Source organism: Lynx rufus, unplaced genomic scaffold (genome assembly GCF_022079265.1).
Source record: "Lynx rufus isolate CCGP_SWC_20201006 ecotype Redwood Valley unplaced genomic scaffold, mLynRuf1.p SCAF_39, whole genome shotgun sequence".
In the NCBI taxonomy this organism is placed as follows: domain Eukaryota; kingdom Metazoa; phylum Chordata; class Mammalia; order Carnivora; family Felidae; genus Lynx; species Lynx rufus.
The window spans coordinates 1,607,752-1,677,586 of record NW_025814855.1 but is presented as its reverse complement, the minus strand read 5'-3'; the positions used below and the strand labels follow the sequence as shown (position 1 = coordinate 1,677,586).

The following is a 69,835-nucleotide window of genomic DNA, read 5'->3' as shown; positions in this document are numbered from 1 at the left end:
GTGTGAGTATAAAGCTTGATAAATTTTTACAAACTGAACCACCCTATCACCTGGCCCCAGATCAGTATATTTTTCTTTCAACAAATTGTCATATTCATTGTTTTTAGATTTTAATTTAAAATTTTCCCATTTAATTTCAGGAAAAATGTAATATGCAACTTCCATTTTGTTCACATTTTCTCATTTTCTCATACCTGCTCACACACTACGTTATCAGTCTTTCAATCACTGTAAATCTTAGAGTTGGAAACAATAGTATCCTCGTTGCTTTATTTGTAACTTGTTTGAGAACTAGTGTGTTTGAACACTTTTAACTAAATGTTTTGGCTCTATTTTTAATAAATTTTTATAAATTGGCCATATTTTTCTTTTTTTTCCTTGATGATCTTTTCAGATTCTTGGTTTATGCAGAAGAGGCAAAATTTTACCTTTATCCTCTTAGGAGCTCTGGCTGGGCTTGAGAATTAAATTGATATAAAACAGATTACCAGGATAGAAGTTTATAAATTTATTTAATGTAAGTTTTACCTGATACACGAAGCTTCATAAGGAAATGAAGACCCAAAAAAGTAGCAAAACCTAAGTGCTTATATGTTAGATTGAACGAAGAGAGGTGATTTTAGAAAAGTAACTAAAATACATGTGGAAACTAAAGGAAGATAAAAGTTTGCTTTAAAAGGTTTGCTTGCACAGAATTTTTTCTTAGTTTTGGCTCCTCATCTCTGGTGATAAGAATGTTTCTTTCCTCTTAGTGTAGAAAGGGCATCTTTGATATGGGAGTTTTTTTTTTTTTTAAGTTTATTATTTTCAGAGAGAGACAGAGTGTGAGTGGGGGAGGGGCAGAGAGAGAGAGAGAGAGAGAGAGAGGGAGACACAGAATCCAAAGCAGGCTCCAGGCTCTGAGCTGTCAGCACAGAGCCCCACATGGGGCTCGAACCCACGAACTGTGAGATCATGACCTGAGCTGAAGTTGGTTGGTTAACTGACTGAGCCCCCCAAGTGCCCTTTTCATATGGGAGTTTTGCCTTCTATTTTCCGGGAGTAAAAGGGGACATCAGTGGGCCTTTCTTGTCCCTTTATCTCAAAACAATCCTTATGCCAAAGTGGCATATGGTGGGAGGGGGGCGGGGGGGGGCCTGTTTTGAGCTCCTTTGCATCTTAGGTACAACATTTTTTCTTAATAACTTGTACATTAAGCTACATTTGTCCTATGTCTTGCAAGTACATTTTCTGAATTCATTACTTTAAGCTAATCCTTTTGTTTTATATCTATATACTGTTCTCAGTTGGTTCTTTTTCCAATTTAATTTTCTAACTGGTCAAGGTACTGGTCATGGTCAAGGTATTGATGCTGGTTAATGACAAGGAAGAAGTATAATTTTTGAAAATGGAGAAGATGCAATGAGTTTTGTTTTATTTATTTATAAGATGCAATGAGTTTTAATCAAGAAACACCGTTATGATCCCATTTTCCACTATATATTGGGAATTCTTAATACTTATACCTAAAAATGTGGATTCAGTCGTGGGGCGCCTGGGTGGCGCAGTCAGTTGAGCGTCCGACTTCTGCTCAGGTCTGGATCTCATGTTTCGTGGATTCAGGCCCCATGTCGGGCACTGTGCTGACCGCTCGGAGCCTGGAGCCTGTTTGGATTCTGTGTCTCCCTCTCTCACTCTCTGCCCTTCTCTCCCCTCGTGCTCTCTCTCTTTCTCAAAAATAAAAAAATAAGCATTAAAAAAAAATGTGGATTAAGCCGTGAGGAACGGCGTAGCACGTGAAAAGTGGTCACCTCCAGAGGCAGCAATCAGAAGGAATACATTTTTAAATTCCTGCTATCCATTTTCTGACATTTGTACAATTCATGAATATACCCGTGTTGGACAAGTCAAGGATACAAACAAACTCTGCCGGTGTTCCCCGCCCCGGGATTTATTATTATTTTTTTTTTTATGCTTCTTCTTAATGAATAGCGGGATTCCGTTTTCTCGCTTTCAACTTTTCAACACAGACGGTTTCCCGCGGTCTGTGCCCTCTTTCCCGCCTCTTCTCCAGGCCCCTCGGGGGCCCCCGCGCGGCCGTCTCCAGACACTCAGAGCGCAGCCTCCTCTGCGCACGCGTTCTGCGCCGCCGCCGTAGCCCCCTTTTTGCAAACTTCAGCGCTCGCCGGGGCGGATCCGGCCTTGGAGCGGGCGCGGCGGCGCGTGCACAGTAGGGTGTACGAGGCAGACGCCTGGGCAGGGCCTTTCCGAAGGCCCGCGTTCCCCCTGGGCGTCCTGGGCGGGAGGGAACGCGTCCGAGATGCTTAAGGGGCAAGCTGGTGCTCGGGTTGGGGGGCCACGGACGTCGGGGACCTCCTCCCGTGGCTGTGACCCGTTTGTGCGGCATGGCCTGAAACTGGCCGGCAGGGCGGGAATAGCCGGGTCCCAGGTGGCCCCGGGCCGCGTGGTCGTCTCCTGGTGGTCTCCCGATGTTGATGCGGAGGAGGGCGCCGGCCTCCTGGGTCTGGTTCCGTGCCTTTCTCACGCCTTCACTTTTTCTCCGCGTCTCTTCCCAATGAATCACAGAGCTCCAATCTTGGGCCCCTCAGTGGGTCATCTGGGTGGAGCCTGGTGCCCCAGGAAGGATCGCAGGGTAATTCTCTGGGCCAGAATCTGTCCATGACCCTGGTGCCCAAACACAGGAAGACTTCAGTGATGTCTCCATCTCCTGAGAGCATGAGCGACTGTGTAAGGATGGGGGGATTTGACCCAAATGTTGGTTGGGCTGAGTAAGGATAACGCAGGACTGGAGAAGGTAATGAGCACTGGTCCTTCCAGGAAAAAGAAGAGGCAACAGCCACAGCTAAGAAAATTATCTGAACCCCCTCCATCACTGCGCCAGCTTTCCCCTTTACACATTCACCCTCCCATGTCTAATTCCTCCTTGTCCCCCTCCCTCTGTCAATGTGGCCAGGATAATAATAAAATACACATCCAGACTCTTATCCAAAACCGTGGCATGAAAAATATCCTGTGATCAAACATGTTAGTGTTTTCCTCAGGCCTTTGTATCTTCATGCTAGCCAGGTGAAGAGAGACCTTATGTAGCTTCTGGTTAGTTCATTCTACCAAAACCCTTTATTCCAAATTTATGAGGAAACTTTCAGCTCTCGCACCATTTTTCCTTTGGAATTGCAGGTAAATTGTCATGGGTTTGTAATAGCTAACATTTATTGAGCCCTGATTATACCTTCGGAACTGAACTAAGTTATTAACTGTATATTCTCATTTTGTATTTGTTACAACTGAGTAGGGCAGGTACTAGTATTATTCCCAGGTTTTTAACGTTTTAGGAAACAGACCCAGAAAGATAGGTAATTTGCACAAGGTCAGACAGTCAATAAATTGGAGTTTGGGGGGCCATGTTTTGAATTTAACAAACTTTATACCTATTCCAGAGTTTCAACAACAGCTCGGGGAACACACATTAATTTTCCCCTAGAATCATTATTATTTGGATTATTATTATTTAGATTTATTATTTAGAGTTTGCCACATTTAATTTTTAATCTCTTATCTGTGTGTGTTTGTATGTCTCTCAATTTTGGATTGTCTGATGTTTCCTCATTTGATTCTGGTTACACAGTTTGGCAGAAGCCCCATAGCAGTGATGTTGTGTCTTCCTATCAGGAGGCACCTGAATATCAGTTCTTCACATTTGGAGACTCTGAACTTGGCTTGGTTGAAGTGCTACCTGCCGGATCTCTCCACCTTTTCCTCTCTGCAATTAATGTGGAGCCATTCTTTGAGATAGCTCAATAATACCCAGTTCCCCCACCACACTTCAACTACTGGCTTCAGCCTCCACTGAATTATAGATTCTTGCCTGAATCTACAATTAGTATGATGTGAACATTATATTTCTGTCATTCTACTCCATTGCACATTTCTGAGTTGGTACTCTTTTGTAAAGAACTTTTCCCACCCTACCCTTTTGAAATTAGTTAATTCACTTGGATGACACATGGACTCAAGAATCCATGTTTTATCTAATGTGTTATAATCCATTTCTGTCATCATTTTGGTGCTCATTATTCAGAGTTAGTCTCTCCAGACTGAAGTGGGCTTGGCTATGGCAGCAGTAAGTCAGACCAGCCATTAAGGGGAGAGAGGCATGAATAATAGGTAGAACACAGAGGTTTTTTTTTTTTTTTTTTAGGGCAATGTAACTATTCTGTATGATATAATGGTGGATACATGTTATTAAACATTTATTAAACCCATGGAATGTACACCAAGAGTAAACCCTATTGTAAGCTGTGGACTTTGGATGATAATGATATGATGTATAGTCTTCAGTTATAACCTGTACCACCGTGCTGTGGGTATGTTAGTGGGAGAGGTTTTGAACGTGTGGGGATGGGGTACATGGGAATATTACTTTCCATTCATGCTGTGAACCCAACATTGCTCTAAAAAAAACAATTTGGTTAATTTTTTTAAAAAAGGAATTGAAGGTCTAGCAAAAAGAAAGATCATGGCAAATTGTAAAACCCAAAAGATATTTGCTGTTCACTTAAATGAACAATAATGGTCATGGTCTTTGTTTACCTGAGCAGTCTTTAGAGTCCTTTTTCATAGTGGCTGTGTACAGTTTGAACTCCCTGGATGTACTTCTGGCTAACAGATTTATTAAGGCTTTGGGTTTTTTATATAAGTTTTTTTTTACATTTATTTCTTTTTGAGAGACAGAGTGAGACAGAGCACCAGTGGGGGAGGGGCAGAGAGAGGAGACAGAATCTGAAGCAGGCCCCAGGCTCTAAGCAAACGTTCAGCTCAGAGCCTGATGTGGGGCTCAAACCCACAAAGCGTGAGATTGTGACCTGAGCCAAAGCCAGTCTCTTTACCGACTGAGCCATCCAGGCACCCCAATGTATTAGGGCTTTATACCTATGAGAAAAGAAAAACAATTAAATACTGTTACCATAGCCATGCATATCAAATAAAGAAATCAATCAGAACAACAGACTTTTCAGAGGTCAGGCATTATTTTTCCAGTTCATATGTAACTCTTTTCTAAACATTTGCTTCTACAAAGTTAGCTATGACTACATCTGCTTCCCTTGCAGCTGCGGGAAACCAGAGAATATTGTCTGCTTCTTATCTTGCAGACTCCTTCTGCAGAAGTTTAAAGGGCTTATAGCTTTTAAGAACAATGTAGACACCCTTCATATACTGGTATGGAACTATCTCTGGGATATAGTGTTAGGCAAAAATACATAAAGCCCAAGACTGAATATGTCATGCTACCCTTTGGCTAATAAATGGGGAAAACTCTGATGTACATTTGTCTTTGTTTAAAGCAAAGCCATTCAATTGCTTACCTGTGAATCAAGGAATAGGTAGGAATAAAGCTTCTCACTGCTAATCTTGTCCTATCATTTTGGTTTTGTGCCATATGCATCCATTTCCTATTCAAAAACAAATTGTAGTTTAAAAAATCAACTGCATTGCTTTAAAAAACATAACTTTTCAAGATTATGATTCAATGTTCCATTATATCTTACTGAAACGTCTATGATGTGTCTGCTTTGTGCTAGACATTTTTAGAAGTTGGGGGAGGGGATACAGCAGTGAGCAGTGAAGAAAACGAAGACCTTTGCACTCATGGAGCAACAGCTAGAGGGAAAAATAGGAAATAAACAATAGTTAAAATAAACAAAGTATCAGAAGTTAATCAGTGACACACACAGAAACATATATACTTTTATTTGTAAATAATTTCAAAATTACAGAAAAGTTGCAAGAGTAGCATGAAGAAACTCTGTATACTCTTGACACAGAAATTACCAATTCCCATTTTTGTCACATTTGGTTTATCATTCATCCTTTTCCCTGCCCGCTATCCATCAATTTATACTTTTCTGAACCATTTGCGAACTTCATGTCTCATATTTGTATTTTCTGAGAACAAAGATATTATCTTACACAACCAGAAGACAATTTCTAATGTCAGAGAAGTTAACATTAGATCAATACAGGGGTACCTGGGTGGCTCAGTTGGTTGAGCGTCTGACTCTTTGATTTTGATTCAGGTCATTGTCCCAGGGTTGTGGGTTCGAGCCCCATATTGGGCTCCACACTCAGTGTGGAGCCTGCTTAAGATTCTACCTCTCTCCCCCCCAACCACCTCTCTCCCTCTGTCCCCTGCTCATGCTTTCTCTCCCCCCTACCTCTCATATACACACACAAATTAGATCAATAGATTAATTTAGATCATATTACATTCATCATATAAAATCCAATGGACCAATACCAGATTTGATCTAGTTAGACAGAAGTATGTCTTTTTTTTCCCACCATTTTTATTTGGAAATTATGTATGGTTTAAGGAGATGCATCTGGGTGCCAAGTTGATAAGAAGTAGAATGTGATGGCTAGTTTTATGTGTAAACTTAGCTAGGCTATACTAGCCAGTCATTATTGGATCAAACACTAATTTGGTGTTGCTGTAAAGGTATTTTATAGATGTGCTTAACATCTACAACCAATTGGCTTATTTAAGCAAAGGATTTTATTTTCATAATGTGGGTGGGTCTTACCCGATCAGTGAAAAGGCCTTAAGGATTTAAGTAAGAGTTCCCTGAGGAAGAAGTTCAGCCTCCAGGAGCCTAGGTGGCTCAGTGGGTTGAGCATCCAACTCTTGATTTCAGCTCAGGTCGTGGTCCGAGGGTCATGGGATGGAGCCCTGCTGCTGGCTCTGCACTGGGTGTGGAGCCTGCTTGAGATTCTGTCTCTCCCTCGCTGGGCCCCTGCCCTGCTCTCATGTGTGCATAAGTGCTCTCTCGTTCTCTCTCAAAATAAATAAATAAATATGAAAAATTTTTAAAAGGAAAGAAATTAGCCTCAAGACTGCAGCATTAGCTCTGGCTGGAGAGTTTCCAGGCCACTCACTAGCCTACCCTCTGCCCTCTAGATTTGAAACTTGCTATGCCCCACAATCACATAAGCAAATTTCTTGAAACAAATCTCATATATACATATTACAACTACATATGTATATGCGATACACACATATACACCATACACATAGTTATAAAAGATGTATACGTGTCAATATTTATAAAACATATCTTACTAGTTCTCCATAGAACTCTTCATACGTTCTTCATTCCTTGACCTAATTAACTTATTGCTATGCTTTTGTCTCATCTTAGAAATATTAAATCTGAAGGGCATTTCTATACTCTCTGAGTCCAGTTCTGAATCTGTACCCATCCTCAAATCATCAAAGATGCATTTGATTCTCTCAGCTCCACAGTTATGAAAAAAAAAGTCACCAATGGTGACTTCTTAGATTGCTTAACGTACCTCTAGGTGGACATTAGAACCCCTAATGTGAGTTTGTTGGTTTCTTGACATCAACAACTTAACAAAGTCAGGTTGGCCCAGGGTTCATGCTCTGTCCATTCTCTTCTCCAATCTACACTCATTCCTCTGTTGGTCTTACCTAGTGTCATGACTTGGAATAGCAGTGTAAGCTAACAACTCTCAAATACATGGGAGTGTCCACAAAAATGAACAAACCTTTTTTAAAATTTTAAAGAGAAAGGAAGAGGGTTTTATTTGAGCTCATGTTAAGACAGCTACCTAGGATACACAGTCTTCACAAAGCAAAGAAGAGGGTGCTCTGGGGAAGGAACGGTTGGGACACTGCTACACACACACACACACTGCTACACACACACACACACACACACACACACAATGAATTGTAACTCTTTATTAATTAACATTATGACCCAGGACATTCCAAAAATTCAGACTTTGTCTTACGTTTTTAGTATGTGTGAATACATATGACTAATCTTAGGGGAACCAGGGAGGTTTTTTTCTTTTTCTTATATTTATGTTTGGAATGCTACATTCTGGTTCTCTTTCTTTTCAAGTTTATTTACTTATCTTGAGAGAGAGAGAGAGAGAGAGAGGACACGAGTGGGAAAGGGGCAGAGAGACAGAGGGAGGGAGAGAGAATTCCCAAGCAGACTCTGCACTGTTAGTGCAGAGCTGGATGTGGGACTCAAACCCAGGAACCATGAGATCTTGACCTGAGCTGAAATCAAGAGTCAGATGCTTAACCGATTGAGCCACCCAGGTGCCCCTGTTATTTTTATTTTTATTTTCAGTGAAGCAGATGTACAACATGTGCTTGGGGCAGAAACAGAGCCCATGCCAAGCCATTTTGACCTTGGTAAATGTTAAAGTATAATTTCCCCAGGAGCCCAAGAGCAAGGCCCACAAACGTGAAAAGCTGAAAATTTCCTTTATCAAAGCTGAACTCTTTTCCAAGGTTGTCATTGAACTGCCTATGTAACACATGCCTCGTGGTCTCATGGACATTTCAAATTGACCATGCTGGAAACTGGAGTCCTAAGTTTCCCTCTAAGCCTCCTGTGTCTGCTCCTCTCCACCTCACAGGATGCCAAATCCATTCTTCGTAATCTGGGCCAACTACACGACTCAGAAGTTCATTCATCTTATGAAAAAGGCCCTAGGCTAAATAAGTCCCTGGAGAGTGTGCAACTTGTGAAAGGGGACTTTCAGTGTCCTCCTTGGGAGGTTTTGTGGTGGTTGTTTTTTCTTTTTTTTGAGACAGCCCGAGTGGGGACTGGGCAAAGAGCAAGGGAAAATCCTAAGCAGGCTCTACACTGTCGGCAGAGTGTGAAATCATCACCTGAGCCTACATCAAGAGTCAGATGGTTAACCAACTGAGCTGATCAGGCGCCCCCTCCTTGGGAGGATTTTTAAGCTCCTTTTTGGTCTTTTCCCCTAGAAGAGGATCGAGGAAGGTGGTACCGAAAAAAGGAAGTCACCAGGCCAGCTGGGGCAGAAGGCCAGTTCTTCGCCTTTTCATATGCCTCCACCCTGACAAACGTCCGTCTCCGGAGCCTCAACTTCCCAGGCACAGAATGGAGGCTTCACCCCTGCCCCTTGGTCCTCCGAGTTGTGGCCACTTAAAAGGGCAGATCGGTTGCTCGCTTGCTTGTGCTCCTTCCCCTCGGAGGAAGACGCCTGGTTAAGTCCATCCTGCCCGGTTGGATTCAGAGGAGGGAAACCACATTACCCAGAAGGCATCTGAGGCCAATGCCTGCCAAGAACAGGGGCGCTTCCTGCGGCTCACGTACGTGGGCGGGGCTTCCGGGGTTTTCGCTGCCGCCGCCATTTGCCTCCGCCGTTTGCCCTGGGACGGCCTTGACCCGCCGCGGGCTGTGCCAGCGCCGCTCCTTAGGCCTTTCGTGGGGACCTAACAGGGAAGGAGGCTAGGCTTCACCTTCGCGCTTCGCAGGGGCCGCGACTCCCTGCAGCGGGTGTGCCCCCTGGCCGCTCGCCGGGCCGCGCGGCCTCTCGGCCGCCCTCATCCCCTCGGTCGCCGAGGGCGGCGCCCCGAGTCGTGGTGTCTTTTACGCCGAGGCCGCCCGGGCGCTCGCCTCTTTTCGCCTTGCTCGAGCCGCGGGGCCCACGATGGCGGCGCCGCCGACCGGCCCGACCCAGGTCAGTGGACGTTGGCGTCGGAGTTGCTGCGTCTGTGCGAGGGCGGAGACGGGCCCCCAGTGGGCCGGGAGCCCCGACGTCCGCTGGACCGATCTCCGCACTCGCGGGGTGTGGAGGGTGGGGCTGGCTTGCGGCTTAACTGACCCCCGGTTCCGCGGAGTGCTTGGTCTCGGGCTCGCCAGTAAGTTGTGGAAAGAACGAATGATGCTTCCGCCTGGGACTCCCGTCAGCCTTAGGGTAAATCCCGCCCCCAACGGGACCTGGGAGGACCCACGCTGCCCCACCTGCCCTCTTCTAACAGGTGACCTTGGGCGTCGGGCGGAGGGGGCCCGCTTTCCGGGCAGAGACAAGTTCAGGGGGCCCGGGAGGGGCAGTGAGGTTGCGGTGGTCCCAGCTGCTGGGGCGGGGGGCGGGATGCTCCACCCCTCCTCCGCCAGCACCGACTTGGCGGCCAGTCAGAGGCTCTTCTTCCCGTGGCCAAAGCCTGTGTTCTCCGTAGCCATTTGTGCTCCCTGGTCCCGAAGTGTCCTGGCCTCGGGGCAAGTGCTGTCAGAGCTCAGGAAGAAGGAGGCTCATGCTTCCTGGTGGAATCTCCCCGGGAGTGAGGTGGGGAGCGGGCGGCGCAGGTCCGGTCCCTGCCGGTTACCCAGGGAGGCGCCAACCCTCCAGGTGCCGTTCTTGTGAGGTCAGTGCTGAGGGCTCTGCTCCTCTGCCCACGTTCACGAAAATAGTTTCAGGATTGGTGGAAATGTATTTAAGGACAAAAGTTGGGGCACATGCTTCCCAATGTCAGTCCATTGTAATCACTGTGATTACGGAGGAATTCCCGATGCCCTCTCTTCCTCCCGGTACAAGAGTAAGCAGCGGTTAACCTGCTGTTGCCTCTGGTTTGTGAGAGGCAAGGCTTCGGGTGAATTTGGGGAACTCCCTTAGCCTTTCGGGGACTGGTTGGAGGTGATGAGATGTTCCCCCCGCCCCCGCCCGGGAAGGGGGGGCTGTGGGAGAAACGAGAACCCAAAGAAGCTGAGCTGAGTCATTTCCATGTAAATCTCACGGCTGTGACCAGTGAAGCGGGAACTATTATTGTATTGATCCAGAAACAGACGCTCAGAGAAATGAAGTGATGTCTTCAAGGTTAACACAGCTGGCAAGTGTCGGCTTTCAAGAGTTTGGATTCCAGCCACAGGAGACTGACTTACGGACTGGGGACTTGTAGTCGCTTTAACCAGGATGTGCCCCTCAGCATGGGGCAGGCAGCGAGCAGGACCAGGGAGGCTCAGGTACTGCCGTTGTCACCAATGCTGTTATTGTCATTATTCACTCATTCCTCTGACGTCCTGGGGCCCATGGTGTCTGCATCTCCCAGTCCACCCGTCACTTCCATTGTCTTGTGTGACCTTCCGGTGGCTCCCGTGGAGGAGGCTTCTCCCTTACACTGCTGTGTCCGCCCTCACCTTGAGCCCGGCACGGAGCTTGGCGCTCACGAGGTTCTTGGCGATTCGAGCCTTGATCACTCTGTACCTTTATCAGGGATGTAGGGATGAGGCCCGATCCCGTCCAACACCCCAACACCAACACGCTGCTACCTCTGTTTGACATCCAGGTATCTGTGACCTTCGACGATGTGGCTGTGACTTTTACCCAGGAGGAGTGGGGGCAGCTGGACCCGGCCCAGAAGACCCTGTACCAGGAGGTGATGCTGGAAAACTGTGGACTTCTGGTGTCTCTGGGTAAGTGCTCCCCACTCCACTCTAGGGGGGGGACCTGCCACCTCGTTGTCAGAGGACCTTCTGTCTCCAGGCGTGGCCCGCAGATTTCGCACCTCTGCGTCTTTGCCTGTTTCTGTTGTTTCTCTTCCTTACTCTGCTGCGGGGCTGTGTGGGGTGTCCTTGAGGCAGAAATGGCCACCTGAGCCCGAGCTCCTCTGGACCTCTCGCCCCAGTGCCCGGGACAGACTGGTCTCCATCTGAGGTCCTCATTTCACATTCCAGAGGGGGAGCTGACGGGCTGAGCCTGGTTGGCTCAAGTGTCCTCAGCAGGGCCAGCAGGGCAGGGAGTGATGGGAAGTTCTCCGGGAAGGGAGGGAGTCAGGCCCCCCGGAGGCCTTTGCCTTCAGCACCAACAGGTATTGTTGTAAACGAGGTGATCCCAGTGACGGGGCTTCTCTGTGCTCACGTGCCCTCGTGGTTGTCACTTGTTTCCAGGGCCGGGATCGTCTGCCGGGACGAGAGAGGCGGTTAGAGTAGTGCTTCTCGGCGGGTGGCAGTTTTGCCCCCAGGAGCCATTTGGCAACGTCTGCGGGCACTCTGGGTTGTCGCGCCTTGGGTGTGGGTGGAACTGGCATCTGGTGGTTAGAGGCCGGAGATGCTGGAGACCTCCTTCGATGGACACGACGAGCCCCTCAACAAGAATTATCCCGCCTGCAGAATCCAGGGTGCCCAGTTGAGAAACGCCAGCTTAGATGTTTCTCTGCTTGAGGTTAGTCACCACGAGGCCATTCGATCTGAGACCCCAGAGCTTAGGGGAAGACGTGCCGATTTTTGGAGAACTGGTTAGGTCTCAGTGAGAAGAGGCAAAAACAAAATTAGAGAAGTTTGATAGATTAAATATTTTGGACCAAAACGTTTACAAATAGAAAGTGCAGGGGCGCCTGGGTGGCGCAGTCAGTTAAGCGTCCGACTTCAGCCAGGTCACGATCTTGCGGTCCGTGAGTTCGAGCCCCGCGTCGGGCTCTGGGCTGATGGCTCAGAGCCTGGAGCCTGTTTCCGATTCTGTGTGTGTGTCTCTCTCTCTCTCTCTCTGCCCCTCCCCCGTTCATGCTCTGTCTCTCTCTGTCCCAAAAATAAATAAACGTTGAAAAAAAAAATTAAAAAAAACAAATAGAAAGTGCATTTTGGCCCTGCTGAGCTCTTCTCTCCCCTTCCGTGCTCTCCCTGAGCTCCCCCTGCTCTGGCTGTGCGGGGCGTCTGGTGGTTTCCTGCGCACACACCTGGCTCGGGCCTCAACTTGCTGTTGTGTCTGCCTGGTGAGTGTTCGTGGACATTTCAGCCTCTCAGATGGTGACCCTTCTGTGCGCGGTCCCCGCCTCCTCGCCAGCAGTGTCCTGACCACCAGATCTTATGCAGGGCCCTCCCCCATCCCTGTCGCTTTCTCTCATCATCCCGGTTATGGCCTTCTAGGTTAGCAGTCTCAAGCAGGGACGATGTCGTCCCTGAGGGACACTGGGCAGTGTTTGTAGACATTTTGGTTGTCGCCCTGGGATGGGGCTGAGACAGGCACCTGGTGGGTGGAGACCTGGAGTGCTGCCAAACATTCTTGGACCGCACAGGACAGTTTCCTCCCTGTCTTCCCTGCAAAGAAGTGTCTTGACCTAAATAATCATGCCCGTAACCCACATAATTATGTCAGGTTGAGAAACCTTATTTCAGAGAGTGTAGGAACATGAACTGGCATTGAGAGACACCCTGATATGATGATTGCGTTATTTCTTCTCTTTTCCTGCCTCTGATTGCCTTTGATGGCAAGCTGGATTTAGTGCTGAATCTTTTTTTTTTTTCAAGTGTTTACTCATTTATCTTGAGAGAGGGGGGTAGAAATAGAGGAGGAGAGAGAGAGAATACAAGCAGGGGAGGGGCAAAGAAAGAGGGAGAGAGAATCCCAAGCAGGCTTCCCACTGTCAGCACAGAGCCCATCCTGGGCTCAACCCCACGAACCCCAGGATGATGGCTTGAGCTGAAACCAAGAGTCGGATGCTTGACCCACTGAGCCACCCAGGTGCCCCTAGTGCTGAACCTTAATACATCTTCTTTACTACCCCCACCCTCCAGTTGTTGGCACTTTTCCCTTTAAAACAGAAGGAGCCTTGAGCCCACAGCTATGAATAGGCAGCATGAGATTACTGGGACTTAACAGCATTTTGATGGCATTGCTGAGTTTTCGTGGTGATCTTCCACCAAGGGTAGACTCTAGGTTTCTCATTTATCAGAATGATGCAGGATTCTTTCTTTGAAGAAAATAAGAAAAATTCAAAATGGGTCATGTTTGGGGCGCCTGGGTGGCTCAGTCGGTTGAGCGTCTGACTTCGGCTCAGGTCATGATCTCGCGGTCTGTGAGTTCGAGTCCCGCGTCGGGCTCTGTGCTGACAGCTCAGAGCTTGGAGCCTGTTTCAGATTCTGTGTCTCCCTCTCTCTGCCCCTCCCCTGGTCATGCTCTGTCTCTCTCTGTCTCAAAAATAAATAAAACATTAAAAAAAAAATTAAAAAAAATGGGTCATGTTCAAAAGTTCAAAAGCAGTTAATAATCACAGATCCCCTGAGCACTGACTGTGCGGGACTGTTCAGGCTTATTCATGTTCCACTCATGTAAATTGTCACAGCAGTCCCCCCCCCCCCGTATGAATTTGCACCTGCAAGATTTGCATTCGTAGAGGTGACTTAGTGATAGACGATGTAGAGAGCCTAATGCTGTCATGTATTTTACATGTTTCTATGTGTGCATTTACATACATATGTACACACCTGTGCACGTCTGTACATACTCGCCCATGTGTGTGCTAGTTGTGTGTAAACGAAAAGAATCTCTTTCTCCTCTACTCAGTGACACTTCTGACATGAAAATCTTGTTTTCGACCCCACGCAATCCTGCCACACACTAACTGGAGTTCGCACAGATCCCGCAGGTTAAAACGGGCTCAGTCTCTTAGGACAGCCCCTCCCCCTCCCACACATCCACTTCAGATGCCAGTCACAAGTCCAGGTGGTCACCTGTCTGGATCACTTGGCTGTAAATCAGGTATGACCCCCTCCTCAGGTTTGATAATTTGCTAGGGTGGCTCACAGAACTTAGGAAAGCACCTTACTTAATATTACCCAGTTATTGTAAAGGATCAAATTCAGGAACAGCCAAATGGAAGAGACGCAGAGGACGAGGTGTGTAGGACAGGCCACTGAGCTCCCATGCCCCCTGTCTAGGCTTGCCACCCTTCCTGCACCTCGATGTGTTCACCAGCCTGGAAACTCACTGAACCACGTTAGTCAGGGCTGCTGATGAAAGCTTCATGACATCGGCATCATGGAGGAAATCACTGGCCATTGGTGTTTGAACTCCATCTCCAGCCCCTGTTGCCTGCCCAGAAGTTGGGGGATGGAACTGAACATTCCAGTGCTATAAGCATGTGTTTGGTTCCCCTGGCCCCTCCTTAGGAGTGTTCCAAAAAGTCACCTCAAGAACATAATAGAATTCCTAATAGAAGAAAGCAAAAAGGTTCTGTGTCTAATTTCGGTCTTAGGAGAGGCAGTCTGGACACATGCTGGGGTGAAGGTTTTAGTGTTGGCGTGGAGTTGTCATCGTTGGAGTGTTGGTCTGGGTCGGTGTTGTCCACGTGTGGGACTGGGGTATCCTTTGCGAGTGAATGCCTGCTCAAGTTGATGGGCGCCTCCTGTGTTTGCCGCGTTTGGTTGAAACAGTGGTGTTAGTGTGGGGTGTTAGGCCAAGAGGCCTTTTGTAAGGCAAGCTAGGGGCCCACTCGGGTTTATTTGTCACACTGGGATTTGAAAAGGAGTTATTCAAAGTGATAGTTATGTCTTCTACTTAAGCCAGCAATTTTGGGCATGTTTGGGCTGCGAAAGCTCTTGAATGTCTCTCTCTTCCCAGAGCCCAGCATTGTGTAATTGGAGAAGTGAGGTGTGTGTCCATTACTAGTATCGCCTGCAGCTCTGAAGGGAACGAGGAATGCCTGGCCATGCCTTGTATCGTGGCCCTTGTATGTGTAGAGATGCGTGGTTTTGACTTATTTTGGGGGTGTCTGTGAGATGGGAGGGTCTTGAAGTTCTTTCCCCTGAAGGAGTCCATTTTTGGGCAGTGGCCCAGCAGTTTATAATGAATGTGGAGATGGGACCGTTTGTTGATCAGGGCATCTTGTGTGAAAATAACCCCCTGAAGTTTGGCCAAGCGATGTTTCTTAGGTCCCGTTTTTATTTATAACGTTCTGGCTAAGGGCTAGAAAGCAGCAACACTCCACTGAGACCCCTCGGGTGTGATGGAAAGCAGTCTCTCTTTTACAATCCCCAAACTCCCCTAACTATTCCCTCTGTTACTCCCAGAGGTTTTCTGGGGGCCTGGGGACAGGTGACCTCCTCCAGCAGCAGAGCATGTGGCTGGGAACTGCAGACAGGAGAAGCCGCCCCACAAGGGGAGGATGCCACGGGGCCCAGGCTGGGCTCCAGCCTGTCTCAGGGAGTCGTCGGTGGCGGTGCCAAGCTTGTGCCATGCTGTTTCTGTGACCCAGGGCACGGTGGGCAGCTGGGCGTGGAGGTTGCAGGCTCCTGTCTGTGAGAGCGGCTGTTTTCAGGAGGGCCTAGTGTGTGGTCAGTCACTGTGGTTTTAACAGTGTATTGCTCAAGGTTGGAACTGGGGATGGTTTGTCTCATCAGAAGCCCTTGTGGCCATCGTTGGTCATTCAGAGACTCCAGGAGGCTTGAGGAGAAAGAGGTTGTCCAAAGCCTCTGTAGTGAAGGGGTCTCTGAGGGCACCCACCGGAGCGTCTGTTAACAGTATTGTGAACAGTTCTTGGAGTCTTGGTTGGAGGAAGCCTCATTTAAGGTGGGCTGACCTGTAACTGTCAACACCGGTGAGGTTAAATAAAATGTGTAAATGAAGAATGTAGTAACCAGACCCCAGATAATGCTAAGTAGTGTTATTATCTAAAACTAATCCCCCAGGGGCACCTGGGTGGCTCAGTCGTTTGAGTGTCAGACTCTTGATTTCAGCTCAGGTCATGATCTCACAGTTTGTGTGGGTTTGAGCACCACATTGGGCTTCGAGCTGACAGCTCAGAACCTGCTTGGGATTTTCTCTCTACCCCTCTCCCACTTACCTGTGCTTGCGTGCACGTGTGTGTGTGCTCTCTCTCTTTATAGTTACATAAATAAACTATAATATAACTAATCCCACAAAGGGACTAAAAGATGTTGGGTTGTGTTTATGTATCCATAACCGAGTGTGTCAGATGACCTTCCGTGGTCAAGGTCGTCCTCGATGTACCGTCACACGTGTGCTCCTGGAGAAAGTGGGGGCACTTAAAATCTCGTCTGCAGAGATGGGTGCGGGTCAGAGTTGTTGAGCCACCCTCCCCGCAGCCCAGGAGAGAAGAAGGGTTTCCCTGCGGGGGAAAGGCGGGCTGGCAGAGAAGGGGCGGAGCAGGCACCGGGCAGCACGGTTAGCCGGAGCTCTCAGCCCAGAATCAGCGGGGTGTGGATTGAATGATGTCCTTGATTTCTGTTGGATGTTGGGTGTGCGGATCGTGTGAGTCCGCTCTGGCTGCCACACTGTGTGGCTGAAACAACAGCTTTATTTCCGCATCATTCTGGAGGCCGGACGTTCCAGACCCGAGGTGCCGGCAGAGAGGTGTCTGATGGCAGTCTCTTCCCAGCTGCCACTTCATGCTGTGTCCTCATGCGTCCTTTCCTCGGGCTCAGAAAGGCTGTCTCTTCCTCTTCTTTTTTTTTTTTTTTCTTTTTTTTTTCAACGTTTATTTATTTTTGGGACAGAGAGAGACAGAGCACGAACGGGGGAGGGGCAGAGAGAGAGGGACACAGAATCGGAAACAGGCTCCAGGCTCCGAGCCATCAGCCCAGAGCCCGACGCGGGGCTCGAACTCCCGGACCGCGAGATCGTGACCTGGCTGAAGTCGGACGCTTAACCGACTGCGCCACCCAGGCGCCCCTCTTCCTCTTCTTTAAAGGACACCAGTCCTACCAGATTGGGGCCCATCCCCTGACCTCATTTAGCCTTAATTCCCTCCTTAAAGATCCTATCTGGAATTCCAGATACGATCACATTGGCAATTGGGGCATAATGACATTGAGGGGAGGACACGCTGCATTCCTAGCAGGGACCCTCAGTGGTGGACCAGAGTATTAAGATTGTAGTCACCCCCATGAGGTGCCCTTCATTTGTCCCGGCTTCAAGCACAGACACAACTGGGCTGTCAGGTGGAGCAGCAGTGGGACGGTCATTCCTTTATTGATCAGCTTTTATGTGATGATGTGATGAGAGGCTCCTTTTCAGCTTCCATTGGGCTGTATTAACTATTTTAATTGGGGTCTGCGGGCCCCATTTTACCAAGCCAGTTTGTAAGCGCCAAAAATGTGTTTTAATTCTGTGATGTGTCAGGGCACCCGTGCCCATAGGGCATAATTTAGGACAGTGGGCACTGGGACGCAGGGAGTTGTAGGCAAATCTGCAGTTAAAGTGAGACATACCTGTTCTCCCCCTGTATTAGCTACTGAAGTTTGGGCAGCGCTGTGTTTAAATTTAGAAGAATCTCCAGGTATAACTAGGATTTGAGCCCCAGTATTGGTTAAATTTAAGAAGTTTTGTCAATTGGTGCGTTTTAGCAAATCCTGAAGTTAATTCAGAACCTATATTGTAGAGTCAGAAAAACCAATCAGTGCCCGGTTTTGTTTTGGTAATATAATTTTTTTGGGATATAAATTTTGTTATGCTCTACAGAATTATTATACAGAATAATTATGCTATACATTATTATTATAATTTGTTATCTTAACTTTTAGCATATAAATTTTGCATTTCTAATCGCACCAAACTGTAGGCAGTGTTTTAGTTGTATACTGTGCATTTAGTTATTTTTTATTTTCTTCCTGTGTATCTAGGGGTTTCTTTTTGTTACTGGTTTTAAATCAGTCAGTAGTTTAGGATGAGTGTTGTTTTCTAAACCTGGTATTCGCTTGGTACATAAGTTTTAAAGCACCCCTCCTACTCCCGCTTCATTTTCTTGGGCTTTTAGCTGCCTGCAGCCCCATATTGAATATGTCTCCTGCTGGTGAGAGGGGTGGGGAGGGCATGGGGTCTCTGGGCAGCAGCCTCCCAGGATGGCCCTGGTCCCCAGCATAATTGTTTGTTGTCACCTCTCTGTCCCTGGTCATTTTCCTTTTCTTTGGGTATTTACCTGATGAGCTCCCGGCAATCCCAGGTGGCCCCTGTTGAGTGGCAGTCCCATCTGTAGGGTGCCCTGACAGCCGCAGAGGGCCGGGGCTTACGTCTAGGGCAGCATGGTGGCGGCATCGGCATTCTGATTGGGTCAGTGTGATTTTAACGAGGAGACTCTGGCATGCTGCCGGGCAGCTGCGGTCGGGGGAGCCCGGATGCACTGGCCGGTGCCCTGACATTGGTTGCGCAATCCTGGCGTAAGGGGAGATGCGTCCTGAGGTGTCCTCGCAGGAACAAGATACCCCATACGCTTTTTTTTCTCCCTTATACATTGAACCATGGGTCTCCAAGAATGGGGTGTCCCATCCCTGCTGGGTTGGGGGACGGACTACAACAGTAAGGCCGGCAACAATGGCAGGATTTGCCCTCGAAGCAGTTGAAGCCTCTTGTGCCACATCATCTGAGGAGGGCGCCCCGCGCTGTGTGGCCAGTAGATCCCTCGTATCACACAGGGGACCAGTGCTGGGACTCCGCCAGATGCGCCTTGAAAAGGGCGAGCCTGTGCGATCAGTCCCTCGGGGAACATAGCTGGGCATACCTGCACCCCAGCGCGGTAGTCTGGGGGGACCTTGGCCTTGCACGACAGCCACTTACCCTAGTTGTCCCTGGGGCACCCACCCAGAGACTTGACCATGGAAAAACAGATGGATGAGATGGGTTTTTGCCGATACAGGGGCAACTAGGGAATTAGCCCTTGCAGACCTAGGTTATCACATCTGTAAACTACAGAAGGATTTTGCTTAAGATCTAAAAAAAAACTCAGATCATTGGGGCGCCTGGGTGGCGCAGTCGGTTAAGCGTCAGACTTCAGCCAGGTCACGATCTCGCGGTCCGTGAGTTCGAGCCCCGCGTCAGGCTCTGGGCTGATGGCTCAGAGCCTGGAGCCTGTTTCCGATTCTGTGTCTCCCTCTCTCTCTGCCCCTCCCCCGTTCATGCTTTGTCTCTCTCTGTCCCAAAAATAAATGAACGTTGAAAAAAAAAAATTAAAAAAAAAACAAAAAACTCAGATCAGTAAAGATGCAAACTTTGTTTTGAATGGAGAGAGTCAGTGTTTTAAATATGTCAGTTCTTTAAATTATCCCATAAATGTATTTCCACTTTAAACATAACGTATTTGAGGGGCACCTGGGTGGCTCAGTCTGTTGAGCGGCCGACTTCGGCTCAGGTCATGATCTCGCGGTTGATGAGTTCAAGCCCCGTGTCGGGCTCTGTGCTGACAGCTCAGAGCCTGGAGCCTTCTTCAGATTCTGAGTCTCCCTCTCTCTCTCTGCCCCTTCCCTGCTCATGCTCTGTCTCTCTCTGTCTCAAAAATAAATAAACATTAAAAAAAAATTAAAAAAAAAAAACCATAACGTATTTGAATTGCTTGCCGCAGTCCCTGGGATATGGTTATACCGTATAAATGCTAGTTTTTCATTTATTGTTAGGATGAGAAACTCCACAACAACATGGCAGATTAATGAAGCCATGCTTCAGCAAAGTCCTGTCGGGAAGTAACATGGGAGCCGAGACCGGAAGAGTTAGAGTTCTCTAGAGGCACAAGGTGGGAAGAGAACAGCCTGCCAGGTAGTAGGGCCAACACATGCAAAGGCCCTGGGGTCACAGGAGGCATGGCTCCTGAGAGCTGAAGGGAAGTCTTACTCCCGTTTTGACACCCGAGCTGAGCCTGCAGCAGATGCAAGTGAGGTTTGCGTAGTGACAACTGATACTCTCGGCTGTGGCTCTGTATCTCTCAGCACAGCCTTCCGTGGGTCCTGGTGCCTCTGCCATTGACTTCTCTGCAGTCCTGTGTCTTTTCCCTGCGTCTGTGAGTAGCTACATGACAGACCAGCTCAGTCTTCACCCTGAGGGACGTTCATTCTCTCGTCTCGTAAGTTCAGAGGTGATCCCAGCTCCCCGCTTGGCGAGTGACAGCCCAGCTGTGTGTTTCTTTACCCCCTCTCTGGTCTAGGGCTTTGAGGCAGGTTCCCTCATAAAAGTCCCAGGATGCCACCCACTCAGCTGTCCTGGCTCCTACCAGGTTGTGTACTTATGTACCTCTAACGATTGGTGATGGGGCATAGCCACTTGCAGGTTGGTAGAGAGTGGTTTTTCGACCTTCCTTTGATGCCAGAATCCGCTGGGAAGGTTTTTAAATCTCCCAATACCCAGGCCTCGCCTACAGAGGTTTGCGTTCGTTGGATGTGAGGCGGACGTGCCAGGAGGTGTGGATGTACACGTGGGTGAGACTCACTTGCTCGGAATAACGAGAAAACACTCTCTGGAAGGAGGGGATCCTCTTCCCTGGGATTCTGTGAGCTGGAAGTCAAAGGAAACAGGTGCTGTCTACACAGCCAGCACTACTGTCTCAAGTCTTTGGATCCCAGCAGTGGTGTTTGTGCCAGTTTCCAGGTGACAAGTCAGTGTTTGTGTGGATGGGAACAGCTTTGTTCTGAAGTCACATCCGTATCCGGAAGTCCCACACTAGATTGAGAGGTTTAATTTGTTTTCCCAAAAATCCCAGTGCCTTCTTTCTTTCTCCGTGACCAGGGTGTCCCGTCCCCAGACCGGAGCTCATCTGCCAGCTGGAGCGCGGGCAGGAGCCGTGGACGGCGAAGAGAGGCCTCTCCCAGAACACCTATCCAGGTAGGAGCCAGGATGTGGGCGCGCGGGAGACCCTGCAGGCTGGAGACCAGGCGGGGACCGCGGGCCCTGGTTCCCCGGGAAGCTTCTCGTTCTGGCCTCTCTGGTGGTTCGGAAGCCGGGAACCCTTTGACCCAGAGTCCGCGTGCCCGGCCAGGGACCCGTAATGTCTCTCCCTCCGTCCACCTGCCAAGTTTCGGTGGCAGGTTGGGGACCGGACACGGCCTCAGAGAGCCGCTCAAGCCTCCCCCCGCCCTCAGTGCCTCTCTGTGGCCGGCGTCCCCAGGTCCTGTGCAGCCGTGTCCCGCCCGGTGCATCTCCCGACTCGGTTCCTTATGCCACCACCTCCATCAGCCCCGCCCCCATGCTCCCTGCTCACTGCCATCATGTTCCCGGCGGGGGCCGCTGGCCTCCCCACCGCTCTCCACGTCTGCGTCTGCGTGGTGCCTCTGGTCGGCTTGGCTCCAGGTCCTGCCTGCGCTTCCCCAGGTGCTCAGACTCTGTTCCAGACGGCTAGCACTTCCCCAGCCACGGACGTGTCCCCTTGCGACCGCGGCGTTGACAGTGCATTGCGCCTCCTCCCCCGCTTGAGCCTCGACCCTTCCACACCCACTCGGGCTCTCGAGTCTACAGCTGCACCTTCCATCCAGAGGAGGGGGTCTTGCCCTTGGCCCCGGGGCCGCTTCCTGAACCGGAGTCCAGAGCACCTTTTCAGGGGAATTATTTCCTCCTTCGTTTTGTTTGTTGTGTAGCGTAACTTCATCCTTTTTGTACTCAACATAAAAATGTGCTCAAGGTGCATAAAAATATGCTCAATACGCCTGGGTGGCTCAGTCAGTTGAGTATCCAACTTCAGTTCAGGTCATGATCTCACAGGTCATGAGTTCAAGCCCCGCATCAGGCTCTGTGCTGACAGCTCGGAGCCTGGAGCCTGTTTCAGATTCTGTGTCTCCCTCTCTCTCTCTCTGCCCCTCCCCTGCTCACACTCATATTCTGTCTCTTTCTCAAAAATAAATAAACATAAAAAATATATATATCAAGCTCCTTATGTTTAAGAAGGTCAGTAAGTTCCCAGGTCACGTAGCCCCCATCCGCTCCCCGTGCACTCACGTACTCACTGCTCAGGCAGGCGCTGCCCGGAGCCGCCCCGAAGGTCCTCCTGCATGTGGTTACAGCGTCTTTGATGTTTCCTGGAGTGAGGTAGATGGATTCCAGGCTATGCAAACTTTAAAGTTTTTTACTGGATAGTTGCCACTGTGTTCTTTTTTTTTATTTAAAAATATATTTTTTTGTTTTTATAAAAAAAATTTTTTTTTAACGTTTATTTATTTTTGAGACAGAGAGAGACAGAGCATGAATGGGGGAGGGTCAGAGAGAGGGAGACACAGAATCTGAAACAGGCTCCAGGCTCCGAGCCATCAGCCCAGAGCCCAACGCGGGGCTCGAACCCACGGACCGTGAGATCGTGACCTGGCTGAAGTCGGACGCTTAACCGACTGCGCCACCCAGGCGCCCCTACGTTTATTTATTTTTGAGACAGAGAGAGACAGAGCATGAACGGGGGAGGGTCAGAGAGAGGGAGACACAGAATCTGAAACAGGCTCCAGGCTCTGAGCAGTCAGCACAGAGCCCGATGCGGGGGTTGAACTCACGGACCGCGAGATCATGACCTGAGCCGAAGTCGGACGCTCAACCGACTGAGCCACCCAGGCGCCCCTGAAAAAATGTTTTTAATGTTTGTTGCTTATTTTGAGAGAGAGACATTTGACATTTAACCTTTCGATCCAAGGTGGAACTGGAGTCTGATGGGAGATACGAGTACAGTTTTGCATTTCCAGTGCGACACCTGTCTTTCTGGCTCCGTTTACCGTGTTTCCCCTTCTTCAACGCCCCAGCTTCTCTGCCCTCTCTGCCATCCGCCAAAGCTCCCTGCGTGTGTTTCCCAAAGTCTCTTCTTTTTCCATTGCTCGTTTGTCTTCTCTGTGTGCCGGTACCACAGTGTGTGAGTCTGTGATTCCGTGGCAGTACTGTCATCTGAGATGGTAGGTGTCCTTCTCTTTATTGTTGCCTGTTTGACCCTTCATACAAGTCCTACCATCAGACTGTGAAGTTCCTTGATGGCCCAGTTGGCATTTTATAGGGAATTGTATTGAAATTTTTTTTTTACTCATTTGGGTAGAATTGTCAGTTTTATGTGATTAAGTTTTATTCCCCTGGTTTTGTCAAGTAATAATGGACCCACATCACCGTACGGGTTTCCCCACCATGTGAAAGTAGAGTGTTTCTGTGAAACTTTTCATTAGCCAAAACGGCATTTATTTATATGGAATTTTTTTTTCTTTTTTTTACTATTTCTATACTTAAAAATCATCTCTCCAGGGTTTCCTGATGCCCTAGGACACATCTTGCTGACAGGTGCCCAAAATAAGTGGAGAGAAAGCACAGGTGCTCGCAGACACAGTTCAGAGCTGTGGCGGCTCAGTGTCAGGGACTGTTCTGGTGAAGGAGCTCAGCTCGGTGGGCCACCTCTGCCACCCAGGGGGCCCACTGCCTCTGTGACGGCTCGATGCGACAGACGCTGAACACCATTTTTGCTTTTTGTGGTTTTCGTACGAGTGAAAATCTTTGAATTTCTTTCAGTTAGTGGAAACAGGTCCTGATGTCAGTGTAAGTAAAGGAAGGAGGAAAATTAAAAAGGAAAAAAGGTTTCTTCTTGTGGGGAGAACTGTTGCAATTTACTCTCTCATCTCTGCTCTGTGTCACGGCAGGCAGGAGTAGCTAGGGCCCTCGTGTGGTACGTCCCGTTCCTAGCCCTTAACCTTGGAACTGGAAGTTTGTCCCTTTCAACACACCTTCCTCTGACTCTTCTGACCCCCACATCGTACTCTTCATTGACCCAGCTCTTCCTTCATGTCTTCAAGTAAAGTATTATCATTTTCTCCTCTAGATCCATGTGTATTTTGCTGGTCTCTTCCCCAGACTCAGTACGTGCAGCCCAGTCCTGCTCACTTCCTGCCGTGTCCTGGGAGTCTTCACTGTCCCCTTCCCGCCCGCTCCCCCCCCCCACCCCAAGAACTTTGGGAATCCTGTTCCCTTGTCTCCTTTCTGTCCCTGCGTTCTCATCAACACCATCCTCAAACTCTTGGTCCCCTGTACATTCTGTCCCATGAGGCTACTGTACCCTCGGTACTTCCTCTCTGGGGCGACTCCTGTGCTGCCAGTGGGACCCCCATCGTGGGCACCTCCTACTGGAAAACTCTCTTGATGTCTTTCTGAACACAGCCAAGCTCAAGGCTAAGAACACAGAACTCCCGAGAATGCCAAGTCTTCCCAGGTCATCCGAAACCAGTGGGAGTTCAGAGATTTCCCACAACGATCCTTAGATTTGACACATTGTTAGAAAGACGAGAAACTTCCTGAAATCTGTTCTTACTCTGCCCTCAGTGTTTTTTGGTTTGTTTAGGTTTTTGTTGTTGTTTTAATTTACATCTAAGCTAGCATATAGTGCAACAATGATTTCAGGAGTAGATTCCTTAATGCCTCTTACCCATTTAGCCCATCCCCTCTCCCACAACCTCTCCAGCAACCCTCTGTTTATACTCCACATTTAAGAGTCTCCTTTGTTTTGTCCCCCTCCCTGTTTTTATATTATTTTTGTTTCCCTTCCGTTATGTTCATCTGTTTTGTCTCTTAAAGTCCTCATATGAGTGAAGTCATATGATATTTGTCTTTCTCTGACAATTTTGCTTAGCACAATACCCTCGAGTTCCATCCACCTAGTTGCACATGGCAAGATTTCATTCTTTTTGATTGCCATGTAATGCTCGGTTATATATATGTGTGTGTATCTATATGTGTGTGTGTGTGTACATATACACACATGTATATACATATATATATATACGTACATATGTACATATACACATAACATATACATACACCACATCTTCTTTATCCATTCATCCATCGATGGACATTTGGGCTCTTTCCATACTTTGGCGATTGTTGATAGTGCTGCTACAAACATGGGATTACATGTGTCCCTTTGAAACAGCACACCTGTATCCTGTGGATAAATGCCTAGTAGTGCAATTGCTGGGTCATAGGATAGTTCTATTTTTAGTTTTTTGAGGAACCACCATACTGTTTTCCAGAGTGGCTGCACCAGTTTGCATTGCCACCAGCAGTGCAAAAGAGATCCTCTCTCTCTGCATCCTCGCCAATATCTGTTGTTGCCTGTTTTGTTTTGTTTTTTTTTAATTTTTTTTAAAGTTTATTTTTGAGAGAGAGGGAGAGAGTGAGAGAGAGTTTGAGCAGGGGAGGGGCAGAGAGGGAGGGGGACAGAATCCAAAGCAGGCTCCTGGCTCTGAGCTGTCAGCACAGAGCCCTACGCGGGGCTTGAACTCACAAACCTCGAGATCATGACCTGAGCCAAAGTCGGGAGCTTAACCGACTGAGCCACCCAGGCGCCCCTGCCTTCAGTGTTTGTTACAGATTAAGGATACAGCTTACAAGCAGGGCCAGAGGTGTTCAGACACAAAACTTCCATGTCTTCAGTGACTTGTTCCCTCCTGGCATCCGTGTATGACAATAACGTGCACAGATATGGCCAACTTGGGAGATTGGCCAGAGCGTCACTATTTCTATTTTTATTGAGCCTTCATTACATACGCGCAATTGAGTTACTCTCCGTGGGACTCAGTCTCTAGCTCTTTTTCCTTTTCCAGAGGTCCAGCTGGTATCTTGTGGCTCAAAGTTCCAACTTTCTAATTTCAGGGTAGGTTTTTCTTATGTGGCGGGACCTTGCCTCGAGTTATCTCTTTAGTACAAACTGGAGGCCTGTAATGAGTTACCTGCCGTCCCAAACTAAGGGATACGTTCCTAGGTGCCCATGCGGGATGTCCACGCATAGAGGTATCTTGAAGCACACAGCACCATAATTAGACTGCAGACGCATGCACAATGGGATTGTGGTAGTATTTCCCCTCAGACCTCCTGTCCCCTCGCCTGGCTTCTCCTGGGTCTCCCTTTCAAAAAGGCAACAGTCCAAGATCCACGGGTAAAAATCCTGAGATTCAGAGGTAGTAAAACATAACAGAGATGGGCCCTGTTTTCATCTTCATTTCTTTCGCTGAAACGCTCGTTTTATTTTTCCCATGTCGTCATTATTCACAGGGCTTTTTGTGTTTTGGGTTTCTTTCAGGTGACAAGGACAAACCCAAGACCATGGAACCCACCACTTGTGATCCAGCCCTGCCTAAGGGGGCCTCGTTCCAGGAACTAAGACGTGGTGACCCAGGGAACTGTCAGCTGGGCCAAACCAAGGATCAGCGTGGACCGTCAGAAATGCAGGAAGGACACTCGAGACCAGGGTTCGAAGCCCAGAGGGAGAAGCTCCCTGAGAAAATGACCCCTGAACATGGTGGTTTAGGGACAGCTGATGGACGGTGTTCGCGGATTGCACAGGACCTGGTCCCCCTAGGTGGTGCCATCCGTGACCGTGACTCATGTGGATCGGGTAAAGATCCCATGATTCAAGAAGAGGAAAATGCCTTTAAGTGCAATGAATGCGGGAAAACTTTTAATAAGAAGCACCTTCTTGCTGGACATGAAAAGATTCACTCTGGAGTGAAGCCCTATGAATGCACCGAGTGCGGGAAAACCTTCATTAAGAGCACACACCTCCTCCAGCACCACATGATCCACACGGGGGAGAGGCCCTACGAGTGCATGGAGTGCGGGAAGGCCTTCAACCGCAAGTCCTACCTTACACAGCACCAGCGGATTCACAGCGGGGAGAAGCCTTATAAGTGCAACGAGTGTGGAAAGGCCTTCACCCACCGCTCCAATTTTGTCCTGCATAAGAGGAGACACACTGGTGAGAAATCCTTTGTGTGCAAAGAGTGTGGGCAGGTCTTTCGACACAGGCCGGGTTTCCTTCGACATCACATCATCCACACTGGCGAGAATCCCTACGAATGCTTCGAGTGTGGCAAGGTCTTCAAACACAGGTCCTACCTCATGTGGCACCAGCAGACTCACACTGGGGAGAAGCCCTACGAGTGCAGCGAGTGCGGGAAGGCCTTCTGTGAGAGCGCGGCCCTCATTCACCACTACGTCATCCACACGGGGGAGAAGCCCTTCGAGTGCCTGGAGTGCGGGAAGGCCTTCAACCACAGGTCCTACCTCAAGAGGCACCAGAGGATCCACACCGGGGAGAAGCCTTTCGTGTGCACCGAGTGTGGAAGGGCCTTCACCCACTGCTCTACTTTCATCTTGCACAAAAGGGCCCACACTGGAGAAAAACCTTTTGAGTGCAAAGAATGTGGGAAAGCCTTTAGCACTAGGAAGGACCTCATCCGACACTTCAGCATCCACACCGGGGAGAAGCCCTTCGAGTGCTCTGAGTGCGGGAAGGCCTTCAACCGCCGCTCGGGGCTCACGAGGCACCAGCGGATTCACAGTGGAGAGAAACCCTATGAGTGCATGGAGTGTGGGAAATCCTTCTGCTGGAGCACGAACCTCATCAGACACGCCATCATCCACACCGGGGAGAAGCCCTATAAGTGCAGCGAGTGTGGAAAGGCCTTCAGTCGCAGCTCCTCCCTCACTCAGCATCAGAGGATTCATACTGGGAGACACCCCGTCAGGGGCAGCGCAACAGAAGTGGGGAGACCCTTCACGAGCGGGCAGTCCTCGGTCACCCTGCGAGAACTCCTTCTGGGGAAAGACTTCTTGAATGTAACCACCGAGGAAAACCTTTTGCCAGAGAAAACATCTACCATGGCATCTGATCGAACATACCAAAGAGAGACCCCCCAGGTATCTTCGCTGTGAGAAAATCATCCATCCCAGGCCATCAGGAGTCGTGTAGAGATGCAGTTAGAGATTGACCCGGCCCAGAGCCTTACTGTGCGTCTGAGAGTTCATCCGGGAGAGACCGGTGTTGATTATGCAGGAAGTAAAATGTTCAGCTACTTTTTTCTTAGTTTACACTGCAGCGTTATCTCAGGAATTTTTATAAAAAGAAGGTGGAGATTAGAAGGGCAAATGAAATGAAAAGTTTGTGAGACTTCTCTGTCAAGCTTTGTCAAGCACTTTGTCATGGATTCCTTTGTTTACTTGGGGCAGGGGGGGTGTTTCAGAGGCCACGGGCCTTGACCCTTTATGTGTCTTGTATATACATTCATTACTGTTCAGTGGCAGGAGAGTTAGACAGATGAGAGGGCAGGTATTCAAAGCGGTAAATACACACATAAGAATGGGCACATTGTCTTGCACCAGTTAAGACGTTAAGACTTAACAGTTTTAGAAAAACTTTTTTATTTGGTTTTAAACCCCAAACACCCAGACTTTTTCTTGATCCCATCTATTTACTTAGTTTCCGTAGCTATACAGTAAACCTCAAAATTAGGTAAAAGTGATTTCTCTCTATTACTTAAATTGATTTAGTTTTCCTAGTTCCTCTGACTTTTCATATAAATCTTAGGGTGCAGAAAATCGTGTTTGCATTTTACAGGAATTGGTTTGTAGATCTGTTTGTTGAAAAGCAGCATCATGAACATCGTACATGCTATGATACTTCACTTATTTAATTCTTGGTATTTCATTACCGTTTTATAATTTTCAATACAGGCTGTGTATATTTTTGTTAAGATTTGTAAGTAGGTGTTTTGTTTTTTGAGTGTAAATGGCGTTGATTTTTACACTTTGATTTTCCATATGATCTTCAGTAGTATGCAGAATGATCATTAGTTTGGGGGATGATATTTTGGTAACCTGCACCCTTGCTGAACTCACATTATTTCTAGCCATTTCTCTGGGTAGAATCCTTAGGATTTTCTGCAAAGGTACATCAGCTGCAGATAGAGTTTTATTTCTTCCTTCCCATCTGTTTATCTATGACTTTATTTTCTTACTGCTCTAGGTGTACTTCCAATGTGATATCAGATAGGAGTAGTAAGAAAGGATGCCCTTGACTGATTCCTCAAATGAGGCGGGAAACTTTCAGTTTTTCATCAAATACAATGTTAAAAGTTCTTTTTGGAGTTTTCTTATCAAGTTTAGAAAATTTCCATCTATTCCTAATTTACTGAGTTGGTTTTTTTTTTTAATTATGAGTAAGCATTGGATTTTGCCAAATGCTTTGCCTCCATCAATTGATGTGATTATCTGATTTTTCTTTTATAGTTTATGGATATATTGTGTATTAACTGATTAGTTTTGAATATTGAACCAGTCTTGCATCCTTGGAATAAATCCCACTTGGTTGTGGAGTATAATTTTTTTTTACGTATTATGTATTAAAACATTCCATTTGATTATATTTTGTTGAGGAAATTTTCCTCTAATTTCTTGAATTCAGAATAATTTTTATATTGGATACATTGGATAGTTTTAAGATTGGCATTTTCAAGGAATTGTTCCGTTTTATCTAAATTTTCTAACTTGTAGACTTGTAGTATTTCCTTATTACCATTTTAATGGCAGCAAGATCTATACTTCTGTCCCATTTGATACCTGATTTTGGAAATAGGTCCACTCTCTCTCTATCTTTGTCCATCTTCTTAGGTATTTATCAGTTTTATTGATCATTTTGAAGAACCATCACTTAATTTCATTTGTTTCTATTGTTTATATAATTTCACTAACATCTGTTCTGATCTTTATTATATCCTTTCTTCTACTTGCTTTGGTTGTCTTTTGCTCCTCATTTCTTTTCTGATTTAAGCACTTAGTACTATAAAGTTCCCTTATAGCATTGTGACAGCTTCATCCCACAAGTGTTTTTTTTTTAGTTTATTTTTTAGTTTATTTATTTATTTTGTGTGAGGGAGAGAGAACGCGCATATGTGTGCCCAGGAGAGGGGCAGAGAGAGGGGGAGAGAGAGAGAGGGGGAGAGAGAGAGAGAGAGAGCGCATTCCAATTCTGCTGTCAGTGCAGAGCCCGATGTGGGGCTTGAACTCACCAACCATGAGATTATGACCTGAGCTGAAATCAAGAGTTGGATGCTTAACTGACTGAGCTGCCCAGGCATCCCCCACCGCAGCTAATTTTAATTCCAGTTTCTTCAGCTCCTTAAGAGACTACTGGGTTCATGGATTATTGTTTAGTTTTCTAGTAGAGTATTTTCTTTATCTTTTGTTATTGGATTTCTAGTTTGTTTCACATTTGGCCTGTTTAAATTTGTTGTGTGTTTATGACCCAGTCTGTCTTCTTGAATGTTCTAAAAGGCCGCTTGAAAAGAATGTGTTCTGTCATTGGGTGGAATTTCTGTGAATGCCTGCACAATCCTCTTGGTTGGTAGTAGTATTCAAATTTTCTGTATCCTTACTGACCTTCTGTTTAGTGTTTCTGTCAGTTGCACAGAGAGGATGGTGAAGTCCTGAAGCATTATTGTCTGTTCATCTTTAAATTCTATTATTTTCTGCTTCAGGTATTTTAAAGCTCTTCTGTTTGGTGCATTCACATTTAGTATTGATATGTTATCTTGGTTATTGACCCTTTCATTATTTAATGTCCCTTTTTGCCCATGTTCATTTTCTTGACTTTGAAGCATACTTCAGTAATATTAATATAGTCCCTACTGCATGTTTTTTTTTTAATGTTTATTTTTAAGAGAGAGTGGGGAAGGGGCAGAAAGAAGACAGAGGATCCCAGGCAGGCTCTGCACTGACAGCGGAGAGGCCAACACAGGGAACTCACAAACCTTGAGATCATGACCTGAGCCGAAGTCAGACAACTGAGCCCACCAGGCGTTCCTCCCTATTGCATGTTTTGATTAATGTTTGCATGGTTTATATTTTTCCATAGTTTTATTTTGAACCTTATCTGTGTCACTACATTTGAAAGAAGTTTCTTATAATAGCATATAGTTGGGTCATGCTTTTTTATCCCTTCTACTTTCTGTCTTTTAATTGGTAGAGTCACATCACTTAAATTGAAAGTAATTAACTGGTGTGTTAGGGCTTAAGTGTTCCATTTTTTTATTTTTTGCTGCGTTCCCTTCACATTGTTTCTCGTTTTCTGGTTGTTTTTGTTATTTTCTTGTTCTGTTTTGTGTTGTTTTGCATTCCTGTGGGTTACTCCCAACAATTTTTAGAATTCCATTTGATATACCTATGTTTTGAGTGTTGTCTTAATTTTTGTACCGTAGGCATTGTATATACATAACTTATCAGTCTGATATTATCAGCATTTTAAGCACTTTGATGTATAGAAACCTTAATTCCATTAGGTTCCTTTGCATTTTCCATTTTAAATCTAATTAAGTATTTCCCTTCTTACACCAAGCACTATGTTGGATGTTGTAATTTGTGCCTCAGCTGTCAAACATTTTTTTAAACAAAGCTCATGAAAAGAGTGGTCTGTTTATCTCTACTTTTACTCATTCCATCTCCATTGTTCTTTCTCCTTTCTTGAAGTTCCAGACCTTATGTTAACATTTGCCTTCTGTTTGGTAAAGTTCCTGTAGTCTTTCTTCTGGGGTAGGTGTGCTGTTGACAAATGATTTTGGTTTCCTTCATCTAAAAGTGTTTCTCTGTCCCCTTCATGCCTGAAGGATGTTCTCATGGGATAAAAGATTTGAGGTTTACGGTTCTTTTAGTACAAGAAAAACATATACCTCTTTGTGTCCTCCATGGTTTCAGATGAGAAACCTACTTACTGCCGTTCAACCCATTGTTGTCCTGTCTGTAGTTTTTCCTTTCCGTGAAGGGTGTTTTTAGCTATAGTATTTGTAAGTTTGATTACAATGTGTCCTGGCGCAGAATTTTTGGAGTTTTCCTGTTTGGTATTTGTTTAACATTTTAAAGACCTACGTCTTTTGCCAAATCTGGGGATTCAGTAATTGTGTTCTCAAATAGTTTTTCAGTCCTACTCTTTCTCACCTCATTCAGGGACTCGAATTAAATGAGTTCCTCAGATTTTTTTGTTTATCTAGTCTGTATTCTCTCTGTTACTCAGATTTATCAATTTCTGTTGATCTTTGAGCTCATTGATTGTTTTGTCTCTCATCTCATCTCCTGTTGAGCTTACTCAGTGAGTTATCGCTTTGGCTTTTGTGGTGTTGGGGTTTTGGGGTTGTTTTGTGTTTTTCCAGTTTAATTTCTACTGGCTCCTTTTTTACGTTTTCTAATTCCTTGCCTAGTTTATAATACCAAAGAAGGACTCTTAGAAATAAAACAGGCAAAACTATGTAGTCCAAAGTCCTGGTACTCTGGTGGCTTATCTTGGTATTGGAATAAAAAGCCTAAAGTATCTAGAGAAATGGAAGTCCTGTTATCCACAGATATTTCTAAAAATGGATCTTAAAACCGAAGATCTGCAGATTATTCAGGGTTATAGTCTCCAAGATTCGTGTGTAAAATTTCCCAGCTCTGTAAGCCTTGTTAGATAGAGCCCCAGAGGAGAAGGGGTCCCTCCTCTCCAGGGGTCACTCTTGCTCTTCGTGGTTGGACACATCCCCCAATCCCCAGCTTGTCTAGGACCTGTTCGAATTTAGACCCTCACCGCTTGGTCTTTAACTTCTCCCTCTTAATCCCTTTCTATCCTCTTAATCCATGCCTGTGTTCCAGTCTCTAGTCTCACCCCCCGACACACACACTTCCTGCGCCACGTGCCCGGTGAGCTCCGCCCTCTCCTGTCGCCCAGACACACCCTGTGCAACAGTTCTGTCTGGCCTCCACCACTGGCACCTGACTGAAGCGAGTCTCACAGAGTTCCCTCTTGTGCTCCCACGCTTCCCCCCGCCCCCAGCCTGTTATTGGGCCTCTTACTGCTGCCCACCTCTTTGACTTGAAGGCACTTTCCTGGTTTCTGTGACTTCCTGCCCCTCTTCAGAGGCCCTTTGTCTTCTTCCGTCTATTAAACGGTTGTGCTTCTCAGGATCCGTGCGTCGCCATTGCTTTCTCACTTGTGAGGGGATCCCTGAGTGAGTTAACCCCCCGCCCCCGAGGCATTTTACTGTCAGTGATCACAGAGTTCCCCCACGTCCTTGTCTCCAGGTTGAATGTTTCTCTCTGGTCATCGTTCCACACCTTGTCGGTATTCCTACCTACTGAGCCTGTGTGCGTGTGTCATGCGGCCGTGACCGTCACCACGAGGATGCACCCATAATGGTCCTGATGGCAAGCAGACGTGGTGTGTTCCCGTGTATCAGTCATCGTTTGCAGCGTTTGACACACAACAACTCTTAGCCTTTGCGACAGGTCCGTGGTAGGTGACGTTCTCCCCATTTTACAGATCAGAAAACTGAGGCACAGAAGGGTTAAAACATCTGCCCAAGGCTTCACAGTTGATCAGGAAGTGCGGGACTGGGGATTGGAGCCAGGTGGGCTGGCTGCAGAAGCCATGCCCTGAGCACCTCGCTGCCTCCCATAGGCCGGTCTGTGCACCACTGCGCCATAGAGCGGGCCATTACCGTTTGTCTGCAAGTTACCTTCTCGAGTGACGGTACAGGAGACAAACCACACTCACTTTTTAACGGCCGTATAATCTGTTGCAACTGTGCGGAGAGTACAGACGAGGGGTTTGAGGTGGCGCAGAGGTAGACAACGGCTAAGGCAGGGGTTGGGGTTTGGGGTTGTGTGTGTGAGGTGCCCCACATCTCCCTGAAGGTCACTGTCGTCTGCCTTCTTGCCCACGTCAGACACCTTGCAGCCATTTTGTTCATTTCTCCTTTCTCTCCCCCTTACAGATCCTCAGTATATGTGTGTCTTCTAGTTCGGGTCCCTCTCAGAGTGCTCACACAGAGCTATTTATGCGGGGGACACAGTGTGTGGCATGTGGCTCTTGAAGAGAATCTGCACAGGCCTGTATGGCCAGATGGTTAAGGGCGTCAGGACCATCCTGTTTCAGTGTTTTGCTAGCAAGACTCACAGGACTCCACATTTTGTCATACTCGGGGGCAGGCTGTGATTGATCACAGCAAACGCAGTCGAGGAGAGGCACCAGGAATGGAGAAAGCCAGAGGCCATCAGAGACAAGCTTCAAGAGTCCTGTTTCTGGGAAGGCACACGGGACACATTTAACTTAAGCTCCGTTAAGGAGTTAAGACCATGATTTTAAAAGTTTACTAGGGGACGCCTGGGTGGCTCCGTTGGTTAAGCGTCTGACCCTTGATTTCGGTCAGGTCATGATTTCCCGATTCCTGAGTTCAAGCCCCACACTGGGCTCTGCACTGACAGCACAGACTGCTTGGGATTTTCTCCCTCTCTCTGTCCTACCCCCACTTGCTCGCTCTCTCAACATAAGTAAATAAACACATTTTAAAAAATTCTAGGGAAGTTCATCAGAGACCCTTGGTCTTTTGGAGAGAGAATATGTATGTGCAAAAGCACACACCAAGTTCTAGATTTCCAGAAGGATAGCAGGTTCAGTGTGAGCCACATTGTTTACACAAGAAACTTAGGCACTCTGAGCCATTTGTTCCTGGAAGTGGTGGGAAACCTGCCATCATCCGAGGTCACAAACCCCGGCCAAGGGCAAACCCTGCAAGCTCAAAGGATGGGAGTTCCCAGGCCTGCTGTGTAACTTCCTTACAGTGACTGAAAGGTACTAAAATGCTGGTTAAATTTCTGTACATAAAGCAAATACAGTTACTTTAAGAGTCACAACTTTGAAGGCTTATATAAGCAGAACCACTGTAACCAAAAAAAATCACCAAGTCAGAGTAGAACTTAGAAACTAGCCAGGATTTGGGGCGCCTGGGTGGCTCAGTTGGTTAAGCGTCCGACTTCGGCTCAGGTCATGATCTCACGGTTCATGGGTTCGAGCCCCGCATCGGGCTCTGTGCTGACCGCTCGGAGCCTGGAGCCTGCTTTGGATTCTGTGTCTCCCTCTCTCTCTGCCCCTCCCCTGCTCGTGCTCTGTCTCTGCCTCTCAAAAATGAATAAACGTTAAAAAAAAAATACGAAGAAACTAGCCAGGATTTAATTTAGTGATGACAAGGTTCAGAGATGCTGGTGAGAAAGGACTTTGCTTCTTCCAAACACTGGTGTTTTGTGTATGTGTATGCGTACATGTACACATCACTTAGGACTCTCTCCACGTGTATGTATATGCCTAATAGAGGTACGTGTATTACCTATACGTGTGTGTCAGGATATATGCCTTCCAGTGGTCTGACTTGCAAATGTACCACTTACTTACCTTTATCTATAAAAATGTGAGGGCCAGATTGACATGGTGTGTTTCTGCAGTACACATCAACAGTTTTTAATCTCTTTATTCCTGCTGTTCATACCTCTGGCTTCAACAAACAGAAAACTAAGCGCATCATTCAGTGCACTTAACTTGAAATTAGTGGCTTCGTCAAGGTGACGTATGTGTCCGTGGGAGTGGGAGGCGGTGGGAGCCTCGGGCTCCAGCTGGGAGGGCGCCCTACAGGCCTGATGCCGGAGACCTTGGGAAGCTGGCCTCGGGGGCGCGTGCGGCTCCCTCTGTTCTCACAGGCGGCCTTTCCTGTCTCCGCTGTGGGATGCGGGGCGGGGGTGCCTCTGGAATGCTCCACGATGTCACCCTTGAGTTGTGAGGGCTAACGGCCTGCTTGCTCACAGGTAGGTTACACGTGTCACGACTGAAGGGTCTGCGCTAGACTGTAGACGGGCGAGTCGTTTTGTCCTCTTGGAGCGGAGTCCAGAGCCTGGGCCCTCTAGTAGGACTGCCTGCTGCGCCTCCTGACCTCGCTCTTAGCGCTGGGTGACTGGTTTCGAGTCCCTGTTTATTCCGCTTCCGTTTCTGGTATCCGTGTGTGGAGCGTGTCTGCGCTGTGAAGTTTTCCCGCCGGGGAGCTCGTGGCTCTGCGATCCGCTGTCTGCTGCCTGCAGACGTCACCTGACACCTCGGCTCCTGCTCTTCCGGCTGGGTCCACCTGTGTCCTCGGCGATCCGTTGTCCACACTGACGCCAGAGATCGGCTCCGATTTGGTCACGGGCTGCTCGCCCGCCCCCTCCCCCTAAAACGTTCCACGACTCCCCTCCACTCCTGGGGTAAACCCCGAATCCTTCACGTGGCCCATCCACGGGGCCTTCCCTGGTGGGGGACGGGCCTCATTTACTACTACCTCTTGCACGACGCTGGCCTCTTTTCGCGCCCTGTCTCCCTTCACTCCTCCGCCTGCCATGGGCTCTTCCTCCCCACTTTGCCCAGCGAGGGCACGCTTATCCCTCACCTCTCATCTCAAATAGCATTTCCTCGGCAAGCCTTGACCGGAACGTGCTTCTAGATCATGGCACGGGTCCATACTGTTCCCTGCTCCCGAGAGCCACCTTCAGGCTTGATGGTGTGCTAGGAGGATGTGCTCCACTCAGAACAGCTGTAACACGGTTCCTGCCTGTGACAGCGCGGGACACAGGCCAAGGTCACTAAAGGGTAAGGTCCAGGGAGACTGAGCACCGGCGTTCAGGTGTCCCGTCCCGGCACAGTCACACAAGGCTTAATTCTTTGGGCAAAGGTGTGACAGTATGTCCAGGCGTCGCCAATGAGGGAAGCTCACCGAAGCTTTGATGCCGGGGTTTCTTACTGAGGCACGCCGCACCTTCGCGACTGACCGTGGGTACTCCGGGGGTCCGCAGAAGGCAGAGATACAGTGTGTCCCAGAGCCTCAGGCCTACAAAAGCCACCATCCCCCCCCCCCCCCCCCCCGTGAGTCGCACCGTCCGCGTCAATCATCTGGTCCAACGGATGCAGCGAGCGGGGCCTGCAGATTCAGGCGTAAGATCACTTCCCAGGCCAGATGTTAAGCACTTAGATCGTCTTCCCAGAGCTGGTCAGGGGCCGGTCCTTTGGGATGTGTAGCACTTGAGCAGCCAAAGCCTGTTCAGTTGGCGCATTTCTGCTCAGTCCGCCCTGCTGGCCCCTGGCCTAGGCTCTGTGACCAAAACGGTGCTATCGGCCTGAGCATCTCTATGTAGTGAAGTATTTCTGTGACAGGAAAACGGTAGTGTCATCAGAAATGTGCTAACCTCTTAAGGGGCGCCTGGGTGGCTCAGTTAAGCGTCCCACTTTGGCTCAGGTCATTATTTCACAGTTCGTGGTTTCGGGCCCCGCCTCAGACTCTGTGCTGACAGCTTAGAGCCTGGAACCTGCTTCAGATTCTGTGTCTTCCTCTCTCTATCTCTCAAAAAAAAAAAAAAAAAAAAAAAAAAAATCTGGTTACCATTTAAATGAGGCAGAGTGGGTTATGGGTTGATTAAAATAACAACTCATATTGTGAAACCATTATATTCATGTTCATATTTTTGTACTAATTTGATTACTGCCCCTTCTGATCAACTGTTTGTGATAAACCACTTCCCTCTGTCACTACCTTAGTTTAAGTCCGTGTCCTCCGCCATCTGGAAAACAGTCGAACAGATCTTCTGTCTTGCCCCTCCTATAGTCTAATTTCCACACACTACTCAGATTGATCCTTTTAATTCACAAATCAGATTACATTACCATTCACCTGAAAACCTCCCCAGGTGGTCCTCTATTTCACAGTTTACTAACTATATATTTTTAATTTTCTGTGTCCTGGCATTTGGAGTCTTGCTGACTGGGGAGATTCTGCCCCTCCCAGGACCAGCCAGTTATTAGAGACCAACCACTAACAACTTCCCCGGGACCTCGCTTTTCACGTGCAAACGACCCACCTGTCTGTCTCCTTAAAGCTCTAGGGCCCCGTACTAGAAGGGAGTGACACTTAACGCTCCAAAGCCCTACCATATTATTCAAACCAGTCAATCGTAAACTGTTTACCTGTCCCGCCTTGCCGTTTCCTGCCGAAGACGCGACACGTGGTGGGCGGTGCTTTCTCCGTCACTGCTGCCTCCGACCCACCCTGGTGCTTCCCCCGCTCCTCCGCTCCGCCGTGTACGTCTGGTAGAACAGGCAGTTCGGAGCTGGAGGCTAGGGTGCTGATAAGTGGGTCACACATTAGAAGCCTGGGGTCACACATGTTGACCGCCTTCCAACGCGCCAGGGCTGACAGACCAGGAGCCCCGGTGCGGAACACGCACGCTCCCGCCTGCGCCGCAGGGCCATCCGTGCCCAAGGTCATGCCTGTGCGCTGCAGCGTTGCCCCCTCCCCCGTGGGAAGGCTGCCAAGATGGTTCCGGTAGGAACACGGTGGGCTTGATCAGAGACTCCCCTCCCGACCAGTGACTGGAAGGAGCCTCTATGAGAGACCACCCCGTCTATGACCCATGAAGAGAACAGACCCCTGTAGCTTCAGGGCAGTGCCTCGCTTTCCCACCTTGAGAATGGCCTGTCCTTAAAGGGCTTTGTGCTTTGCTACCTTCCTTCTGGCTGCCTTTCCCCGAGAGCCGGTCCTCACGTAAACCTTCTGTGGGGAGTCCGAGAACCGAGACCTCCATCCACACGGCGCAGAGTCTCCCACGGGTAACATGCCGTAACTCCCATTTGCTAGGGATGTGAGCATAAACTTCTTCCTTTGTGACAGTCCCTTCCAGATCTGCTGCCTTACCACACCTGAGGAAACAAATCCCAGGTACATTTTAGAACACGTGCTGGAGCCAATTACAGCCTCCTTACAAAGGCTGACAGGGTTCTACGCAATTTGTCTCCATTTGTCTAACTCCCCTGGTCCCGCTTGAACCCCTGCCACACAGTTCTAGCTCCACTAGCCTTCTCCTCAGGCCCCCGGTGCGCTCCGACCACCCCCCCCCAATGTCTTAAAAGACTCAGGAGCCATCTCTTTGAAATGCAGAAATCAAGGGAGATGTTATCTCTATCACTCAGCTTCTCTGGGAAGACAGCCTCTCTGGTGGGCATCTGGCTCCAAGTTGCAAAAGGGAAGATTCACGAAGGAAGCCTCGTTAATTTACAACAGAGTTGGGAGGCCAGAAGGCAGAACTCTCACGAAACCACTCCAAGGCAATCACAGGAAGAATCGTGAATTCCAGGCCCCAACTGGAAAAGATGGACCCTGCATCTCCTGCAAGAAATCAACCATCCCTGCAACTCAACCAATGAGAGACTTCCATCATCTTGAACTGTTGCTTTCCTCCAATGGAATTTGTTCAAAACGACCCTGCCAACTCCCTCCTCCTCCGTAAAATAACTTTTGTTTGTTGGATTTGCCTGTGGCTTTATTGTAGTTTGCGTGTCTCCATGGCAATTCTGTGCTATTTCCAAATAACACTTTTTTGTGGGTAAAATAAGTGACTTTTATTTTTAAGGTTAACACCGCTTTCTATCCTCAAGAAATGAGACGTTTGTTTTCCTTTATGGAAAGCCAATGTAGGAGCAGACAGCCACCCCAATTACCAGGTAGATTTAGGATGACTCTGTGTAACAAATGGTGCTGTTATGTTTTCTTATGTGAGGACTAATTATGTTTGTGATGAAGCTATGTAATGGGAGACACTGGGAAAACCAGTGTCTGCTTGGCTTTACGAAATGGCATCTTTCTCACTTTCCATCCCTTAGCAATTATCTGTGGTACGGCATCGCATTCAGTTTAAGGTTTATTCAGTAATAAACTTTTATTTATGTTTTTACTATCTTTGTGAGGAGGTTTTCTGGGTTGGGAGATTTTTTCTTTCTAAATTACATTCCTCCAAGAATTTATATTGTTACTGTGGTAGGGTCCCCTCCATAAGGAATGAAAAACAAAAACAAAAACAAAAAAAACCTCAAGCAACCTGGCTATACATGTGACAACATCCCTCTCGACCTTGTCACATGAGACCACTTAATCAGACTCCATGTTTGTGTGTTATCATTATATGGGAGACAAAGAAATAGAAAATGTATTAAAAACTATGCCATGTGGCATTTGTTCAGGGCTCAATTCTTCAGGTAGAAACCCAACTGAGCCGTGCTGGCAAGAATAAGGTTGCTTCCTGGAAAGAAAAGCCTCAGTGTCAGACTCTCTGCAAGAATCCTGCTACGTTACCTGTCTAAAAGAATGCAATTTAAATTTTTGGTAACGCCTGTATATGCCACACAAACAGACATGTGGGCTGATTTTACTATGTGAGACCCCCAAAGGCAAACTGCAGACAGTGTCTGTGAAAATTAATTAAAGGAAACTTCAGTAAAATGGAGCCAGGAGGCCAGACAGGGGCTGTCACATCCTGACTAGGGATGTCAATTGCAGACGCCGGCAGAAGAATCCTCAACAGTAAAGAATCATCAATTATAGGCCCCAAGGAGAAAAGATATACATTGCATTTCCTACAAGAAATTGACCACCCCGGCAACTCAACCAATGAGGTGTCTTTTACTAAACTGTTGCTTTTCTCCAATGGACTTTCCTTCAAAACAAGCCCTCCCAAACTTCCTTCTCCATAAAACAGCGTTTTGCTGCATCTTCCTTGTCCCTATATTGTAATTCTGTATTTCCAAATAAGCCCTTTTTTCTTTTTTTTTTCTTTTTTTTGCTGGTTAAAAATAACCGAATGTTAAATACAATGAATGTATTATTGTATTTTTAAGGTCAAGAGTCCAGCAAATACACAGCTCATGGAGGCAAAGGGCGAGCGGTCTGTGCCATTGCGCCGAATGGGCCTACAGTCCCAGGCTGGGGGAGGCTCCAAGGGCTGTGGGGTGGAGTGGGGAGAGCAGGGGCTGCAGGACACCCCAGGACAGAGGCAGAAACTTCGGGAAGCAAGACGAAGGACACCCCTGGGGAGTGGCCTGAACGGGACACGATCTCCCAGCGGGGGCCGGTTTGGTGCGCAAACCGGTTTGGTGCGTAGCTTGGGAGTTTGCCGACCTTAGGGCCACCCCCACCCCCCGCAGCTTCCTGTGGTTGGTGTCTCATCATTCACAAGCACACGGTGTCAGTTCATCAATGCATTCGCGCACTCTCGGAGACTCACGCAGGAATTGGTTCACCGAGACCCTCTGCTTCGCCTCCCATTCTCCCAGGTTCCCCCAGCCCACGGGGACCCCCCCCCTTAGTCTGCCCCGCCGCAGCGCCCGGGTCTCCGCGCCCTGCCACCTCATTGGCTCAGCGTGGGCGGAAGCTCCCATTTCTGTCTTTTCTATTGGACACGCTGCCTGCGCGCCCAGAAGACCCAACCAATGGGAGCCGGTCAGGGACTGTGGCTCAGCCAACGAGGGGGCGCAGACATAAAGGCCCCAGCGCTGGCTTCCCGGGAGTTCCTTGATCTCCGGAGGTGCAGCTCCGCGCGCCGCGCTGAGGGTTCGTGGGGGGCCGTCGGCGTCCGAAGCGCCTCAGCCTGGTTGTTGCCTACCCTCACCCCTTTTGTGAGGACAGTTCCAAAGGGCTCGGGAAGGCGTCCTGTCGCCGCCGTGCCGTCTCCTGGGGAGCCACCCAAACGCTGCGATGCAGTCGGGCAGCGTGCAGCCCGCAGATGCAGAAGAGGAGCGGACCCGAGACCAGGGAACAGGTGGAGAAGGACTGGTGTCAGCTGTTGGGGGCGGGGGCGGGGTGCAAGAAGCGCGTGTTGACCTCTGCCTGTCTGTCTAAGAAGCTGCAGCAGGCCTCGTGGAGCTCGGCGTGCCCCCCGTGTGAGTGTCTCGGAAGGAAGCGGCGGGACGAGAAATGAAGACCAGCTGCACGTGGGAAGTGTTGGCTCGTGGGCCAACCAACCAGCCTGGCTGCGCCCTTGACAAGGGGAAGGGGAAGGGGGTCGGGAGGCGTTAGGTGAAGGAGGAAGGAGGTGAAGGAGGTTCGAGGCCGTCACTGCCCGCCATCTTCTTCCCCAAACCGAGGCTCTGTTCTAACTTTCAGGCGGCGCCTCACGATTGAGGACTTTGAAATCGGGCGTCCTCTGGGCAAGGGAAAATTTGGGAACGTGTACCTGGCTCGGCTCAAGGAAAGCCATTTCCTTGTGGCCCTGAAAGTCATCTTCAAGTCCCAGATAGAAAAGGAAGGACTGGAGCACCAGCTGCGCCGGGAAATTGAGATCCAGGCGCATCTACAGTAAGGACGGGCTGCAGGAGAACCAGCGCCAGCTGCTTCCTCTTCATCTGTTTCCTCTTCCATCCCTGGCATCTGAACCCAGCACTCCCCCCAAATGACCCTCCAACAGGCCACCTTGAGTCCACCTTGAAGACGTTTTCTGCAGTTCACTCCACTTACACCGTGTAAACCTCCTCCCTGTTTCAGACCCCCAAAGCCTGATGCCTCCGCTTGCTCTCCCCTCACACACTCCAGTATCTATCAGACCATTATTCTGGTCCCAGCGCAATTTGTCCTTTGTCCGACCGATCACTTTTAGTAGCATCGGGAGTTGGGTCTCATGAGTCTGACCCTTCCTCCGTCTTTTCTCCAGGCACCCCAATATCCTACGCCTATACAACTACTTCCATGATGCACGCCGGGTGTACCTGATTCTGGAATATGCTCCAAGGGGTGAGCTCTACAAGGAGCTGCAAAAGAGCAACACTTTGGATGAACAGCACACAGCCACGGTGAGGTGGGAGGGCTGGCGGCTTTGGGCCTGTGAGTTTACTCTGGGCTGGTGGGGATCACTGCTTGTGGCTATCGTTAGTGTCCAGCTCCTTTTTTTTTTCTTTATTTCTGAATTCTGTTACCTTTTACGTAGTGACACATACATCCTATAACTTCACATTTTGATACCCTAGTTACCCAGAATATTAATAATTAGTGTGTGTGAATTTGGATTCTTTGGTTGTAAGCAACAGAATCTCCACTACCTTATGTGAAGAAGCATGTTGGAAGCCTCTGAGTAGAACTGGCTTAGAAATAGAAAGCAAGAGATTCTACAGAGCCTCAGATGGGGAATCAGAGCCTCAGTTATCCCAGCAGGAAGGGCTGGGTCATCTTGCTGTCAGAATGAGTGGTCTTCCAATTTTCCTCCTATTTTTGTATCATTTCTTCAGGACTCCAGTCCTGTGGGTGATCCTCTGATTGGCTCAGCATGGGCCCTGGTCCAGCTCCTTGCTGTGCTAGGGCAAAAGAGAGGCTCCGTCCACTTTAGCATCCCTCCTTTAAGACCACATAAAATGGGGAGAGGAATTCCTCCCCCACCAGTAATTAATTGTGCCATTAAGGAAGTAATGGGGTTGGTAACTAGGACATAAAAGATTCCACGACAGGGGCGCCTGGGTAGCTCAGTCAGTTAAGCCTCCTACTCTTGGTTTCGGCTCAGATCATGATCTCTCCGTTTGTGAGTTGGAGCCCTGCATCAGGCTCTGCACTGACAATACAGAGCCTGCTTGGGATTCTCTCCTTTTTCTCTGCCCCTCTCCTGCTTGTGTGCTCTCTCTTTCAAAAAAAAAAAAAAAAAAAGATTGCACTACAATGATGAAAATGTATGAGGAGTATTTTATCTCACACGGAAAACTGGCTGGCTTCATTTCCAGACTGCTTTTTCTTTGCTCACTCAGATAATGGAGGAATTAGCAGATGCTCTGACATACTGCCATGAGAAAAAGGTGATTCACAGGGATATCAAGCCGGAGAATCTGCTGCTGGGGTTCAGGGGTGAGGTGAAGATTGCAGACTTTGGCTGGTCTGTGCACACCCCATCTCTGAGGTAGGTTACGTGGTGGTGGCATGGGCCCTGGGTGCCAGTAAGGAATGATCCAATTTAACCCATTGCACGTGTAAGACTGGGATAAAACCCCGGGTTTGTATTTGAGCACTGTCTTTTTTCATATGTATATATTTAATGTGCATTTGTAGATGGAAAGAATGGCTGAACCACATCTTTTATCTTTTGATCTCTGTAAACATATAACTTTCCCCAGTAAGTTTCTATGTAAATAAGAATCATTGTTCCATAATTCCGGAAATTTTGCTTGGTCTCTGTTGATGCACCTTCAGTTTGTTCCAAATCTCTATTGATGCCCAGAATATTATGAAAACATCCTGGATCGTGAGCTAAATGTATAAGTAATTCCAAAGTATGGAATTGGTGGGTCCCAGGACTTGCCTTCCCTAAACCTCGATCCTTATTAAAACTTGGTGTTCCCAGACTTCCAGGCTTGGGAGGGGACTGCTCAGGCTTTTCTAGCATCTCTCATCTCACTGGAACCTAGAAAAGGAGGGTTGCCCTGTGTGGGGCCTCTACACAGGCCTCCCTTCTCTGCTGTCCTCTAGGAGAAAGACCATGTGTGGGACTCTGGACTACTTGCCCCCAGAAATGATAGAAAGGAGAACATATAATGAGACGGTTGATCTGTGGTGCATTGGAGTGCTCTGCTATGAGCTGCTGGTGGGGAATCCACCCTTTGAGAGCCGTTCCCATAATGAGACGTACAGACGTATACTCAAGGTGGGATGGTCACATTCTGGGAATTCGTGGGGGCGGGGTGCTACAGAGCCTGGGCTGCACATAAAGGTTGTCGAATAAGATCCAGAAGAGTGCCTGGAAGGGACTCAAGGAACAGAAAACATGGAGCACAGAAATTAACCATCCTTTCTTTTTTCTTGTCTGGCCTCATCAGGTGGACCTCAGGTTTCCTCCGTCAATACCTTTGGGGGCCCGGGACTTGATCTCCAAGCTTCTCAGGTACCAGCCTTTGGAGCGGCTGCCTTTGTCGCAGATCCTGGAGCACCCCTGGGTCCGGGCCCACTCTCGGAGGGTGCTGCCTCCATCTGTTCAGATGGATTCTTGAGCCCTGTCTGCACCTGTTTCATTGCATTTGTCCAGGGAGCTCTCCTGGCTCTACTAACTTGTCTGTCTTTTGTTTCTTCTAAGATGCAAGATACTAATGAATAAAAGCTGAGTCATTTTTTTTACCAGGTCTTTATGGTTCTGTGAGTTGGTGTCTGATGGGGTAGAATCTTTATTTCTTGTAGAAACTCTTTCCCATGAGAGCGTCCCAAGATGATGTCCCTCCGGGTCCCCAGGGTGGTAACTCAACCACTCACCGTGAAAACTAGTTCCTATTTTCATTCCGATAACCGCCTTGGTGCATACCCTATCCCCCATCACAGTTGCTTCTAGACTCAATTTACTATTTCCCATCTTCTCAGGAGCATGGATCTATAAAACGGGACACGGGTCGACCCAGAGGTCCACCGTCTTTATACTGACACGAGCATGCTACCGTCTGATAACATGTCTCACTGAACATCAACTGCCGCTCAATTCTCAAATGGATTCACCAGTATCTCTGTGATGTGTCATATTCTGATTGCATCAGCTAAATCACCCCTAATAATAGCAATTTAGGGCTCTTCCAACCTTCCCCTGTATCCTTCTGTCCCACTGTCATGTATCAGCCACTCCCTCTATCCACAATAAGCTGACTGCCCCAGAATAAACATCTAGACACAGCTGGGAGCTCAAAACATGGTTTTTGCTCATTTTTGCAGGCATCGCTTTCCCCACTGTGTCACCTGACTTACAAACACTGCGTATGGAGCTTGCCTTGTGCATGTTACTCCCTTCACCGTATTCTATGCAGTCTCCTCATGTGAAATATCCTGCACGTGTAGGCCCACGGCTCCATGTGTGACCAGACCCATTATACAAGGAACTCGGCTACTCAGACGGACAGCCCCCAACCCCTGCTGCAGATGTATGATTTAAAGGCTCCAAGATACTGGCTTGTGGCTTTTCATCTGCACCTCCAGTGCCCACATCTCTGTGCTTTCTAGCTTTGTCCTCTCTATCAGTGCTCTTGAAGTAATACTTCAATTAAACACCTTGAAATTCCTAATAAACTAACCGGTTTGTACATAGGAACCCTGCAATATTACTCAGTTCTGGTGCTAAGACAAATTCACATCACCAGGTGCATTTTGGGGGAAGTAGGTAAGATAAGCATAGGAAAGGAAACTAGGGCTTCCACGTTGACTACCCGGTGATGTGTCTAAATCATGCAAACTCTCTGACATGCTTTACAGCAGGGATTTCCAATAGCTATATAGCTTTCCCCACCACTGATTCCAGACATTCTGCCTCTCGTGACAAAGAGAATATAAAAATCTTTAATATCTGACTTACATTCTAGCCTCAAATCACTTCATTTAACTGTGTCAACTACATGTGAAGAGAAATATGCTGTTTCCAATTTGGTCAAGTTATTATGGCCAATGATGGATCACACGCTAATTTAGCCATATTTCTCCACAATCTTTTTTTAAATTTTTTAAAACATTTTTCCTTAGTTTTGGGAGAGCACAAGCAGCGAGGGGCAGCAGGAGAGGACAGAGGATCTGAAGCAGGCTCTGTGCTGACAGGCTGACAGCAGTGAGCCTGATGTGGGGCTTGAACTCAGGAACCATGATATCATGACCTGAGCTGAAGGTGGACGCTCAACCAACTGAACCACTCAGGTGCCCCCGCCCCTTTTTTTTTAATATGAATTTTTATTTATTTTGTTTCCGAGAGAGGGAAAGGGGCAGAGGGATCACCAAGCAGTATCCCCTGCTCAGCATGGAGCATGATGTGGGGCTTGATCCCAGGATCCTGGGACCATGATCTGGGCCAAAATCAAGAGTCGATGCTCAACCAGCTGAGCCACCCAACCACCCTTCCACAACCTTTTGTAAAAAACGTCTGCCTCTAGGGGCGCCTGGGTGGCGCAGTCGGTTAAGCGTCCGACTTCAGCCAGGTCACGATCTCGCGGTCCGTGAGTTCGAGCCCCGTGTCGGGCTCTGGGCTGATGGCTCGGAGCCTGGAGCCTGTTTCCGATTCTGTGTCTCCCTCTCTCTCTCTGCCCCTCCCCCGTTCATGCTCTGTCTCTCTCTGTCCCAAAAATAAATAAACGTTTGAAAAAAAAAAAAAAACGTCTGCCTCTAGAAAATTAACTCCACCTTAATCCTTGATTCCATTAACATCCTGTTACTATGCTTTTCTCCACTTTTAAAATTAAATCTTTTTCTTTTTAGTTTTTATTTAAAACCCAGTCAACATACCATGTAATATTAATTTCAGGTGTACAATACAGTGATTCAACACTTCATACAACACCTGGTGCTTATCACAAGTGATCCCTTATTTAACGTCCCCCTCCACCTTCCCTCTGGTAACCGTAAGTGTGTTCTCCATAGTTAAGAGTCTGTTTCTTAGTTTTCTTCTCCCCCCACCCCCGCACAATCATTTGTTTTGTTTCTTAAATTCCACATATGAGTTAAATCATATGGTATTTGTGTTTTTTTCTGACTGACTTATTTTGCTTAGGATAATACTCTCTAGCTCCATCCGAATTGTTGCAGGTGGCAAGATTTCATTCTTTTTTATGGCTGAATAATATACCATAAAACTAAATCTTTTGAGGGCATTTTCTGCACACTACATTCCCATTTGCATAACCATATGTATTCTGAACTCATTAGAAAAGAGATCTTATTCTCTCACACTCACAGTTATGAGAAGAAAACAAAAGTCACTGATGGTGACTTGTGAGACTTTATGTAATAGAATTCTAAAATTGTGAGGATTCTCAATATGACTGTTGGTTTCTTGTCTGCACCTATTTTTTTTTATTTTTTATTTTTTTTAAATTTTTTTTTTCAACGTTTATTTATTTTTGGGACAGAGAGAGACAGAGCATGAACGGGGGAGGGGCAGAGAGAGAGGGAGACACAGAATCGGAAGCAGGCTCCAGGCTCTGAGCCATCAGCCCAGAGCCCGACGCGGGGCTCGAACTCACGGACCGCGAGATCGTGACCTGGCTGAAGTCGGACGCTTAACCGACTGCGCCACCCAGGTGCCCCACCTATTTTTTTTTTAAAGGTTTATTTATTTTTGAAAGAGAGAGACAGAGATAGAGCGAGGGGAGGGGCAGAGAAAGGCAGACACAGAATCCGAAGCAGGCTCTAGGCTCTGAGCTGTCGGCACAGAGCCCGATGTGGGGCTTGAACTCACGAACCTCGAGATCATGACCTGAGCCGAAGTTGGCCATTTAACCAACAGAGCCACCCAGGTGCCCCTTGTCTGCACCTATTTAACTCCGGGTTGTTCAGGGTTCGCCCCTGCCCATTCCTTTCTCCATCTATTCTCAGGCTTCTCTTCAGACTGGAGATAACCCCGTTCGCTAACAACTCCCCAACATGCAGATCCACGCAGGACCCCTAGTCCGGCAATCAGACACAGGATGCAGCGCCCGTGCTCCACCCCGGAGTCCCGACTTCCCCCAGCCTCGCTCACCAGCGGGCGTCAAGGCCTGGCAGCACGTGCGGCTGATGCTGGAATAGAGCCCGCGAGGGGCCGGGCGGTGCGCATGCGCCGCGTGGGAGGGAGGGCTTCCGGCGTCCGTGTCCTGGCTCTCGCTCTTCCTGGCGCTCGCTCTTCCTACCGCTCGTGTGCCCAGCTCCCTCCAGGAAGATCGCGAGGAGGTGAGACGCACGGGGAAGTCGCGAGCCCAGCCTAGGGCCTGACCCTAGGCGGACAGGTGACACGTGCCCTGACCCCAGGCGGACGCTCCCGCCTTCGGAGCCTCGATTTCCCGGGGCATGTGATGGGCATCCATTCTCCTCGATCCCCCTAGGTTGTGTTCACGGTGAAGAGGCGGGCCTGACAGGGGAATCTGGGCCTAATCGGTGTTTTACCACGAGGAAGACTGGCTCTGGAACGCGTTCTTCTGGGACTCGTTTTTAGAGGAAAAACTACATTACCCAGAAGGCTGTGCACGGGGGTGTCCGCGGCAGTACCGGGGCCACTGAGTGACAGGACAGGGGCATTTCCTGCGGCTCGTTGACATGGGGGCGGGGCTTCCGGCCTCCTGGAGGCATACGTCATTTGTGTGCGACGATTCCGTCCACGCCAGCTGTGGGGAGGGGTCGCTGTTCTGTGGCCGCTTCCAGTGCAGCTCATCCAAAAAGAGGAGAAGGGGGGTTGCGACTCACCTCCGCGCATTTGAACGGGCCCTGAGCCGCGCGGTGACCGGGGAGTGCGAAAGTCAGCCGAGGTCACCCCTCCCAGGACAGGGAAGAGGTGGCGGTCGGCCGAGCCCGCGGGACCCGTCTCTGTCCACGGGGTCCCATGATGGCGGCGGCGTGGATGGACCCTGCGCAGGTGAGTGGACGATGTTTTGGGCGTTGCTGCCTCTCTGCTGCGGAGAGGGCTCCTGGGCAGCTGGAAGTGGAGGGAGAACTCGATTTCTGTTTGCAGCTGTGTTTGTGTAGGACGAGTGGAGAGGGCTTGTCACTCACTTGATCTCCAGCCTTGTAACATGGGAGACAATATACAGAGGGACAAGTGGCAGAACGTACGTAAAAGTAGAACTTTGACCCAAACTTGCAGCCACCTGCCCAGGGAACTAACCCCGTATCCATCGTAAACAACCCAGGAAACCGGCCCGCTCCAAGTCACACTCGCCGGAAGCCAGATTACTAGCTCTAGTGACCATCCAGGAAGCTGAACAATGACTTCTGTAACTGTCGGCCCTAAATGGCCAGGATGTGATTAATAAGTGACGTTCTCTCTAATTTTTTCTGCATTTCCAACTTCAGACCGACCAGAAAAACCATATATTTGCCTCTCACCAACCATATACGTACGATGTTATGTGATTGCATGTCGGAAAGTTTTCATAACTCACGCATATATCACCTGGGAATCAATGTGGAGGCCGTAGTTAACCCTTCTGTGCGTGTCTACCTGCCCAACATGCTCCCAGTGATGTGAGTTTATCCAGCACCAGAACCGAGTCATGATGCAGGGTTCCTGTGTACCAACCAATTAGTTTATTAGGACTTTCCAGATGTTTAATTGAAATATTAATTCAAGAGCACTGATAGAGTGGACAAAGCTAGAAAGCACAGAGATGTGGTCTCTGGAGGTGCAGATGGAAAACCATAAGCCAAGGTCTTGGAGCGTTTAAATTACAGACCTACAGCGGTGGGGCTGTCCATCTGAGAGTGGAGTAGCTGTGTTACTTATATTTAATTCGTGGATCTGATCTGGTCACACGCAGAAAGGTGGTCTTGTATGTGTTGAATGTCTCAGAAGACTGTAGAATATGGTGACTGAAGTAACATTAACAAGGCAAACTACATATGCAGTGTTTTTTGTTTCTTTTTTTTAGATTTATTTATTTTTGAGAGACAGAGCACTAGTGGGGGAGGGGCAGAGAGAGAGAGAAAGAGACAGAATCCAAAGCAGGCTCAAGGCTCTGAGCTGTCAGCACGGAGCCCTACGCGGGACTTGAACTCACAAACTGTGAGATCATAACCTGAGCTGAAGTTGGACACTTTAACTGACTGAGCTACCCAGGCGTCCCTCCATATACAGTGTTTTTAAGTCACAAGACCACATTAGTGGAAACAAGGTGAGTTAAGAACTGGGGACTTGAAAAAAATTTTTTTTAAAAAGGTGGGGCAGTTGGGTGGCTTAGTAGGTTAAGTGTCTGACTCCTGATATCAGATGTGAACTCACAGTCGTGGAATTGAGCCCAGTGTTGGGCTCCTCGCTGAACAGGAAACCAGCTTGGAATTCTCTCTCTCTCTTTGCCACTCCCCCCCCCCCCGCCCCAATAAATAAACATTAAAAAAAAGAACTGGGTACTTACAGTCACCTTAATGAAGATGTGAAGCCCTCAGCATGGGGCAGGCAGCGAGCAGGACCAGGGAGGCTCAGGTACTGCCGTTGTCACCAATGCTGTTATTGTCATTATTCATTCATTCCTCTGACGTCCTGGGGCCCATGGTGTCTGCATCTCCCAGTCCACCCGTCACTTCCATTGTCTTGTGTGACCTTCCGGTGGCTCCCGTGGAGGAGGCTTCTCCCTTACACTGCTGTGTCCGCCCTCACCTTGAGCCCGGCACGGAGCTTGGCGCTCACGAGGTTCTTGGCGATTCGAGCCTTGATCACTCTGTACCTTTATCAGGGATGTAGGGATGAGGCCCGATCCTGTCCAACACCCCAACACCAACACGCTGCTACCTCTGTTTGACATCCAGGTATCTGTGACCTTCGACGATGTGGCTGTGACTTTTACCCAGGAGGAGTGGGGGCAGCTGGACCCGGCCCAGAGGACCCTGTACCAGGAGGTGATGCTGGAAAACTGTGGACTTCTGGTGTCTCTGGGTAAGTGCTCCCGACTCCCCCCTAGGGGGGAACCTGCCACCTCGTTGTCAGAGGACCTTCTGTCTCCAGGCGTGGCCCGCAGATTTCGCACCTCTGCGTCTTTGCCTGTTTCTGTTGTTTCTCTTCCTTACTCTGCTGCGGGGCTGTGTGGGGTGTCCTTGAGGCAGAAATGGCCACCTGAGCCCGAGCTCCTCTGGACCTCTCACCCCAGTGCCCGGGACAGACTGGTCTCCATCTGAGGTCCTCATTTCACATTCCAGAGGGGGAGCTGACGGGCTGAGCCTGGTTGGCTCAAGTGTCCTCAGCAGGGCCAGCAGGGCAGGGAGTGATGGGAAGTTCTCCGGGAAGGGAGGGAGTCAGGTCCCCCGGAGGCCTTTGCCTTCAGCACCGACAGGTATTGTTGTAAACGAGGTGATCCCAGTGACGGGGCTTCTCTGTGCTCACGTGCCCTCGTGGTTGTCACTTGTTTCCAGGGCCGGGATCGTCTGCCGGGACGAGAGAGGCGGTTAGAGTAGTGCTTCTCGGCGGGTGGCAGTTTTGCCCCCAGGAGCCATTTGGCAACGTCTGCGGGCACTCTGGGTTGTCGCACCTTGGGTGTGGGTGGAACTGGCATCTGGTGGTTAGAGGCCGGAGATGCTGGAGACCTCCTTCGATGGACACGACGAGCCCCTCAACAAGAATTATCCCGCCTGCAGAATCCAGGGTGCCCAGTTGAGAAACGCCAGCTTAGATGTTTCTCTGCTTGAGGTTAGTCACCACGAGGCCATTCGATCTGAGACCCCAGAGCTTAGGGGAAGACGTGCCGATTTTTGGAGAACTGGAATTAGGTCTCAGTGAGAAGAGGCAAAAACAAAATTAGAGAAGTTTGATAGATTAAATATTTTGGACCAAAACGTTTACAAATAGAAAGTGCAGGGGCGCCTGGGTGGCGCAGTCAGTTAAGCGTCCGACTTCAGCCAGGTCACGATCTTGCGGTCCGTGAGTTCGAGCCCCGCGTCGGGCTCTGGGCTGATGGCTCAGAGCCTGGAGCCTGTTTCCGATTCTGTGTGTGTGTCTCTCTCTCTCTCTCTCTGCCCCTCCCCCGTTCATGCTCTGTCTCTCTCTGTCCCAAAAATAAATAAACGTTGAAAAAAAAAATTAAAAAAAACAAATAGAAAGTGCATTTTGGCCCTGCTGAGCTCTTCTCTCCCCTTCCGTGCTCTCCCTGAGCTCCCCCTGCTCTGGCTGTGCGGGGCGTCTGGTGGTTTCCTGCGCACACACCTGGCTCGGGCCTCAACTTGCTGTTGTGTCTGCCTGGTGAGTGTTCGTGGACATTTCAGCCTCTCAGACGGTGACCCTTCTGTGCGCGGTCCCCGCCTCCTCGCCAGCAGTGTCCTGACCACCAGATCTTATGCAGGGCCCTCCCCCATCCCTGTCGCTTTCTCTCATCATCCCGGTTATGGCCTTCTAGGTTAGCGGTCTCAAGCAGGGACGATGTCGTCCCTGAGGGACACTGGGCAGTGTTTGTAGACATTTTGGTTGTCGCCCTGGGATGGGGCTGAGACAGGCACCTGGTGGGTGGAGACCTGGAGTGCTGCCAAACATTCTTGGAACGCACAGGACAGTTTCCTCCCTGTCTTCCCTGCAAAGAAGTGTCTTGACCTGGGGTACCTGGGTGGCTCAGTTGATTAAGTAGCCATCTCTTGGTTCCGGCTCAGGTCATGATCTCGCAGTTCATGAGTTCGAGCCCCACATCGGGCTCTGCGCTGACAGTGCAGAGCCTGTTTGGGATTCTCTCTCTCTCTCACTCTCCCTCCCTCCCTCCCTCTCTCATGCTCATGCTTTCTCTCTCAAAATAAATAAACTAAAAAAAAAAAAAAAAAAGTATCTTGACCTAAATGTCCATTGTATAGAGGTTGAAAAACCCTGTGGTCACAGGGTGCATGGACACTTCATCAGCTGACATTGAGGGACACCCTGACATAATCATTTCATGGAATGATTAATGCCTCCTGATTATTGTTGAGGAAAAATCTGGGTTCAGTGCTGAATCTTAATGCCTTACCTGCAATTGTTGCTCATTTCCCTTTTCAACAGAGTGAGCACACAGCCTCGAGTAGGCAGCATGAGCTCACTGGGAATTAAGATGGTTTTGGTTTCATTGCTGCGTCTTCAGGGTGACCTGCCTTCAAGGCCAGTGACTCCGGTTTCCCACTTACTAGAGTGATACAGATTCCCTTGTTGAAGGAATCTAAGCAAAATAAAAAGTGGGTCACTTTTAGGAAAAGTGAATAATAATAGTCACAGCCTGTTCAGGTCCTTGGAGCGCTGTCCCAGGCACTGTTCCTGCTTCACCCACACAATCTCATGGCATCGCAGTCCTCCGGAAGTCTTGGCCACTACAGTGAGTCCCTCAGACAGCTTAATTTACTCAGTCTGGAACGAACTTCATTTTATGAAGCTGTTCTCTATTTTTTTTTTAATTTCTTAAAATTTACATCCAAATTAGTTAGCATATAGTGCAACAATGATTTCAGGAGTAGATTCCTTAATGCCCCTTACCCATTTAGCCCATCTCCCCTCCCACAACCCCTCCAGTAGCCCTCAGTTTGTTCTCCATATTTATGAGTCTCTTATGTTTTTGCCCCCTCCTTTTTTTATATTATTTTTGCTTCCTTTCCCTTATGTTCATCTGTTGTGTCTTAAAGTCCTCATATGAGTGAAGTCATACGATATTTGTCTTTCTTTGACTAATTTCGCTTAGCATAATACCCTCCAGTTCCATCCACGTAGTTGCAAATGGCAAGATTTCATTCTTTTTGATTGCCGAGTAATACTCCATTGTGTGTGTGTGTGTGTGTGTGTGTGTGTGTATAACATCTTCTTTATCCATTCATCCATCGATGGACATTTGGGCTCTTTCCATACTTTGGCTATTGTTGATAGTGCTGCTATAAATATGGGGGTTCATGTGTCCCTTCGAAACAGCACACCTGTATCCCGTGGATAAATGCCTAGTAGGGCCATTGCTGGGTCATAGGGTAGTTCTATTTTTAGTTTTTTGAGGAACCTCCATACTGTTTTCCAGAGTGGCTGCACCCGTTTGCATTCCCACCAGCAGCGCAAAAGAGATCCTCTTTCTCTGCATCCTCGTCACATCTGTTGTTGCCTGAGTTGTTCATGTTAGTCATTCTGACAGTTGTGAGGTGGTGTCTCATGGTGGTTTTGATTTGTGTTTCCCTGATGATGAGTAATGTTGAGCATTTTTTCATGTGTCGGTTGGCCATCTGGATGTCTTCCTTGGAGAAGTGTCTATACGTGTCTTTTGCCCATTTCTTCCCTGGATTATTTGTTTTTCGGGTGTTGAGTTTGATAAGTTCTTTATAGATTTTGGATACTAACCCTTTATCTGTTATGTCATTTGCAAATATCTTCTCCCATTCTGTCGGTTGCCCTTTAGTTTTGCTGATTGTTTCCTTCGCTGTGCAGAAGCTTTTTATTTTGATGGGGTCCCAGTAGTTGATTTTTGAGCTGTTCTCCATTTTTTGTTGTTGTTGTTGTTGTTGTTTTCTGTAGTAAAAATCCTTTTTGTGTTTAATGTCGATGACAGTGTATGATATTTGATGTTTCTGTAAAGGTCATATGTGATAGTATCACTGCATAGGATTTTCAGTTTTATTATTTTTGAGTAGTTCATGTAATGTTGAAGTCTAGAGTCCCTGAGTCTGTCCTTCCCTTGGCCCCAGTTCTCTGAGGACGACCTCACCTCCACCCCCCATTTGGTCTGGGGCTGCTGGCCACACACAAGGGTGTTGCCGTTTCCTCCTTAGTGTTGTGTTTAGGAGACAAAGGCCCAGAACCAGGCCCCTGATGTTCAATCCTAGCTCTGCCCCTTAAAGCTGTGGCTGCAGGCACATGACTGCACCTGGGTGTGCTCGCTGGTAACATGTATATACTTCCCCAGATACTCATGTATGTACTTCCCCGGACTGTAGCAAGGATGAATGGGTAACTTTTGAACAGAGCTCAGAACAATGCCTGGTGTGAGCAGGTGGTGTGCAGGTTAGCAGTTAAGAACCCCTCTGACAGTGTCATATCTCTCGTGATCCTCATCATCCTCACACGGGGACTCAGCACTTCCGGAACGGTGTTGTGTAGCTTTGTGGTAAAACGGCATAGAGAGCGGATATGGCTGGACTTGGGTGTCCGTTTTGGCCCAGCCATTCACCAGGTCTGTGCGCTCTGGCAAATCCCATGATTTGCCTGAGCGTTAGTTTCTTCATCTACAAAGTGGTGCTGGTTGCAATTTGTACTTGCTGAGAATGCTGTGAGGAAATCCTGAGATAGAATCCTCATTTGGTCCGTGGCCTATAGGAAGAACAATACAAAACTTTGCTTAGGATTTAGAAAAAGACCTAGATCAATGAAGACAAATAGCTTGTTTTGAACGAATAAGTCAATATTTTAAATATGTCAGTTGTTTCAATTACTCCGTAAATTTATTTCAGGTTTGAAATGACATAATGCATTTGAGATGCTTGACACAGCCTCTTATGATTATGTTTATCTATGATTACACTTTATATTTTGACATTTATGATTAAACTCTATATACTGGTTTTTGACTTACTGTGAGGGAAAGAAATCTCCCTGGCAGTATGGCCTGCTTTTGGTTTCTGGGTTTGCATGTTAGCGTTTTGTGTGGATGGAAGGAGCTTTATTCTAAGGTCTTCTTTACAGACTAGATTGAGAGGTTTAATTTGTTTTCCCAAAAATCCCAGTGCCTTCTTTCTTTCTCCGTGACCAGGGTGTCCCGTCCCCAGACCGGAGCTCATCTGCCAGCTGGAGCGCGGGCAGGAGCCGTGGACGGCGAAGAGAGGCCTCTCCCAGAACACCTATCCAGGTAGGAGCCAGGATGTGGGCGCGCGGGAGACCCTGCAGGCTGGAGACCAGGCAGGGACCGCGGGCCCTGGTTCCCCGGGAAGCTTCTCGTTCTGGCCTCTCTGGTGGTTCGGAAGCCGGGAACCCTTTGACCCAGAGTCCGCGTGCCCGGCCAGGGACCCGTAATGTCTCTCCCTCCGTCCACCTGCCAAGTTTCGGTGGCAGGTTGGGGACCGGACACGGCCTCAGAGAGCCGCTCAAGCCTCCCCCCGCCCTCAGTGCCTCTCTGTGGCCGGCGTCCCCAGGTCCTGTGCAGCCGTGTCCCGCCCGGTGCATCTCCCGACTCGGTTCCTTATGCCACCACCTCCATCAGCCCCGCCCCCATGCTCCCTGCTCACTGCCATCATGTTCCCTGCGGGGGCCGCTGGCCTCCCCACCGCTCTCCACGTCTGCGTCTGCGTGGTGCCTCTGGTCGGCTTGGCTCCAGGTCCTGCCTGCGCTTCCCCAGGTGCTCAGACTCTGTTCCAGACGGCTAGCACTTCCCCAGCCACGGACGTGTCCCCTTGCGACCGCGGCGTTGACAGTGCATTGCGCCTCCTCCCCCGCTTGAGCCTCGACCCTTCCACACCCACTCGGGCTCTCGAGTCTACAGCTGCACCTTCCGTCCAGAGGAAGGGGTCTTGCCCTTGGCCCCGGGGCCGCTTCCTGAACCGGAGTCCAGAGCACCTTTTCAGGGGAATTATTTCCTCCTTCGTTTTGTTTGTTGTGTAGCGTAACTTCATCCTTTCTGTACTCCGTGTAAAAATAGACCCAAGCTCCTTACCGTTGAAGAAGGTCAGTAAGTTCCCGGCTCACTTGGCTCCCATCCGCTCCCCGCGCGCTCACGTGCTCACTGCTCACACAGGCGCTGTCCAGAGCCGTCCAGGTCCCCGGAGTCGTCCCCGCAGCGGTCCTCCTGCCTGTGGTTACGGCATCTTTGATGTCTGCTGGAGTGAGGTTGATGGATTCCGGGCTATGCAACTTCCACGTTTTTCCTGGATAATTGCCAGTGTGTTCTAAAGGGCACGCACCAGTTTACACTTCCACCGGGAACGCATGGAAGCTCCTTCCACCCGTACCTCGCCCAGGACCCGATTCTCTAAGGCTCCTCAATTTTTGACACTCAAATGAGTGCAAAACTGTGTCTCCCGTGGTCTCCATTTATTTCTCTTTCATTGCGGAGGAACTTTAGCACCCGATCGTAGGATTATTGGTCAATCTGTATTTTTTTTGAAATATCCTTTCATGATAAATACCTATTTTTCTATTAACTTGTTTGCATTTTCTTTTTGATTTGTAGGGATTTTTTGTATATTTCTCATTTTATCCTTTTTTTGTAGTAAAATATCCATAGCATAAAACTTAACATTTTATCATTTTTAAATATACAGTGGTGGCATCAAGCACGTTCATAATGTGGTGCAACATCACCACCTCTATCTCCAAAGCTCTTCGTTGTGTAAAATTGAAAGTCCTTCCCCATCACACAATAACCGCCCCCAATCTCTCTGCCCTAGCCCCTGGCAACCACAATTTTACTTTCTGTGTCTGATTTTGACTACTGTAGGTACTTCATATCAGTGGAATGATACAGTGTGTGTGTGTCTTTATGACTGGTTTATTTCACTTAGCGTAATGTCCTCAAATCTCATCCATGTTGTAGCGTGTGTCACAATTTCCTTCCTTTCTAAGGCTCGGTGACATTCCACATCCCACACTTTGCTTATCCACTTATCACTCGTTGGACACTTGGTGGCTTCCATATTTTAGCTATTGTGAATAATTCTGCTGTGACATGGGTGTACAAGTATCTTTGAGAACCTGATTTTAATTCTTTTGGCATATGTCAAGAAAAATTGCTGGATTGTCTCGTAATTCCACCGTTTAACTTTTTGAGGAGCTACCGTACCGTTTCCACAGAAACTATGTGATTTTACATTTCCACCAACATTGCGCAAGAGTTCCCATGGCTCTACACGCTCCAGTATTTGTTATTTTCTGATTTTTTGATAACCATCCTAATGAAGTCGAGATGATAACTTATTGTAGTTTTGATTTGCATTTCTCTAACGATTAGTGATGTTGAGCATCTTTTGTGCTTACTGACCGTGTGTGTATCTTCTTTGGGGAAATGTCTAGTTCAGGTCCTTTGCCCATTTCTGTTATTGGGATTTTTTTGTTTTTGAGTTTTAGTTCTCTATATTCTGGATATTAGTCCCTTATCAGATACATGATATTAATCCCTTATCAGATATATGATGAGCAAATATGTTCTCTCATTCTTTGGGTTATCTTGCTCTGTTGATAATATCTTGATGCAGTTTTTTAATTTTTATGAGCTCCAATTTGTTTCTTCTTTTGTTGCCTACGCCTTTGGTGTCATATCTAAGAAATCATTGCCAAATCTAGTGCCATAGAGGTTTTGCTCTATGTTCTCTAAGAATTTTATAGTTGTAGGTCTCACATTTAAGTCTCTGATCGATTTTGAGTTCATTTTGGTATATGATGTTAGATAAGGGTTCAATTTCATTCTTTTGCATGTAGATACTTAGTTTTCCAAGCACCATTTGTTGTAAACAGTGTCTTTTTCTCCATTGAATGGTTTTGACACCCTTAATCAAAAATGATTTGATGATATATACTAGAGTTCATTACTGGCATCTTGATTCTGTTCTCTTGGTCTATGTCTGTCTTCATGCCAGTACCATACTGTTTTGATTACTGTAGTTTTGTAGTAAGTTTTGAAATCAGGAATTTAGAGTCCTTCAGGTTTGTTCTTTTTCAAGATTGTTTTGGCTATTCAGGGTCCATTCTGATACTATATAGATGTTATGATGGATTTTTCTGTTTCTGCCAAAAATGCCTGGGATTTTGGTAGGGATTGCATTGAATCTGTAGGTCACTTTGGATTATATCAATATCTTTAAAAAAAATTTTTTTTTAATATTTATTTTTGAGAGAGAGAGAGGGAGACAGTGTGAGCAGGGGAGGGGAGAGAGGGAAACACAGAATCTAAAGCAGGTTCCAAGCTCTGAGTTGTCAGCACAGAACCTGACGTGAGGCTCAAACCTCCCACGGACTGTGAGATCATGACCTGAGCCGAGTCAGACACTTATATCCATATCTTAACAATACTAAGACTTCCAGTCCAAGAATATGGTATGCGTTTCCATTTATTTACATCTTTAATTCATTTTAGCAACATTTTGTAGTTTTCATTGTATCTCTTTTACTTTGTCGTTTAGATTAACTCCTAAGTATTTCATTCTTTTTGATGCATTTGTAAGCAGGCCTTTTTTGTAATTTCGTTTTCAGATAGTTTATTATTCGTATATAAAAATGCAGCCGATTTTTCTGTGTTGACTTTGTATCCTGCTACTTTGGTGAGCTCATTCTAACAGTTACTGTGTGTGGCATCTTTATAGTTTTCTACATACAAGATCATATTATTTGCAAACAAAGATAATTTTGCTTTTTCCTTTCCAATTTTGCTGCCTTTTATTTCTCTTTCTTGACTAATTCCTCTGCCTAGAACTTCCAGTGTTACGTTGAATAGAAGTGGTGATAGTGTACATCCCTGCCCTGTTCCTAATCTTAGTAGAGGAAAAGCTTTCAGTCTTTCACCATTGTGTATCATGTTTGCTATGAGTCTTTCATTTATGACTTTCATTGTATTGAGAAAGTTTCCTTGTATTCCTAGTTTGTTGAGTGTTTTTATCATGAAAGGATGTTGAATTTGTCAAAGGCTTTTCAGCATTGATATGATTTTGTGGGCTTTTCCCTTCATTATATTAATGTGGTGTATTCACATTTATCAGTTTTCATATGTCAAATTGCTCTTGCATTACAGGAATAAACCCCACTTGGTCATGGTGTGCAGTCCTTTTAATATACTGCAGTTTGCTGATATTTTGTTGAGGAATTTTTGCATCATTGTTCATAAGGGATATTAGTTTGTAGTTTTCTTGTAATGTCTTTGGCTTTGGTGTCAGGGTACTAATGGCCTTAATGAGTTAAGAAGTGTTTCTTTCTCTTTAATATTTTTGAGGAGTTTGAGGATTGCTATTCATTCTTCTTTTAAAATGTTTGGTAGAATTCATCAGGGTAGCCATCAGGGCCAGGGTTTTTCTTTGTTGGTAGATTTTTTTTACTACTAATTCAGCCTCCTTACTAGTTATAGGTTTATTCAGATCTTATGTTTATTCCTGATTTAGTCTTCATGGCTTTTGTGTTTCTAGGAACTTTTCCATTTCATGTAGGTTAAACAGTTTGTTGATGTACAGTTCATAGTACTCTCTTATAATCTTTTTCAAAAATACTTCTGCAGGGCACCTCAATGGCTCAGTCAGTTAAGCGTCCGACTTTAGCTCAGGTCATGATCTCAAGGTTTGCAGGTTCAAGCTCCACTTTGGGCTCTGTGCTGACAGCTCAGAACCTGGGGCCCACTTCAGATTCTCTATCTCCCTCTCTCTCTGCCCCTCCCATGCTCTCTTTGTGTCTCAAAAATAAATAAACATTAAAAAAAAACTAAACATTTCTGCAGAATTGATAGTAATGTCCCCACTTCCATTTCTGATTTAGTACTCTGAATCTTTTTTTTTTTCAGTAGCCAAAAGGTTGCCAATTTTGTTATCTTTTCAAAGAACCAACTTTTTGTTTCATGGATTTTCTCTATTTTCCTATTCCCTATATCAGTTCTCTTTAATCTTTACTATTTCCTTCCTTCCCCTAGCTGTGGTTTCAGTTTGTTCTTTTCCTACATCCTTAAGTTGTCTTTAGTTTGATTTGAGATCTCTTTTGTTATTTAGCATTTATAAGCTATCAATTTGTAAGCATTTATGGCTATAAATTTCCCAGTTAATGCTGCTTTCATTGCATCCCATAAGTTTTGATATGTTAAATTTTCATTTTCATTAGAAATGAATCATAGTTTATGTGTTATCTTTTTAAACCTATTGAGACTTAATTTGTGGCCTAACATGGTCTGTCCTGGAAAATGTTCCATGTACACTTGAGAAGAATGTGTATGCTATTGTTGTGGGGTAGAATATTCTGTATATGTCTGTTAGCTCTAGTTAGCTTATTATGTTAAGTCCTCTATTTCCTTACTTCTAGTTTGTCTGGTTGTGCTATCCATTATTGAGAATGGGGTATTGAAGTTTCCATGTATTACCGTAGGATTGTCTCTTCCTTCATTGTGTCGCTTTTTGCTTCATACGTTTTGATGGTTTGACATTAAGTGTATGTCTACAATTGTTATAGCTTCTTGCTGTATTATACTTTTTATTAAAACATAATGTCCTTTATTGTCTTTTGTAATCTTTTCTCACTTAAAGTCTATTTTGTTTGATAATAATATAGCCACTTCTGCTTGCTTTTGGTTTGTATTTCCATGTAATATCGTTTTCCGTTCTCTCACTTTTAATCTATTTGAGTCTTTAGATCTAAAGTAAGTCTCTATTGTAGACACATATACTTGGATCACGTGTTATATCAATTCTGCCAATCTCTGTTTTTTATTATTATTTAAAAACTTTTTTAAATGTTTAATTTTTTTGAGAGAGTGCATGAGTGCGGAAGGGGTAGAGTGGGGGGGACAGAGGATCTGAAGCAAGCTCTGCCCTGACAGCAGCGAGCCTGATGTGGGGCACAGACTCACGAACTGTGAGATCATGACCTGAGTCGAAGTTGGACGCTCAACTGACTGAGCCACCCAGGCACCCCCAATCTCTGTTTTTTAATTGGAGAGTTTAATCCATTTATATTTAAAGTAATTACCAATACAGAGAGAGTTCTGTCATTTTGATACTGGCTTTTTATATGCATTATAGATTTTTTTTGTTTCTCATTACTGTCTTCTCTTGTGTTCAGTTAACTTTCTGTAGTGAAATGTTTAAATTCCTTTCTCATTTCCTTTGTGTATATTATCCCTAGCTGATTATTTGTGGTTTCCATGGGGATTACATTTAATATCTTAAATTTATAACACTAATTTGATTTTATATCAGGAGAAGAAGTTCTCCTTTATAGTTCTGTTCTCACCTCTTTTAGTTGGTCATGTTACCACATTACGTCTTTATATATTGTATGCCCTCAATCTTAATAACTCTTTTAAACCCATTAGTCTCTTGAATTATGTAGGAAACTAAATGTGGAGTTACAAACTGAAGTTACAGTAACACTACTTTTTAGATTAGTACAGTTTTTTAAAATTAGTCTCCTAAATCATGTAAAAAACAAAAAGTGTAGTTATAAACCCTTGTTAAAATAATAGTAGCTTTTATAATTGTTCATATATTTACCTTTATTGAGATCTTTATTTTTTAATATGGCTTTGAATTGCTGTCTAGTGTCCTTTCATTTCTTTTTTTAAATTTTTTTTTTTAACGTTTATTTATTTTTGAGACAGGGAGAGACAGCTTGAACGGGGGAGGGTCAGAGAGAGAGGGAGACACACAGAATTTGAAACAGGCTCCAGGCTCTGAGCTGTCAGCACAGAGCCTGATGCAGGGCTTGAACTCACGGACCGCGAGATCATGACCTGAGCGGAAGTCGGATGCTTAACCGACTGAGCCACCCAGGCGCCCCGTAGTGTCCTTTCATTTCACCCTGCAGGATTTCCTTGAGAATTTCTTGCAAGACAGATCTAGTGATAACAGACTTCCTCAGATTTTATATATGGGAATGACTTAATTTCTTTCATCACTGTTAAAAGAGTTTTGCCAGATATATGATTTTTTTAAAGTTAATTTATTCATTTCGAGAGAGAGGGAGAGCAGGGAAAGGTCAGAGGGAGAGAAGGAGAATGAGAATTCCCAAGTAGGCTTCATGAGATCATGACCTGAGCTGAAATCAAGAGTCGGTTGCTTAACTGACTGAGCCATACAGGCGCCCCTGGATATAGGATTCTCGGTTGACAGATTTTTTCTGTTTTCTGGCCTCCCGAGTTTCTGATGAGAACTCTGCTGATAATCTTATTGAGAATTTCTTGTATGTGACAAGTTTCTTCAAGCTTGCTATCAAGATACTCTGTCTTTGGCTTTCACAAGTTTGATTATAAGTTTTATTGGTGTGAGTCTATTTTAGTTCATTTTTCTTGGAGTGCATTGATCTTTTCGGATATTTAAATTGATGTCTTTCATCAAATTTGGGACGTTTTCAGCCATTTATTAAAATATTTTCTTTCACTATTTTCTGGGAATCCCACAGTGAGTGTATTGGTTCCCTTAGTGGCTTATCACAGTTCCATTAGGGTATTTTCACTTTTCTTAAATGTTTTTCTTTTTTTTTTTTCTGTGTTTGGACATAATTTCCATTGTCCTATATGCTGATTCTTTCTTCATCCTACTGTAATCTTCCTTTGAACCCCTGTAGTGAAGTTTTCATTTCAGTTATTGTACGTTTTGGTTTCTATTTAGGTTTCTTGCTCTTTGCTGATACTTCCATTTTGTTTATATATGGTTTTCTTGACTTTCTCCATATCTTACTTTAGCTCTTTGAGCTTCTTTAACATAGTTGTTGTAAATCATGTCCAGTACATCTGCATCCAGGTGTATTTTAGGACCAGTTTTGGGAGGGGTTCCAAACATGAGCTACTATGTCCTCGGGGACTTGTTACCCTTCTGGCGTTGATGTAGGGCAATACATGCATGAAGTATTGGCAGCCTAGGAATTTCACTTGGCTTGAGGGTCCAGAGTTTTATTCACTGCTATTACATAAACATAATTGATTGGATCATTTCCTACCTGACTCCTGCCCCTCCCCATCTCTTTCCAGAGGCCTAGTTGCTATCTTCTAGCCCAAAACACAAATCCTCTAATTACATGGTTGGACTTTTCTCGTGTGGTCAAGCATTGCCCTGAATCATCTCTTAAGCGAACTATCTGAGGTCGTATATAAGTTATCCATTTGCATAAATATCCAATCTGGAATTGACTGTGTCTCCCCTCCAGCACTTAGTCTTCTAATCCAGCCATTCCCCTGGGTCTCTCTCCCTTTCATGGTGTCAACAGTCCGAGGACCAGGAAAGAAATTGTTATCCTGGGATTCAGAGGTGGCAAGACACAGAGACACTATTTTCATCTTCATTTTTTTTCTGTTCATTTCACTGAAATGCTCGTTTTTCTCCTATGTTGGCATTACCAACAGACCTATTTGTGTATTGGATTTCTTTCAGGTGACAAAGGAAAACCCAAGGCCACAGTATCTGCCATTGGTGAGCCAGCCCTGTCTGAGGGCCCCCCCGTCCAGGAACAACTAATACAAGGAGTTGCAGGAGACTCCCAGAAGCGCCAAACCAAGGATCAGGATGGGTCATTGGAAATGCAAGAAGGACATTTGAGACCAGAGATAGATCCCCAGAAGGAGAAACTCCCTGGGAAATCAAGCTCTGAAGATGGCAACATAGGGACAGCTGATAATGTGTGTTCAAGAATTGTACAGGAGCCAGTTCCTCTGCGAGGTGCTGTCCATGACCATGACTCCTGTGGATCAGGTAAAGATCCCATGATTCAAGAAGAAGAAAATATCTTTAAATGCAACGAATGTGGGAAAATTTTTAACAAGAAACGCCTCCTTGCTCGACACGAGAGAATTCACTCTGGAGTGAAGCCCTATGAATGCACTGAGTGTGGGAAAACCTTTAGTAAAAGCACTTACCTCCTCCAGCACCACATGGTCCACACCGGGGAGAAGCCCTATAAGTGCATGGAGTGCGGGAAGGCCTTCAACCGCAAGTCACACCTTACACAGCACCAGCGGATTCACAGCGGGGAGAAGCCTTATAAGTGCAACGAGTGTGGAAAGGCCTTCACCCACCGCTCCACTTTTGTCTTGCATAACAGGAGCCACACTGGAGAGAAACCCTTTGTGTGCAAAGAGTGTGGAAAAGCCTTCCGAGATAGGCCAGGTTTCATACGTCACTACATAATCCACAGTGGCGAGAATCCCTACGAATGCTTCGAGTGTGGCAAGGTCTTCAAACACAGGTCCTACCTCATGTGGCACCAGCAGACTCACACTGGGGAGAAGCCCTACGAGTGCAGCGAGTGCGGGAAGGCCTTCTGTGAGAGCGCGGCCCTCATTCACCACTACGTCATCCACACGGGGGAGAAGCCCTTCGAGTGCCTGGAGTGCGGGAAGGCCTTCAACCACAGGTCCTACCTCAAGAGGCACCAGAGGATCCACACCGGGGAGAAGCCCTATGTGTGCACTGAGTGTGGAAAGGCCTTCACCCACTGTTCCACTTTCATCTTGCACAAAAGGGCCCACACTGGAGAAAAACCTTTTGAGTGCAAAGAATGTGGGAAAGCCTTTAGCAATCGTGCAGACCTCATCCGACACTTCAGCATCCACACCGGGGAGAAGCCCTACGAGTGCATGGAGTGCGGGAAGGCCTTCAACCGCCGCTCGGGGCTCACGAGGCACCAGCGGATTCACAGTGGAGAGAAGCCCTATGAATGTGTCGAGTGTGGGAAAACCTTCTGCTGGAGCACAAACCTGATTCGACACTCCATCATCCACACCGGGGAGAAGCCCTATGAATGCAGCGAGTGTGGAAAGGCCTTCAGTCGCAGCTCCTCCCTCACTCAGCATCAGAGGATTCATACTGGGAGACACCCCGTCAGTGGCAGCGCAGCAGAAGTGGGGAGACCCTTCACGAGCGGGCAGTCCTCGGTCAACCTCCAAGAGCTCCTGTTGGGGAAAGACTTTTTGAATGTAGCCACTGAGGAAACCTCTTACTCAGAATCTGATCATTCATACCAAAGAGAAACCCCTCAGTTTTCTTCCCTGTGAGAAACCCTTCTGTTGCAGGATATCTGTTGTCATCTAATGAGTCATACTGGAAATCCATCCAGCCTAGAGCCTTATTCTACAACTGAGAACTCATCCAGGGAGAGACCCAGCGGTTATGTCCATGTAGGAAAACCTTCAGCTGTATCTTTTCCTTAATTTACACTGCAGTGTTATCTCAGGAATTTTTTTTTCCTTTTTCTTTTTTTTAAGGAGACTTAGACAATGAACTGCAGACACATTTTCTTTCAGACTTCCTTGCCAAGCCTTTGGCACTTTGTCATGGATTCCTTAGTTTACTTGGCAGGAGGAGGGTTTTGTTGAGAGGGAAAGGACTTAGACTTTTTATATGTCTTGTATATACATTCATTACTGTCCAGTGTCAAGAGAGTTAGTTGAGGGCAGGTTTGGAAACTTTCATGAATGTCTTCTCTGTTCTAAAACATTGTCTCTGTTCATAAGGAGCTTAATTTTTGTGAGAAATGTAATGGCTAAAGCCATCAAACACTTTTATATTTGAGGAGATAAGAATACACCTATGAATGGGCACATTTTATTTTACCAGTTAAGACTGTTTAAGGCTTTGATTTTTAAAAAACAAACATTTTCTTCATGCGGCTTTAAGGAGCTGATACTCAGACATTTTCTTGGTCCTGTACTATTAGTTTACTTGATTGCTGTAATTAGGTGGTAAATATTTTAGTTGCATAAAATGATCTCTCTTTATTCTTCTTATTTAAAACTGATTTAGCACTCTCATTACTCTGATTTTCCACATAAAGTTTTGGAGAAGCTTGTCTATTTATGAAAAAAAGTATCAAATTTCGATAGAAATTGAGTTAAATTGTCAGATTAGTTTGTTAAGAATTGTCTTCTTTATGGTGTTGTATCTTCCAGTTTATGAACATGGTATGTCTGTACACTTATTTAAGTATTGCTTGATTTATTTCATCACTGTTTTATAAATTTCAATAATAGGTCCTGAATGATTTTTATAAAGTTTATATCTAGGTGGTCTTTTTTCTTTATGATAAATGGATTGATTTTTAACTTTAAGTTTCCACCCAAGTTTTGGTAGTATACAGAATTGTAATTAATTTTTAGATGTCAGTTTGGTATCCTACAATCTTTCTGAACTGTAGGCATTTATTTGTTTTCATAGACTGCTTGGGTTTTTTTACATAGAAATACCATCTGCAAATAGAGGTAGTTTTATTTCTTCCTTACCATCTGTCTACTTCATTTTCTTTTCCTGGACTAGCTAGGGTTTCCAGTACAATATTGAATAGTAGTAGTAAGAAAGGCTATCCTTGTCTGGTTTCTGATATTAGGGGGGAAACATTCAGTATTTTGTCAAGTATGATGTTAGTATAAGGTTTTCTTCATAGAAGTTTCTTAATCAAGTTTAGAAATTTTCCCGTATTCCTAATTTGTTGTGGTTTTTTTGTTGTTGTTGTTATCGTGAATGGGTGTTGAATTTTGTCATACGCTTTTTCTCTGCCAATTGATACAATCATATGTTTTTTTCTTCTGCAGCTTGTTGATATGATGTATTACATTGATTTGAGCTTTGAATGTTGAAGCAGCTTTGTATTCTTGAAACAAGTCCTACTTGATTGTAGAGTGTAATTATTTTTATATATTGTATTGCAGTATTCAATATGCTAGTATGTTGAGAAAGTTTTCCTCTAATTTCATGAGTGGTAATGATATGTAGTTTTCTTCCTTTTGTTCATTTTTGTTTCTTTGGTTTTTGTCTGTGTTTGGTACTGTCATTGGTTTTGGTGTCTAGATGATAGTGGCTTCCCAGTATGTATTGGGAGTGTTCTTTCTTCTGTTATGTGGAAGATAGTGCATAGAATTGGTTTTATTTCTTCCTTTAATGTTTGGTAGCATTCTCCAGTGAACCATTTATGCCTGGAGATTTTTCTTTTGGATGCTTTTTAATTATGTATTTATTTTATTTAATATGTATAGAATTGTTCAGAATATCTATTTCACATTGGATGAACTTTTGTAGTTGTCTTTTTCTAGGAATTGTTCCATTTCATCTAAATTTTCTTTTTTGTTTCAAGTATTCCTTTATTATGTTGTTTATGATGGAAGAATCTGTACTTATATCTCCTGTTATATTCCTGATATTGAAAATGTGCCGGTTATTTTTATTTTTGTTAATCTAAGATGTTTATCAAATTTTTTTAATCTTTTTAAAGAAGCAGCACTTTATACCACTGTTTTTTCTCTATTATCTTTTTGTTCCTAATTTCACTGATATGTCTGTATCGATCTTTATTATATCTGTTCTTCCACCTGCTTTGGTGGTATTTTCCTCTGTAGTTTCTTGAGACGGATGTTTTGAATACTGATTTGAGATTTTTTACTTTTCTAATGTAAGCATTACATTCTATAAAGTTCCCTCACAGCACTTTCCTTACAAGTTTTAATATATGTTAATATCATTTCATTTGGTTCTAAGAATTTCTTTAATCAAGACTTCCTCTCTAACCCATAAATAATTTAGAAGTATGTTGTTTAATTTCCTAGCGTTTGAAGTATTTCATGCTCTCTTTGTTAATCACATCTAGTTTGTTTTATATTTGATTTGGCTGTTTAAATTTGTTGAGGTTTGCTTTATGACCCAAAATATGGTTTATCTTGGTGAATGTTATATAAGTTGGCTTGAAAAGAATGTGTATTCTACTGTTGTTAGGTGGAGTTTGTATAAATGTCCACATGATCCTGTTGGTTGATGATGTTATTCAGATTTTCTAGGTCCCCACTGATTTCTGTTTAGTATTTCTATCAAGAGCTGAGAGAGGGATGTTGGAAGTCCTGCAGTATAATTCTGGAATTGTCTTTCTCCTTTTAAGTTCTATCAGTTTTTGCTGTATTTGAAAGGTCTGTTGTAGGTGCATACACATTTAGGATTGCTAAATCATCTTAGTGTATTGACCCTTTTATCATTATGTAATGTCTCTTTTTGCCCCTGTAACTTTTCTTTGGAATATACTTTATCTGATTTAATATAGTCACTGTTGCATTTTTGGGTTAATATTTTGCATTTTTTGGTTTATATTTTTCCATAATTTTATTTTCAACCTTGTCTATATCATTACATTTGAAGTGAGCCTCTGTGAATAGCACGTATTTGGGTAACGCTTTCTTTTTACCCATTTTCCTGACTTCTTTTTTTAAATGCTATATTTAGACCATTTAAATTTAAAATGATTATTGATATGTTAGGGCATAAGTCGGCTAGTTTATGATTTGGTTTTTCTTTGTTGCCTGTTTACTGTTCCTCTGTTGTTTTGGGGTTATTTTTTGTTTTGTTTTTTGCTTTGCCTTCCTGTGGGTTACTTTAATTTTTAGAATTCTAATAGATCTATCTGTGATGACTTTGAGTATAAGTCTTTGTATTTTACTGTTTTTTTAGGTATTGTTTCATATATATGTAATTTATAACAGCCTACAGTATCAACATCTTAGCACTTTGATTGTAGAAACCTTAACTTTCATTGGGTCCTTTTACAGAAGTATTTCCTCTTCATACACTGAGCATCATATTGGATGATGTTCGTTTTTGCTTCAACTATCAAACAGTTTTTACACAACCCATGAGAAGTGTAACGTGTTTACCTATATTTTTATCCATTCCATTGTTCTTCTTGAAATCTCAAGATATTTTTTTTCCTGTTAAATTTCTTTTTTTGCAAACTCCTATACGGATCTTCCTTGACTTATGATGGAGTTACATGTCAGTAAACCCATCGTAAGTTGAAAATACCATGGTTAAAAATGCATTTAGTACACCTAACCCACTAAGCATCACAGTTTAGCCCAGCCTTTGTTAAACATACTCAGAATGCTTACGTTGGCCTACAGCTGGGCAAATCATTTCACACAAAACCTATTTTATACTAAAGTGTTGAATATCTCATGTAATTTATTGAATACTATACTGAAAGTGAAAAACAGTGATTGTATGGGTACTTAACATACACAGCCCAAAGTACACCAGGCCTAAAGAATGTGTGAAATGAGGAACTAAGATTA

The 69,835-nt window shown here is 46.4% G+C and overlaps 3 protein-coding genes across 6 annotated transcripts; all 3 read left to right on the top strand.

The window, feature by feature from the left end:
• Positions 1–9,198: 9,198 nt before the first annotated feature.
• On the top strand, positions 9,199–29,488 carry LOC124522714 (zinc finger protein 264-like). Of its 3 annotated transcripts, XM_047094297.1 has the most exons (5): positions 9,199–9,531; positions 10,629–10,811; positions 11,135–11,261; positions 21,070–21,165; positions 26,366–29,488. In XM_047094297.1, exons 2-5 carry the CDS (start codon positions 10,776–10,778, stop codon positions 27,997–27,999), a joined length of 1,893 nt encoding a protein of 630 aa, XP_046950253.1. In that variant the 5' UTR covers positions 9,199–9,531; positions 10,629–10,775; the 3' UTR covers positions 28,000–29,488. The 3 variants fall into 3 exon arrangements, with proteins under 3 accessions (XP_046950253.1, XP_046950254.1, XP_046950255.1); XM_047094298.1 differs by lacking the exon at positions 10,629–10,811; XM_047094299.1 differs by lacking the exons at positions 9,199–9,531; positions 10,629–10,811 and adding an exon at positions 9,550–9,832.
• Positions 29,489–41,201: 11,713 nt separating this feature from the next.
• On the top strand, positions 41,202–44,831 carry AURKC (aurora kinase C). The gene is made up of 7 exons (XM_047094310.1): positions 41,202–41,526; positions 41,608–41,647; positions 41,871–42,062; positions 42,415–42,553; positions 43,493–43,641; positions 44,208–44,382; positions 44,555–44,831. The coding sequence occupies exons 1-7, from the start codon at positions 41,463–41,465 to the stop codon at positions 44,723–44,725; spliced, it is 930 nt and encodes a 309-aa protein (XP_046950266.1). The 5' UTR covers positions 41,202–41,462; the 3' UTR covers positions 44,726–44,831.
• A 4,001-nt stretch (positions 44,832–48,832) lies between these two features.
• LOC124522715 (zinc finger protein 805-like) lies at positions 48,833–66,998 on the top strand. 2 transcript variants are annotated; one of them, XM_047094301.1, is made up of 4 exons: positions 48,833–49,077; positions 50,964–51,090; positions 55,877–55,972; positions 64,167–66,998. In XM_047094301.1, exons 1-4 carry the CDS (start codon positions 49,045–49,047, stop codon positions 65,783–65,785), a joined length of 1,875 nt encoding a protein of 624 aa, XP_046950257.1. In that variant the 5' UTR covers positions 48,833–49,044; the 3' UTR covers positions 65,786–66,998. The 2 variants fall into 2 exon arrangements, with proteins under 2 accessions (XP_046950257.1, XP_046950256.1); XM_047094300.1 differs by lacking the exon at positions 48,833–49,077 and adding an exon at positions 50,603–50,640.
• Positions 66,999–69,835: the final 2,837 nt, after the last annotated feature.

Bases quoted from the DNA above. Each gene is read 5' to 3' on its own strand.
- LOC124522714 (XM_047094297.1), top strand. From the start codon at position 10,776: ATGGGGCAGGCAGCGAGCAGGACCAGGGAGGCTCAG. The intron at 11,262-21,069 runs GTAAGTGCTCCC...CTCCGTGACCAG, and splicing joins TGGACTTCTGGTGTCTCTGG to GGTGTCCCGTCCCCAGACCG. The intron at 21,166-26,365 runs GTAGGAGCCAGG...GGTTTCTTTCAG, and splicing joins CTCCCAGAACACCTATCCAG to GTGACAAGGACAAACCCAAG.
- AURKC (XM_047094310.1), top strand. From the start codon at position 41,463: ATGCAGTCGGGCAGCGTGCAGCCCGCAGATGCAGAAGAGGAGCGGACC. The intron at 41,527-41,607 runs GTGGAGAAGGAC...TGTCTGTCTAAG, and splicing joins GACCCGAGACCAGGGAACAG to AAGCTGCAGCAGGCCTCGTG. The intron at 44,383-44,554 runs GTGGGATGGTCA...TGGCCTCATCAG, and splicing joins CGTACAGACGTATACTCAAG to GTGGACCTCAGGTTTCCTCC.
- LOC124522715 (XM_047094300.1), top strand. From the start codon at position 50,605: ATGGGGCAGGCAGCGAGCAGGACCAGGGAGGCTCAG. The intron at 50,641-50,963 runs GTACTGCCGTTG...TTTGACATCCAG, and splicing joins GCAGGACCAGGGAGGCTCAG to GTATCTGTGACCTTCGACGA. The intron at 51,091-55,876 runs GTAAGTGCTCCC...CTCCGTGACCAG, and splicing joins TGGACTTCTGGTGTCTCTGG to GGTGTCCCGTCCCCAGACCG.